The sequence below is a fragment of the Trifolium pratense genome, linkage group LG4 (assembly GCF_020283565.1).
Source record: "Trifolium pratense cultivar HEN17-A07 linkage group LG4, ARS_RC_1.1, whole genome shotgun sequence".
Classification (NCBI taxonomy): domain Eukaryota; kingdom Viridiplantae; phylum Streptophyta; class Magnoliopsida; order Fabales; family Fabaceae; genus Trifolium; species Trifolium pratense.
The window spans coordinates 13,689,670-13,761,758 of NC_060062.1; the positions used below are offsets into that span (position 1 = coordinate 13,689,670).

Below are 72,089 nucleotides of genomic sequence, written 5' to 3' on the forward strand. Positions count from 1 at the left end.
AAATAGATTTTTATAGAGGTGAAATGACGATTTAATTCCTAATTTTTACTAATTTACAATAAAAAAAAACTTGCGAAGTGTGAGGTATAGTGTGTAACCAATCTCTATTGGGCTCCTGCTCGACCCAACTAGCCAAAGCATGAGCAGCCTTGTTTCCGCCCAGGGATGGCTTTGAGGAACTAAACGCAGCGTTGCACAATGATTAATTATAGTTTTAAATAAATAGAAATAAAAAATAAAAACAATTTCTTTTTGACACAAAAATAAAAACAAAATTAAAAAACAACTGGTTTACAAATTAGAAAAAGGTTTCATTTTTATGGAGCAACCACCAACGTTTCAGATCGATAATGTCAATAGAAACAATTAAAATTAAAAACAAAAACAGGGTTGAAGCACTCAGCCACCCCTACTCACCCACACCTTCAGCTTCAGATCGATATTGGCTATTTGATCTTTATAAATGACGAACAACCGAATGAGGCAAAACAAAGACCATGGTAGCCTTTGGTTTGGAGGTGAATAGCTTCAGATCGATATTGACCAAGGAAATATTTGATCTTTATATATGATGAACAGACGAATGAGTGAACCTTATAAGTTCTAATCAAGTAGTATCTAGGGATCGAACTTTGATCTCTTGCCAGTAGAGGGATTATCAATCCTCTCAACGGTCATTTTCTTAGAGGGATCAACAGCATCTTCCTCATCCTCAGAGTCGACATCTCTCTCAGAGTCTACTGAGGAGTCTCTGGATCAAGATAATCTAAAATCATTAAGATATAGAAATCAACAAAGCTTATACATTCTACAAATGTACGGATCTAGAAAAACACATTCTATAAATGAAGAACATACTGATGTATGACTACACATTCAATTTCAAATCAAACAAATTAAGTTAATAGAAACGAATCAGATGTTATAACAATAAATGAAGAACACATTCAATAAATGCACCGATCTAGAAAAACACATTCTACAAATGAAGAACAAACCGATGTATGGCTACACATTCAATTTCGAATCAAACAAAGTTAATAGAAACGAATCGGATCTTATAACACACGATAAATCATCATAATGAACAACGAAAAAGATAGAACAAATCAACTAGAGCTTTGAAGTTTACCGTTGTTTTCCATTTTCCCAAATTATTTAAGGAAATCAATCAATAACCAATACAAATTTATACTATAAATTATATGATTAAGCAAATAAAAATACAGGTATTTCGTGTTATAAGACTTGAACAGATCTCAAACATACATATTATTTAAAATGAGACCATTAATCATACTACAAAACATCTTATTTTATTCCAAATTTGTTGTTCCTATAGTCTAACATTTCAGAGCAAATTTTTGCATATTAAATTATATTCTACTGTTCCAAATAGAATCTCACACCTGAAATAAAAAATACAACATCAATTTCCACACACATAAATAATAAAAATCATTATCACCCACGTACTGTTATTAAAAAAATAGTTTGGAAAAAACAATTGACAAAGAAACAAAATTGAGTGGAAATCTAATTGAAAAATGAAAGTCGCTGCTAAAAGAAAAGTAGTACATAAAAAATAAAGCACTAAACAAATACAAAAAGCTACATGAAGCAATTGGGATTTAAAAGATTATACTAAGGTATTGAAAATACATGGATATCTCTAGTAGTATATTTTTAGTAGAGAAATCTTTCATTTCTTAAGAAAGGCATGGACATCTCTATTTGTATATTTGTTTTTGGGTTAAATATAATTTTGATCGCTATATCTCAGCTTTTAATTATGATTGTTATAAGCATCTTGACTTTTATTTTTAGACCTTATAAAAATTTTCAGCAGGTTTTGGTCTCTAAAATATTTTTCATCATCATCTTTATTCCTTGATTTTAAGTCAATTCATATTTTATATTCAAAATTTTGTAGTTCTTTCCACAGTCATGATTAGTACAATATGAGTTTCAGAAATGTGATACTAGTATGATTTTATGCATACCTGTTAGTTATATTTTAATTAATTAATTATTTTTTGTACTTATAGTTTCTACAACTATTTTACTTGTTTTTATTTATTTTCCAATTTTAGGATAAAATCAAAAGAAATGAAAGAAAATAGTGAATCCGCATTCTAGTATCTAAGGTTTTGTTTGGTAAAAATAAGCTATAAGCTAGCTGATAGCTGATAAGCTAACTTATAGCTGAAAAGCTAGCTTATAGCTGATAGCTGATGGCTGGTAGCTTATAGCTGAAAAGCTAGTAGAATAAAATTAAAGTGTTTGGCAAATTTAGCTGTTGTAAGTACAAAATGACATAAAAATACATGGTTAGTGGTTAGTGGGTAGTTATTATAATTTTTTTAAAATAAATAAATAAAATTAATGAGGGTAAATATGGAATAAAATAAAAAAAGCTATAAGCTATAAGCTCATACGCTACTTGAAATAGCATATCAAAAAACGCTATAAGCTAGTTAGAGAAGTTTGTTACCAAACACTTCACATTTTTTTCAAACAAACTTATAAGCTAGTTCAATAAGCTATAAGTTAACTTATTGGACTTACCAAACAGTGTCTAAGTCTAACGGTAAAAGATAACAATTTTATCATATATCTTAGTAGTATCTAGAATTCTATAATTTTCAAGTACACAAATGGATGATGTTAACTTAAGTTAAAATTAGATGGATCATAAATAAGGTAAAAATAAAAACTTAAGTTTTTGTTTTTTTTACAATAAGTTGAGAATCGAACACATGATCTCTAGCTAGCATATTATTCAAACCCCTCATCATTAGACTAAATCTAGCAGCTTAAAACTTAAACTTTTTGCTTTTCCTGATTTCCTCTCAGAGTTAATGATATAGGGCTTGGTTATATTATATGAATTATAAATGGCACGAAACATGAAAAAGAAAAAACTCAAAAAGGATTGCCTATATTATTTTCTTTCTAAAATTAACAAATTGAGAAATGAGATTAAATTTTTTTTCTCCAGAAAGTTGGAGAGACTTGGTATGAAGCTCGTTGGATATTGAAGGTAATAATGTGTGGAATGTGTCTCGAACATGACGAGGGGTTGATCCTTCATACTATTTACAAAGGATTTCTTTGCACATCAGAGGAGATAATGCAAAATATTAATAAAATGGATTAATGTGGTAAATAATGCAAAATATTAATAAAATGGATTAATGTGGTAAATAGAGATATTTTAAGGACCAAAGAAGAAGATTTAATCATAGATTAATGTGAAACAAAAAATTCTTTAAGGACCTAAAAAGCTAGTGGGTATCCATTTGGGTGAAATTTTAATGAAAGTCTGATTAAGGAAAATATTAATCTTCCTGTGAACTTAGTTTAGTTGACATAGACATTGTATTATATATATAGGGAATTGAGATTCGAACATCGATCTTCCTATTTATCCACCTTATGGGTGAAATTTCTAGTCACTAGATTACTTTTAAAAAAAAAAGTTAATCACCATAACCATTCTCCAATAAGGAATCCTTACTCTAAATCCTAGAGAGGTGAGCAAGAATGTCTCAAGAACAAAATGTCTCAAATAGCCAACCGAAGTCAAAGCCTAGAGAGGTGAGCAAGAATGACTTTGTCTAACATGAACAAGTCCATCAAGTTGTGCATAGTATATAAGTAGCTATTTATATTATAACGAATACGAATTTTACAAAATCTACCGTTGGATTGAAAGTTTATATTATATAGATCATCTATAAAAAATTTGAATTTTTTTTAAAATTATTTGATATGTTATTGAGACCCATCAAAATTAACGATTTATGAGTTTTTATTGAATACCGTTAATTTTGATGAGTCTCAATAACATATAGCAAATGATTTTCAAAAAAAATCAAAATTTTTATAGATGATCTATATGATATAAACTTTTAATCTAACGGTGGATTTTGTAAAATTCGTATCGATTATAATATAAATCGCAACTTGTGCACCATGCACAACTTGATGGACTTGTTCATGTTAGAATTGGCTTTGTCTAACATGAACAAGTCAATCAAGTTGTGCATAGTTATGAAAAATAAAGAATAGGGAAATAGAGAATAAGGGAGAAATATTAAATTTTTATAATTTTTACTAATAGACAATTAAAAATATCAGTGATCAAAATTATATATTGTCGTACGTGCAGTACTCAAACAAGGTCTTATAATTAGAGAGAGGTAGTATTTTATTGTCTTTTATTTAACAACTTCATTGTATTTCTATTTATGTTCACCATAAATACGTGTAAGCGGTTTGCTTTGTCTTAGAGTTAAGAAATGTAGTCTAAAGATACACTTTTCATAATTCAAATTCATCTTTTGTTGATAATTTCAAAACAAAATTTTGTTCAATCTTATTGCATTTTTTTATAGTTTGTTATCATAGGTTTATAATTAGTTAACTTTAAATACCAATGAAGGACTAAGGTAAGTTGGTATTGGCAAATAGAATTTTGGTGATTAAAGGGCTATGGTGCATAAGAACTGATAGGTAAAGGTGTGTCACCAAAATTATTAAAGAAATATTAGTGTCCTAAATTTGATGTAGTTTAAAAATATTAAAGATCCAAGTGATAAATCACATGTGTATTATTACATTATTTATTGAGTATAATAAAGTATTCTTATAAGAATTTATGACATAATAAGTTTATCATTTAATAATATAAGTTTTTTTTGTTGATAGGCGAAATAACAACGTCATTTAAAATTCACACATACAAAGTAGAGTGATCGGGGTTCAAACCGCGGCCCTGACGTCCGACACTACCAATTTCGGTATTTCTACCAGCTGAACTAGGATTTATGGACATAATGTAAGATATTTAATATTTAGAAAGTTGAATATACAATTTTCTATAAATATTTTCATATTTATCTCCTTAACACATTTGCTCTTAGTGCATAATCATATATTGCATTGATGTTTTTGTATGTAATATCTTCTATGAGAAAATAAAGGTAAAAATAATTTCAAACAAAGTAAAAATAATTGCATAATATAGTAATACACTTTTTAGTTTGTTATAAAATTGAATGAAAGACCACATAAACATAAATCAAATTTTGAAATAAATTATAGAAGTACAAATGACCATCACAAAAAATTATATTCTAAAACTTATAAACTTAATTAACTTACACAAATTCTTATCATTGCACTGCCAAACAAAACGGTTATGTGCTGGTTCTGGACAATCACTAACAGATTTACAGGGAATATCAGCTGCATTGTCATATAAGAAAATGAATTTTGTTAAGAGGTTATATAATACGTGAATAAGATAAATTTGAACATTGTGTGAAAAATGACATACTCTTCTTATAACCATATATAGAAAGAAATATGATCAAAGCATAAACAAACATGGGAATTTGAGCCATATTTTTCTTATTTTGCATTTCATAAATAATTTTTTTAACGCTCTATAAATAAAAAATTGAATGCTTTATTAATAAATTTTTTTAATGTTTGGGAATTGTAAGAAGCCATTTTGTAAAATTGGAATTAATGTTAAACGTCTCCGATCAATATGTCATGCGTATTCCATTAGCTCATAGAAGTTACAAGAATTCATTTGTTAAAATTTGAAATGATCATTATTATATTATTAAACTTCAATATAAAGATATAATATCTTTTAATCTTAGACGCAAGTTCATTATTATATTTATTTATTTATATTTTCATCTTTCGTAATAGACATGAGAAAATCCCAAAAGAGAAATAAAAGTAACGAATGATGAAAAATATTGGCTGAATAAATAATGCATCAAAGATGTGACAACACATTTATATATTAAGGAAAATGCTAAACAGTGTTCACATACATTGTTTAAGAAAATAAATATAGTAAAACGATATCGAAACTTGTGCAGTCAACTTCTCGAAAGTTTAAAAAGTCGTATTTCAACTTAAAACTTTTTTTTTGATTTCCTGAGACATCGGTTAACATGACCCATATATTAATCTATTAAAAGTACCATATAATGATTTTTTAGTCAAAATTTTATTTCAAAGATAATACATAAAATTCCAATTTTAAGAGTGTTAACTTGAACATCTAAATGTCAAAAGGCGGATGACTTCTTTTAACTAATTTATAATGCTCATTTACTAAAAGCGATATTCTTATAGATTTCTTAGGCACAATTAAAATAAAATAATTTGATAAATATACAAAACTAAGTTCCTAAAGCCAAGAATCTTGGCTATGAAAGACACATCTTAGTTGGTCGTAACTTGAGACTCTTGCGGAGGACTCTCCCAACAAAGCTAGAGAATTGGTAAAGGAGAGGATCCAAGTCCCTATAATTCTCACATTTCATTTTTTAACCTAAATCGGTGGAGTCATCGGTTTTCACACCGATTCAACTGTATGACCGGTCCATTATGCAGTTAACCCGGTTCACAATTCGTCCGGTCCATAATACATCTTTCTTTCTCTTCGCTAAGACCATCTCCAATAGTAATACCTATTAGGTACTTATATAGGTACTTATTAGGTACTACCATTGGAGCAAAACCCATTGAGTACCTAATAAGTACTGCTTCTCAAATATATACCCTCTCTCTTCTTATTATAATATATTTTTGTGGGACTTACTTATAAAGATGTAGTATTATTGATGAGATATAGAGTTATTAGCAGTGTTTTAAAAATCGGACCGGTCATCGAACCGGCGAGGACACTGGGTCACTGGTTCATTGGTCGAACCACTAGAAAAACATTGTTGTTCTCAGATCCTCACTAAAAACGTTGCTGTTCTCAGATGCAAAAGAAGCTTGTGTCAGCGCCAAAAAAAATAAAAAATATGTAAAACGACATCATTTTGGACATGTCAGTGCAAAAAAAAAATTGCATGTAATCAAACCGGCGGTTCGGGAAAACCGTCGGTTCACCGATTTTTTCCGGTTCCCACTGGTTCAATAGCATGGCCGATCCAACATCTGGACCAGACCAGTCAGCTTTCGGTTCACGGTCCAACCGGTCCGACTGGCCGATTCAGTCCGATTTTTAAAACACTGGTTATTAGTGGGACCGATTTAGAATTTTGTAAGAAATGCTGGATTGAAGAGATTGAATACTTATTAAATACTATTATTAAAAAAATAATAAACGAGTGATGTGTACACGTGGAACCAAATAGTCAAATTTGGGGAGCGAGTGGATGCTCTAAGTTTTTATTGTCGGTAGAGTTCTCTTCATTAAGCTTTAACCAAACACAACCCCAAAGTGTTCCATCGTCACACTCACTCCCTCACCGTCGCCGTCGCCGTCGCCGTCGCCGTCGCACGATTATCCCTCATCAGTCACCACTGCCTCTCCACGTCGTATCGCCGGACGTTTCTCCCTTCAAAATCAATCACCATACCTAACAGTTACTCTGTTTTCACCTTCCCAATCTCAAACCAATTTCACAAGTTTAGCTTTTTTTTGTTTTTGTTCTCGGAAGACGGACGGTGAAGGCTGCGGCAGCGATATCGGCGTCAATCATCATCATCATCATCATCAAGTTTAGCTTTCAATGAAACGAGGGTACCGAAAATCTCCTTCATCTTCACTCGGTCCACCTCAATCTAAACCTAGACATAATTCTGAAGGTAATTAACTAACTTTCTTATTGCTTTTTGCACCTCCCCGTTTTTTATTTCACCATTTCAATTGCATCGATCTAAGGTTTTGTATTCAAATTTCAGCTTTTTTTTTGGGCTGTGGTTTGAACTTAGTTAAAATTAGTTAAGAATTATACTAATTAAAATTAAAATAGACCCTTGCTTTGTAATGTAATAGGTTATGTTTGAAAAGTGAAGTTAAATGTAGAGGTTTTGTGTTTCTTTAACTGTGTAATGAATAATTATCAATGTTGGTACTTGGTAGTGTATTTGATTAAAAAAATGTGACATTGTGCTTTCATGAATTAATAATTTAATAATGTAAATCCTAGTTAACCTAATTTTGTGATAATAGTTTCCTGAATATGAAGTGTAAGTATGATTCATTTGTAAAGGAAAGAGGGCGAATTTTATTTTTAAAAATAAAAGGGCCGTTACGGAAATTTGGGCCGTGGCATAACGGGTCTTTTTATGATGGGGGCTGTAATTGACGTTGCATCGGCCGCATTAAACTGCAATTCTCTACCTTATCAAGGGCCGTTGCGGAAGTTTAGGCCATGGCATAACGGGTCTTTTTATGTTGGAGCTGTAATTGAGATTGCATTGGCCGCATTTAACTTCAATTCTCTACCATATCAAGGACCTTGGCGCGACTTAATCATTTTCTGTGACCGCTATTTGAAACCCTAGAAAGAACTAGAAGTAGATCATCACTTCTACATCTTTGAAACTGTATGATGATTGACGACTTATTAATTACCATAGGTGATGGAAATTTCCTGGAGGATGAAACCACAAAGAATTTTGCTCGGAAAGTAGCTGATCATTACAGTGCTAGATCGAACCAGACTCTCGAAGAACGAGAGGCTAGTCCGATAATTCATTTGAAGAAACTTAATAATTGGGTATGTGTGTTTTTTATAGTATATGATTTTGTTGTCACCATTGTTGTATTACATGATTTTTGAATAATGGTTTTGTTGGTTTTGTTATTTAACAGATTAAGAGCGTCTTAATTCAGCTTTATGCTCGCCGAGGAGATGCAGTACTTGACCTTGCCTGTGGCAAGGTATTAATGGTTTTCAGCTCTTGTTTATAATATATACCACAACCCATATTCAGTTTCTTGGCTTATCTTTCATTTTTTTTTTCTTCTACCAGGGCGGTGATCTTATCAAATGGGACAAGGCCAAAATTGGTTATTATGTTGGTATTGACATTGCTGAAGGATCAGTAAGTGTTAAAATTTTCTGCCCTGGTTTTTCGTTCACCTTATATTTTTCATAAGAGTATTATTTACAAAGTCTTGCTTTAGACTACATATAATGTTAATTTCAATTTCTTCACATGACAATAACGACACATTTATATGTTCTTTGTAAACTTCACTATTTCTAGAGTAATGCTAGTATCACTCATTTGGACACTCTCTTTCAACCACAAGCTCAAGTAAAACGCCACGTTATCCATTTTTCCGAATGACCAACTTATTAACCGGTTCAATGTGTAAATCCATTTTTATTTTTTTTGGTTATTCAGTTCTACACTACCCATTAAAGCTACCTTCATAACATCAAATCCTCCACCATCAATCTCCTTCACCAGCTTCTAGCCACTGCTTGTCTCTTTCCCTCTCATTTTGACACTTTTATTATTCTACAACTACATCTACACCATAGTTTGTGGATTGTGAGAAGCAATTTTTCTCTCTCTGAAAATGGTCACTTCTCTCAAACCTTCGGGTTTCCCCAAATGATCGCCCGTTTAACAATTGGAGACGAGATCTGATTCCTCAGCTGTGAACTTTTCGATTTTGATTGTGTTTTATTTGGTCAGACAACCCATCACCTTCATCGCTAATGTTTTCTGACTACCATCTCACCTATCTAAATCCACAATTTACTTACCACTCATGAAAATCAGATTTCAAAGGTAAGTCATGTAGTGAGTACAAGGATTATTGATGATGGTTTGGGGAGATGGTGATTTAATTACCGGCGCGACAGGACCATCGTTTGAGAGAGAGAGAGAGAGAGAGAGAGAGAGAGAGATGTTGGCGTTTCAGTTTTTTTTTTGAACCAGCTATTTAGGTTGCCGGTTTCTCTATTTAATGAAAAGAGTGATGTGGCATAGTATTACAGGGTGTGTTTGAACGCAAGTGTTAAAACGAGTGATCATAGCACCACTCCTATTTCTATATCAAATTGTAAAACACTGGTAGATATTTTTTATGTTCTTATGTGCTAGTGGCAGTAAATTTTACATTGTAAGCTATATATTCTCCTAATTTTAGTGAAATATTGTATACCCTATTTTGCCAAACTATGTGCAATTGTCCTTATATTTGTAGTCTGAGCTCAACAATCTGTGCAGATCAAAGATTGCCGTACCCGTTACAATGGTGATGCTGATCATCATCAACGGCGTAAAAAGTTTTCATTTCCTGCTCGCCTCTTATGTGGAGATTGTTACGAGGTGTGATTAAAATTTCTATGTGGAAAAAATCTTTGCTTTATGCTTGGTAACTTATGTTTTGAAGTTTACATTTCATCTCTGTTTATTCTTACTGACTTTGATGGTTTGTTTGGTAACAAATTGAGAAGGGTATGAAAATGGGAAGATATTGTAAAAATAAAAAATACTTAGATTCATTCACAACCTTTTCTCTTTCCTTGAAATTCATTCTCCTCAAGTCACTCTAATCAAAATGATCATAAATGTGTTTTGGTAAAGTTGGAACAGAAGATTTTGAAACACACTGTCTCTTTCTCAATAAATTTCCTGTTTTTCTCTGTTGCTGTTTTTCTTCTTGTTGCACAAGTGTTGTTAGCATACTCTACTTCCATGCCTCTTGGTAATTGGCACAGAAACTTCAAAACCAGAAAATTAAATTTTTTAATGTCAAGTCATCGACAGAAAAGTGGCCTTGTGATCTGAAGACCTTCAATAGCTATTTATGTATTTGTTTTTAAAATTTCAGGTTCGCTTGGACAAAGTTCTTGCGGATGATGCTCCTTTTGATATTTGTAGTTGTCAGGTAAATGATGCACTCGTGTTAATATAGATCATTCTGTGTATTTATGCAGAAAGAAAAAAATGTGATGCGTGCTACTACTAGTAAATGCGATGTCTTCAGAAGTGGTCCATGCTAGAAACTACCTTGTTTTTCTGCATTAACTTTTGGTCCATATTTCTTGTTAAATATCTGTATGCATTTCTTTGCGTCTAGATATGTTTTTGCAAAGTCCCTCTTCTACTACCTTTTCCCAAATACAATTGAAAGAAACATGTTAATTCAGTGATATGTCTACCATTTATATTTATATTCTTGATGTGGTCTATTTTTTCCTTTAAAATAAGCAAAATTACCGCTGTTTTGTCAGTACATGCAATATTGGCCTACTGTTTACACTCTTAGTTCACTACATAAGTACATATGGATTATGAACTTATATTCATTTTGTAAGTTTTGATTTCTAATCTAGTAAACATTTTAAATGCTGCAGTTTGCATTGCATTACTCCTGGTCTACAGAGGCACGTGCTCGGCGAGCATTGGCTAATGTGTCGGCTTTACTTCGTCCAGGAGGCATTTTTATTGGAACTATGCCAGATGCCAATGTGATTATCAAGAAGCTTAGAGAAGGTTTTTGATGCACATCCAATTCTAAATAACTTTAGTTGCTGATGAAGTTATATGATATCAATTGATCTATGTAGCTTACCTCATTTAGCTAGATAACGCATTGTGATTGTTGTTTTAATTTAAAACTAAACCTGATGGAAATCTGATGTGAATATGCAGCTGAAGGGTTGACTTTTGGTAACAGTGTCTACTGGATTCGGTTTGACGAAGAATATTCTGATAAGGTGATTTTCTTCTCCCTGATCCTTCTGCTTCAACAGTTTTTATAGTGTGTGGAACCTTTATAATTCTGGGAATGATTTTGTGAATAATACTTCTAAGTTCTAACCAAATTTCTCCTGTGATTCAGAAATTCAAAGCTTCCGACCCCTTTGGAATAAAGTACACGTTCCATTTAGAGGTATTGTTTCTTTTTACTCTTCTCATTTTTCTAATAGTTGTTTACCTATAACACAAGGCTGATTAGGAGATTGCATGTCAAGTTACTATAAGATGCATAAGAAAAAGGAACACTTACATATTAAGCTATCATATTCAGCAGCACATTTGTTACTTGTTCGAATCCCTCACTTGCAGATTTTTAACTAGGAATGTAAACGGGTCGAGCTGAACTGTGTACTTGAAAGTTGAACCTTTTATTTTTTTTTGGACAAAGAAGCTTGAGCTTAATTTGTAAAAAAAAAAATATGCTGCTCAAGCTTAGTTCATTTTTTTTAAATGAGTCTAACTAAAAGTTTGAGTTTGACTTGTTAAACAGAGTAATGCTTGAGCTTGACTCATTTATTCAAACGAGCCTAACTAATTTTTTATATATATATTATTTATTACCTTTATATTTTCATAATCCGGTTAATAAAAAATTGATAACTTTATGATTAGGTACCCACAGTCTGATAAATAAATAATTGTCTTTTACTACAAAAAATTATGAAATTAAGTTTTCTCATTCTTTTTTTTTTTACCATGTTGATACTTTTCCTATTATATTGTATATTTATCCCCCTATTTTTTACTATATAAGTAACATTTTCCGGATTCCTGTTATGTTAATATAATAATATCTTCCTTCTATCGTAAATTTCTGTATTCTATATATTAATTTGCCAATTCAATTTTGATATATGATGTACTAAATTATGAAAGGCACTTCCTTATATATTTATGAAAGGCATTTCCTTGTATATTTTTAAAGTACCCGTCCTATACCTTTGTTTTTCTAGAAATCCTGTATCCCGTTGCCCGTACTCATACTCAGTACTGGCTTCTGGCACTGTACCCGTATTCATGCAACGTAGCTCTTAAGTCTCAATAAAGTTCTATTATTTCCATATTTTAAGTAAGAATGGCTAAGAAATCAGTATCATCAACTTTTTGGTAGAGTAGTTCCTTTCATAATGTTTTTCATAATATCATCATAATATATTTTTGTCTTTGGGTTAAGAAGTGAGAGCCTATGTAAGTAGTATTGTAGACTGTAGTAGTATATGTAGCACTTGAACTTGATTCATATAAATGATCAAGGTCAATCTCAAATTTAGCTTCACTGACTTGGTCAAACATTTAACATGTCGTGCTCGAAGATATCACAGATATCTCGGTTTATTTACACCCTTATTTTAAAGCTTATGCCACCATTTAAGATGTTGCCTGATAGAAGTATGAATGATATAGTGGGCTTTGATAATTGGCCCAAACCAAGAGTGTGGAAAGTTTACACTAGAACGAAGACAAAAGAAGGTGGAGACGTGGCAAGGAACGCATGACTTGCATGGGTTTAGCTATATAAGGAGTAATATGGAAAGAGAATAATCAAGTAGGAATTCTGTTATTTTGTGGGGTCACCTCTGGTGATTTGGGAAGCCTACGTGCTTTTGGGATTGGTGGTTTACTACCAATTTGTTATTGCTTTCATCATAGTTCTTTTCTTTCCTGTAATTGTGGATCTTACATTGTTACACATTTACAGAACCTTCATACCATTGTTCCTAATTTCATACACTATTCCATTAATAATATACATATTTCATACCTGTTTACACTTGAATCCATCATTGGCTTTTGTTGCAGGATGCTGTTGATTGTCCTGAATGGATTGTACCCTTTCATGTATTCAAGTCATTAGCGGAAGAGGTATATATATTACTGCCTGCAAAACTGCAATTTTTTTCCTAATCCGGTCCACCCCAAATTCCCCTCGGGCCCTCCCCCCTTCAACTGCTAAAATTAAAACTTATAGGTTTCACATTGGAGTGTGATTAATTTGCAGTATGATTTTGAGCTTGTTTTTGCAAAAAACTCGCATGAATTTGTCCATGAGTATATGAAACGACCGGAATATGTGGAACTCATGCGAAGACTCGGTGCATTGGGGGATGGCAACCAAGATCAGGGTAACCCTTTGTACCTATGCTATTTCAATTTCCATTAAATTTCTTTAAACCTTGCTTTTCCCTTTCATTGAAGGTGTGTCTGTTGTCCGCCGCGACACCGATACATGTGGTTACATTCAATTATACTATTTTTCTCAAATTATTACCGGTTTCGACGTGTTAGTGTCGTGTCCGGTATCTGTGCCTATGCAATACTTCATAGATTAATTAAGGGACATATTTCTTTATCAGGTACACTATCAGCTGATGAATGGGATGCAGCATATATGTACATGTCATTTGTATTGAGAAAGGTCAGTAGCAAAGTAAATCAATTGGCTGGTTCATACTGATAATGCCACCATTTGTCAACTTGTTAATTAAAATCATTTTTTCTTTTTGTGAACAAACAGCGAGGTCAACCTGACAAAAACCAAGCGAATGGCAGAAAAGATCGAGGATTGATGCATATAACAGAGGATGACATAACATTTGTTAATGGCAACAACTATTGACAATTAACATGAACAAATAAACCAGTGACTTGGTTTTCAAGAAAGCATAGTGAACCGCATAAGGGCATGTAACAATCTGCATTGCCATGCGCGCCTGTACCATTCATCTCACATTCTTCAGTTCTAGCAAATTTTTGTTGAAATTTGTCAGTTGGCAATAAATTATTAAAGAAACTTTTCTTCCCTAGGATTTGTTGTACTAAACTTAGCAGTGTAATTTACAAACTAATACTAAAGGCATGTCTGCTTTGAGAAGAGACTATATAGTTTCTATATTTTACTATCAATTATAAAATTGTACAGTAGTTTGTTTGCACTTTATTTCAAACTTTTGAAAACTATGGAGTAAAGTGAAAAAAACAAAGGGATATAATTTCATAATTATGAGTAAAAGTGAAATTTTATCCTCAAATCGAATAAGTCTCTAATTTTTTTTCTCTCTTCACAGCAAGCAGTGATGATTAGTAATAAACACTGACTGAATGATGGATCCATTGTCACCAGTTTTGTGTTTTAGCTGTTGTATGTTCAAATTAGATTGGATAAAACTAATGTGACACCTTATATCTTTATCTTTATATATCAATATATTTACTTTTCATCTTACTTATTACACCATATATAGGTTTTAAAAATTATTTAACAAAAACAAAAGGACATATTTATTGTTCAACTTTGATGTTCAAACATAATTTTGTTGTATGTTTTTATGAGCAAGACTTTTTGACTTGTAAAAATAGTAATTTTCCAACCAAATGAGATTCAGGCTCTTCCACTTTTGAGAAGTTTCTACCACTTCAGTATAAGCAGCAGTTGCAACACAATTTGTTAACTTTTCCATTCTGTTTTACGAGTTTCATCTGCTTCAAAATTAGGTACTGTATCATAATTTGTATAACTATTCAGTACACAAGACTATACAAATGAGGAAAGGAACTATAAATAAGGTTGAGTTGGTAGACAATCAATGAGTCATTTTCTAGCAATGGATAAATATGCAAAATTGTCAACATTATCCATATATACTAAGATAATCATATACCGTTGAAAACTATATTTAGTACTCAACAAGTCAATGTGGGATCATTATTTTTACTATGCGACATAACCGTGCATTTGCGGCGTATCAAGTTTTTGCGCCGTTGTCGGGGACTTGTTTGATATTGAATTGTTTTTCTATACCGTCTAGACTAATTTTTTTCCCTTCAGTTTTTGGTTGTTCTATTGGTTGAATACTAATAACTCAAAGTCTTGGGGCAAGCTTTGAACTGGTATTCGAGATAGAAAGGTTTCTTACCACGTAGACGAAGAGAACCATCGAAGAGGTTGCTATATATGGTTGAAAGTATAACTTTGAAAAACTATGCAACATCAACTACTTGAGGTGATAAAAGGTTTTGATCGATAAACGATTCTAAGCAAGGAGTTGAACCACGAAAGTGGGAGTTGGCTTGTTTTATGGTATATGTTTATGCAAGCTTGTTAATTATTCTGAGAGGGGACATTTGCAATTAGATACTTCACGTTGAGATTTGTTTTTAACTTGATTTTACATAGTATAAGAAAAAAAATTGAAATTATATTTTTGTGATGAAATTCATAATTGTATGATGTTTTATTTTATCATATATTTACAAAACCAAAATCATATCTTCAACAAATTCACTACTTTTTCTAATTAAATATATAGAAAAACACATTCCTTTTCTTTGCAGGTCTATGTGGGATCGATATTTTTTTATTACGACGATAGAACTGTGCACTTGCGCCCTATCACTTATGTGTAGTATTCCATACATATATATACCTTAGTTGTACTCATCTAACTAACTTGATTCTTGTACGCTTAGAAACGCTGATTCAAATAACTACAATGTTGATGTTCAACCTGAATTATAATTGGTCGACCTTCCATGCTTAAATTACTTATCAATCTTTCTTGTGTTGAGTTTCCATCTTGACCTTTGCATAACATTTTGACCATAACTTGAGCTACTCAACTACTTTTTTGGTTAAAACATGACGAAGCTATTGAATTCCTAGCATCCATGTCTACATTTTATATGAGGACACCAAGACCCAATTATTCCACAAAATTACTCAAAACCCTAGTCTCCATCTCCACTATTTATATCTCATTAAAACTCAAAAAATCAACCATTGATTTTTGTTTGTTTGCGTAAACCATGTATCTCTGCACTGAACTGCAGAGACTAATTAATATCTCGAGCCTCGTAGACTCAAATGAGCGGTAAATTCTCCCTAAGAGTTTTTTAACACTGCTGCATATCGAACTCAGAACCTTGGTTAAGCTAAAAGAGATCTGCACCATTCATTCTTGATCAATACTATCATATTCTAAAGCTTTAGAGGCCAAATCTTAGCATGGTTTCTTTGTTCAATCATTAGATTCTAATTCTATCGTCTCATCCTTGTTACAAATTAAATGCAATTTCATAGAGTTTCACAGTTCATTTTGTCAGGATTAATTCAAGTGTTTAGGTCAAAAATACATTTTGTGATAAAACTCTTAGTAAACCAAGCTAATGAAATGAATTCGATGGAGTCATGTGTGTAGTGACGAGTAGGATAAACATGAATATCTAATTATCCACCTCAGTCTAATAAAATTATGTAACTCACGGACACGTAATTTATATTATATCTATGTAATTGATTATACTTTATTTGTATAAATGTAGAACGTACATATGATTAATGCCACTGTTTTATGTAACTATGGAAGTGCATTCAATGTGATGTGATAAGTATAAGTGTATGATTTTGTACTATCAAAGGTGTTAATGTTGTAAAATTTGTGTTGTGGCATAATTTAAACTGTGTGAAGGTGCTAGGACTATTTGAATCGTGTAATGTTCCATGGACATGAATTTTGTAAATGTGTGAATTTTGTAAATGTGTGAATTAAGAACATTTAAAATATTATTGTGTTGTAAATGTGAAAATTACATGATGGGTTAAATGGATTTAGGATACTCTTCATTTCCAATTCTTTTCATTTTCTCTATTATTATATAGTTTTGAGAATATAAATGTACGTAAAAGTGTGATATTAAGTAGGTCCAAATATTATTTTTTTTTTACTAAAAATCCAAATATCTTTTATACATCCCAAAACATTTAAAAACTTTGAGAATGAAAAAAATGAAAAGAATAAAAAATTGAAAAAATCCCAACTCGATTAAATGTGTACAAAGAGTGGCCCTCTTAGGCTTCAAAAAATAAGTCTAAAATTGGGGTTCTAAAATAAAATTTTAGGATGTTTCAAAAAAAAAAATTTTTTTAGGAGTCTATTAAGCACAACACAAAGGGCTCCGAGAAGCAACAAACTACCAAAATCGCTCAAGCTAACCACCAAAAAAGGAGAAGGGGGAAAATCAACTAGAGTGGGCACCCCATGAGGTACCATTCAACAATTACAAGTAGTATATGAGCTTAAAACTTGTTTGGTAAACATTTTTCAAAAAGAGTTTAAAGCTTGTTTGGTAAACATATCCTTTTTATGTCATTTCATATTTATAAACTAGTTCAACAGTTAATTTTACCAAACACTACAAATTCAATTGGCTAGCATATTTGAAACTCTTTAAGCCGGCTAACTAAGTAGATAGAGATAGCTCAGTATAAGCTTATCCGCTATTAGATAGTTTATCAACTATCCGCTATTTTCTTTTTTATAATTTATTCACCTTTGCTAGTGTAGTCGTACCTTTGATGTGAAATACATATTACATTAAAATAAAAATAAGTTTAAAATAAAATTTTAGCATATAAAAATTAATTTAACAATAATAATAATAATAATATATAAAAGATATATTACATTAATAAATTTTATTATTCCCTCTGGTTCTTTTTATAAGGAAATTTTTTTAAAAATTACACAACTAAGAATGTACATTTTACATAGTTATTTTCATTTAATAATCTTATAAATTTAAATGTATTCCATGTATATCATTATTTAATTATTCTTAATTCAACTAACTTACTTATAATATTTCCTCTCATAATAAATAATGACATAAGTGGAATTAAACATTTAAAACATTTGAAAACTGATCAAAGTTTCTTATAAAAAAGACCAATTTTTTTCCCAAAGTTTTTCTTATAAAAAGGACGGGAGAGAGTATTAATTAAGAATGTCATTTTTATTTCATTTTACATTTACCAACTAGTTATAAACAACTAATTTTACTATACACTTCAATTAACTTTCACCTATAATTTATAAGCTATCATTTACTAGCTAACTGATCGGTCATACACTATTTTTTTTGAACGACAAATATATTATTAATAATAATCAAGTCTCTACACAAGACGAACAAAGACCAGTAAAAGGAGCTACAAAACAAAGACGTCATATATAAGCGGAACACCAATAAAAATACTAAAACAAAAACAACCTAATAATCAAAATATTAAAACAAACACAACCTAATCGAGGTCAACTTCTAATCTCATACTTAGAAATACACTCTCAGCTTCAAAACCACAAGAGAAGACATCAACTCGACACATAAAGATGCCACTAGACACTAGCTCCCAAACTTAAATCAAAAGTGATCAGCCTATCTGAATAAAAAAAACAGCTCCTTGAGTCATCGACTATTTTTACCAAACATTTTTTTTTTCTTTTCAAATAACTTAATAATTAGAAATTTAACTTTTAAGATGAATAAACAGGAGATTTCGAATCGAATCCAAATCATATATATAAAATGCACTATCCACCCATTGAGCTATACAGCCTATACTTACATTTATACTATACTTACATTTATACTTACGTGATGCGTTTGACTTTATTTTACACAAGATGAATGAAAAATTTCTCTCGAAAACTTTCCTTAAAATTTCACCAGTACTAATAACGAAACATCAATGCATTAACCCAAAAATCCAACGAGTCCCACGCACAAATAAATCAAAATCAAGATCGAATTATGTTTGGTAGCCGTCATAGGTTACACAAAATCACCGGCATTAACACACATTTTTTTTCTTCTTCTAATCCATAAATAAAAAACAAAACAAAAAACAAAAAATGGCGCGTCTCTCTCTCTCTCTCTCTCTCTCTCCCCTGAGTAGCAAGCAATGCAATTAAACCACCATTTAATGCAATTGCACCCTCTCAATACGCTCTTCAATTACTCTTCTCTGCCACTTTTTCTTCTATCTGTTCCCCACTCCCTCTCTATCTTCCTTCAATGCTCTTTCTCTCTCTAAAACTACCGTTTCTTTCTTCTAACTTTTAACCTTTTCTTCCCATATTATCCTTCTCTCAAAACCACCAAAAAAATATCTCTCTTCTTTTTTCCATCAAGTTTTTTTTTTAACATAGATCTACACCAACCCTTTCCATCATTCATAACTGGTGAGTGTGTATAAAGTTTTTTTTTTAGCATTCATAAGCTTCTTTCAGATCATAACATTATTTTTTTTTTTGTATTAACTCTATGATTTCTGGGAGATCATAATGGTTTTTGTAAAATAAAAAGATCTTTGTGTTTTTTTTTTAATATTTTTAACAATTTTATAGGTCAACTGATTTTTTTTTTTTGAGTGAGTTTTTTTTTTTTGTTGTTGCAGTGGTTTTATTTTTAGCTAGGGTTGAGTTTGAGTTGAGTGTGTAAGAAAGCGTTAGGTTTGTAAGAAAAAAAACATATATACTAAAAAATAGGAAACGTTTGAGGAATATCCGAGATCTTTGTAGATGCTAATTTTCTAAAAAATAATTTTAGCAATTTTATTCGGTTTTTGTTGATTTTTTTTTTCTGTAAGAAAAAGAGAAAAAATCTCCAATATATTTACTTTCTTTTTATTTCATTCATTCATACACTGTTATTTATTTTTTTTATGGATATTTTTCTTCTTGGAGGACACGTTTAGGAGAATGAGAGTGTTATTTGTTATTTTTTTGTAGTAAAAACTAATACACTAAGTTTTGTTTTTACAGTGGCAGATTATATAAAAGCTGAATTTGTAGCTTAATGATAGTAGGAAGGAGTAATAACGTTGGTGTGTTTGGATCAACATCATCTTTGATTCTTCTTACTCTTTGACAGCTTTGGTTGGTAGGTATAATGTTTCTATTAACTTTTCAACTCGTTTTCTTCCAAGTCTTTTTCTAATAATAACTATTCTCCTCTTTCTTTTTTCTTCACTCTAACCCTCTTCAATTCTTCACTTTTTTGGAGTTCAATTTTTGCTTAATTTTTTATTTTATTTTATAAATTTTAATGCTTTCTTTCTATTTCTTGTTAACAACTTCAAAACCAAGGTTTTAATTTTCTCTTTTTATTGTACCAATGGTGGTTAATATCCTTCTCGATACACTAAATCCATGTCATTAACAATCCTCTCTACGAAGTAAGTTTTTTACTTTCTCATAAAAAGAAAAAAGAAAAGGTCTGCAACTGCAATCTGAACTACGACTAAACGCAATTGAAGCATTATTTTTTTCATAATTCACCAAAAAATATATATCTAGATTGCGAAGCAATAACAATTGTTACCGTGATTGTTATATAAAACCCAGCTTATAGATATTTTTATATATATATTATATTATATTAATTTAAATAAAAAAGTGTTTTTAGGGCAAGAAACAAAGAAAAAAGTTTGTCTTTGACTTGTTTCTTTACCGTACAATATTATATTATTTATATTTATAATGTAATAATATAATATAATAATATTGTATTGTTTTTTATTAGTAGATTGAAAAACAATAGGGCTTGGGAATTATAAAGATCTGAAGATAAAGAGAAAGACAAAAAACAATGTTTCAGTCAAACTTGTTGGAAGCTGGTCAGTTTCATCCGTTAGAGATGATGCAAAACACTTCAGAAAGTGATGTTCCTCGAATCCGTGAAGATGAATGTTTTGAAAGTGCCACAAAATCTTGCAGTGAAAATCATGAAGGTGGTGCTGCTTCTGGTGATGAACAAGAACCACGTCCCAAAAGAAAACGTTACCACCGCCACACTCAGCATCAGATCCAAGAAATGGAAGCGTAAGTAGAATATACCCTTTTTACTATACTTTTTTTTTTCTAACAAATATAAACAAAAAAGTACATCTATTTCATCAAAATTTAGATCAGATACATGTATCTTCTTCTCTTTTCCTTGTTTACAAGGTGTCAACTCAATTTCCTAAATTACATTAGAGATTGTTGGATTCTGATGAAGTATACTTCTGGGCTCTTTGTTTTTCTGAACCCCCTTGTACATATATAATACTATAATATATTCACGAGAAGGTTCAGAAAAACAAGAGGTGTCAGCTCAATGGTAGTAAGACCTTGACTTTGTTAGGTGACAGAGTTCAAATTTCATTGAAGGCCGTAAAATGATCATTAATGCCGTGTTATTAATAGTAGATAATAATGAATCATATCTTTTTCTTTGAAGAAAATTGTAAATTGAATTTTTTTTTATTGTTTTGTTTTAGTTTCTTCAAGGAATGTCCACACCCAGATGACAAGCAAAGGAAGGAGTTAAGCAGAGAATTAGGGTTAGAGCCATTGCAAGTTAAGTTTTGGTTTCAAAACAAAAGAACTCAAATGAAGGTATGCTACAATTTTTATACAAAATAATATATCAAAGTTTTTAACATATACTTTTTTTTTTCTTTTTCGTTTTTTACAAAGGTGATGTGTTTTGTTTGCAGACACAACATGAACGATCGGAGAATTCACAGCTTAGAGCAGAAAATGAAAAGCTTAGAACTGATAACATGAGGTATAGAGAAGCTCTTAGCAATGCTTCATGTCCTAATTGTGGTGGTCCTACAGCTATAGGTGAAATGTCTTTTGATGAACATCATTTGAGGCTTGAAAATGGAAGGCTAAGAGAAGAGGTACTTCAATTTTGCAACTTCTTCAAGTGTGAAAATTTGCCATTTTCTCTATCTTTTCTTCTTTTGGACATCAAAGCTTACAAAAGCAAAAAAGTGTCAAAAAACAACTTGATGGATGGTACAACAAGAAAAGCCAAAAACTCCAATAGATCAACAAAACATCTTAATATGTTACACTTGCTTTGAGAAACACTTCCTCCTTAACAAAAATGTACCTATGTCTCAATTCTGAAATCGCCGTCAACAAATCCAAATTTTCTCCATCCGTTGTACAGTGCAGCAATTGTAGCAGTAAAAACCGTTAGTTTTAGAAAGATAAATTTCTTTCTCTAAATCTAACGATTTCTACTGCTTCTTACTACTACACTATATAGTAATGATATATAGGCAATCTAAAACAAACTCGAATATGCTTATTTCTCAATTCCTAACATTCGCTAATTTTTACGAGCACTATGACTCTTGCACTATATAATATTTGTAAGGGATCCAAATTCAGTTATAGCCATGAATGCCACATGATTAAAATCCACATCTTTTTCTTCCCCGGTGTTTCTGTATGACACTATTCTATAATAATTTTATGACTTGTCATTTTCAGATCGACCGAATCTCAGCAATCGCAGCCAAGTACGTAGGAAAGCCGGTGGTAAACTATTCAAACATTTCACCATCTCTCCCACCTCGTCCAGAAATTGGTTTTGTTGGTAACAACCAAGGAATTGGTGGTATGGAAATGTATGGAACAAGTGGAGATATTCTAAGGTCAATCAGTGGACCTACTGAAGCAGATAAACCAATAATAATAGAATTAGCTGTTGCAGCTATGGAAGAACTTATTGGAATGGCACAAATGGGTGATCCACTTTGGTTAAGTACTACACTTGATGGAGCTGGTACTGTTCTTAATGAAGATGAATATGTTAGGTCATTTCCTCGCGGAATTGGACCTAAACCTAACGGTTTTAAGTGTGAAGCTTCTAGAGAAACTAGTGTTGTTATCATGAATCATGTCAACCTTGTTGAGATTCTCATGGATGTGGTAAATTATACATATTCTTTCGCACATTATTACTGCTTCGTGCGTATATAAAAGTTTTAAATTGCAGTTACGGTTGCAGTTATGTTGTTAAAATTTTAGTTGTGTTAATGTTGAAAAAAACTTTAAAAACCGTTATATTGCGGCCGCATTGCAATTTAAAACCAGGTGTATATTTTATGATCTTTTATTTCTAGATTGTGATATTAATTAATTTTGATTTTTTTTTTTAACTTGTAGAACCAATGGTCAACAGTGTTTGCTGGTATTGTTTCAAGAGCTATGACTGTGGAAGTGTTGTCAACTGGTGTGGCAGGAAACTACAATGGTGCTTTACAAGTGGTACATAGTAACTAAATTTTAATTTTAAATGAAAAATACTATTTTTTGGTTCCAAAATCACAAATAATCAAATATGCAAATTATGATATTAATGAAGTTTCTGATGGAGTGTACTTCTAGTAGCTCTTTGTTTTTCTGAACCTTCTCGTGCTATACGCATTTAGTTGATGATTAAGGAGGAAAATTAATGAAGAATAAACAGTGATTGTATTGTTTGATTGTGCAGATGACAGCAGAGTTTCAAGTTCCATCACCACTTGTGCCAACTAGAGAGACTTACTTTGTAAGGTATTGCAAACAACATACTGATGGGACATGGGCAGTTGTGGATGTTTCTTTGGATAATTTGCGCCCTAGTCCTACATCTAGATGTAGAAGAAGGCCTTCTGGTTGCTTAATTCAAGAGATGCCAAATGGCTACTCCAAGGTAATTAATAACACAATTTTTAAATTGCAGTCATAGATGCAATTGCGGTTGCTTCAACGTACATTGCGGCACAAAATAATTTAAAATTTTCACAAATTATATAATATATAGCACACCACCTTGTCATTATATTATTTCTTACCCATCATGGTAGAATCTTAGTATGTTCAATAAATACCAAATGAGAGGTATTTGAAACATAGTTGAGTTGAGAGACCATTTTATAACATTTAAATCATATTGGGATTTGGGGTTCTGCAATTTTAATTTTTTGCGAGAAGATTTCAACGAACATGACCAAAATCTTTTGATAAGGTCAACTATTTGTGGACGCTACCGCAACAGAAATAATGCGATAGCAATTGCAAATGCTGACGACAACTGAAACTATAGTTTCTTTGCTCTAAATTGCAATAAGATCCTTATTGTGCTTACGTTGCAAACATTGATATCGCAGTAATATTGTCGATTTGACCATAATTGCAGTTGTGATATCGATGCAGAAACATCTAAAGTCTTAATGTTAATTTATTTTAGTAATTTTTTCAAAGTGACTTGATATTTAATGTATGACGACAATAGGTGACATGGGTTGAGCATGTAGAAGTGGATGATAGAGGTGTTCATAATCTATACAAGCAGCTTGTTAGCACTGGACATGCATTTGGTGCAAAACGTTGGGTTGCAACTTTAGATCGACAATGTGAAAGACTTGCTAGCTCCATGGCAACAAACATTCCTACCGTAGATGTTGGCGGTATATTTTATTTTTAACTTTTTTTTTTACTAAGTCAATGCACATGTGACATGTGACTTACATGTCATGTCAGCATACGTGACAATACTTGCTGACGTTACATGTGAATCACTGTCCAATTTATGCCGCATATGTGACAATTGTTATGATATGGATGGATTATAGTGATAACAAGCCAAGAAGGGAGGAAGAGTATGATGAAACTAGCAGAGAGAATGGTGATAAGTTTTTGTGGTGGAGTAAGTGCTTCAACAGCACATACATGGACAACATTATCTGGAACAGGAGCTGATGATGTCAGAGTGATGACACGTAAGAGTGTTGATGATCCTGGAAGACCTCCTGGTATTGTTCTTAGTGCTGCTACTTCTTTTTGGCTTCCTGTTCCACCTAAACAAGTCTTTGATTTTCTTCGTGATGAAAACTCAAGAAATGAGGTAATGTGTTTTAATTATTGTTTGTTATTACTAAGTCAATTATTTGAAAATTAACTTGATTTAGTATCATTGTCTTTTTTGGATTTTGATAGCATATTGGTTTTAAAAGTTTGACTATATTTCACCGACACTTCAAATTAAAATTGTGTTCAGCATAAGATATATGTTTTTGTCAGATGTTAACGTCACACTAATAAATACAATTACGTTCAACTATTGACATTATGACTAATATTTACGAGTCAATGTCATCTCTGTGTTAATGTTTCGTTGACAATTCATGTTGGATATTTGTTCATATTTAATTTTTTTTTATTATTCTCTTAATTAACAGTGGGATATTCTTTCCAATGGTGGAGTAGTCCAAGAAATGGCGCACATTGCAAATGGACGAGATACCGGAAATTGTGTGTCTCTCCTAAGAGTTAATGTAAGTTCATATTTTATATTAAACCAATGTTTTCAAAACTGAACCGCCGATTTAACTAATACAAGTTTGTCGGTTGATTCAACTGCGATCGGTTCAACTATTTCATTTTGAGTATATTTTAATACGTACTTATTTGTTAGTCATGTGGTTCAACAACAATCTAACCAGTTAAACAAATTGAACAATAATTTAAAGGTGTGACTTGTTCAATCTTCGGTCTGGTTTTTAAAACATTACGATTAAGTGTAACTGAAATACTAAGGTACTAAACTATAATAACTTACAATATGCAGAGTGCAAATTCAAGCCAGAGCAACATGTTAATATTACAAGAGAGTCTAACAGATTCAACAGGTTCATTTGTGATATATGCACCAGTAGACATTGTTGCTATGAATGTAGTTCTAAATGGAGGAGATCCAGATTATGTAGCACTTCTTCCATCGGGATTCGCTATCCTTCCCGATGGAAATGCAATTGGAAATGGTGAAAATGGAGGACAAGCTGCTGGTGGTGGTGGATCACTTTTGACTGTTGCATTTCAAATATTGGTTGATTCTGTTCCAACTGCTAAACTTTCTCTTGGATCTGTTGCAACTGTTAATAGTCTTATTGCTTGTACTGTTGAGAGAATCAAAGCTTCTTTGTCTGGTGAAGGTGTTGCTTGAGTTGAGCTTCATGACTAATATGTGGATTTTGAGGTAATTTATTTAGCTTATTATATATTAGCTTTATATTGATCACCTAAAAAACTATGCAGCAAAGACACGGACACCAGAGTAAGGTGGTGAGGATCAAGTTTTTACCTCAACTCATTTTACTTTGTCTAACAGTCTCTTCAAATATTTCCTAAAGTTAAATACTAAGAATCAAATTGATCTTTGAAAAATTAACACTTTTGAATTAATTTAATTTCAAGTATATAAAGTTAGAGACTATTTTTAAAATATTTGACGATATATGGTTGCAATCGTAGTTGCAGTTATTCCTAAAACTTTAATATTGTAGTAAAATTGGGATAAATGTGACACCAATTGTGATTTTTGTGGCGTTGCGGAGACCCTTAAAATTGTTTTATTGCAACTGCACTTGAAATCGCTTATCACAATTTAAAATGAACTTAAGTGCATTCATATCTAAAGAATACATCCATCAAATCATGTAAGGTATAGGATTCTAGAAATAGTGAAAAACATTAATGTTGACATTATAACAACTTCAATGATTAATTTTAAAGTAGTTTCTAACTTTGTTACATTGCTCTTGCAGTTTACAAGGAGAAAATGGATTATGCATTGCTTTGAAGAAAAATCAAAAGGTGGTGAGGAACTTAATTAAGCTTAATTAATTTACAAAAATGGGGAGAAGTCAAGAGCGCACCTTGCAAAATCCTTTCTTAGAGGATTATTAATTAAGGTTCGGGAATTGACTTCCCTAGATATAGTAAATGTTGAGCTAACACTATTATCACCTTACTACCCTATCAATGTTTCTTAAGACTAAATTAGATATAATTAGGGTCACTATTTTGTTTAACTAATTAGGCTTTAGTTTTGAACTAAACCTCTCTTAATTATTTGTTTTAGATGTGGGACCAGCATTGTATGAGGTTTGCACCTAAGACATACCATTGCTTAATTTCTCATTATAACTATTTTTCCCTTTTTAGAATTTTGAAATGGATTTATTTCATTCCTCTCTTAAGTGAAATTGACATGTTTTGTCTTATTATTTAATAATAATATATTTGTATTTTGCTATGACCCAAATATTGAATGATGAAGGTGGTTGAGTTATAGGGATGGTCTATCATCATATCATATCATATCATATATAATTAATAGAGGATAAATGTGAAGTACTTATATTTAATATCATATTATGGGTAGCCTATTAATTGCCCCATCAAATTGACATGTATGCTTTGGATCTTGACCATTATTTGCTCTTAATAATATGCTATGTTTTTAGCTAAGGGCTTACCAACTTGTGAAATTTATTGATCCTCACAAACTTATCATTAAGAACCCTTACCCTTAATTATTGAGATGGGTCAAAAGGTCGTAGTCATTGATCATATAAGAATTTTCTCCCACAAATATCCAACTTCTAATTAAAGTCGAAAATTCATTATCAAGGAAGTATTTTTAGTGCCAAAGAAGAAATATAAATACAAACTCCATATACGAAGTACTCTAATCTAATATAATTGAGAGATGTAAAAATAAACTATATATACGACATAATAGACTTTGTAATGATACAATTCAAAAGGAGCTACACAATTTTTGAAAGAGTGCAACTATATCGCTAGGACAATATTATTCAAAACACCAAATATCATAAATATTGTGTGACATAAGTAGTGAATACTTGAACTCATTAACTATTTTGTTTAGGATTTGATTTTTCGTTAATGTATATTGAAATCATTAATTTGTTGGAAGAGATTATAATTAGTCTTTGTGGTTACACGCAGAAAGTATGATCATTGGAAGATGTAATGGAAAAAGAGACAGAGAAACAATACACATCATGTGAGAATCAAAACGAGATAAAGATACTTTATTTCACCCTCATTCTATTAACAACTCTTTCGTGGTCGACATGCTCTTCCTCTAGAAGTTGCCTAAGTCAGACCCCATTCAGATCATAATGTAGCTAAAAAAAAGGAGTGATCAATCATGTTTACTCATAATATATTCATTGTGTTTATAAATGTACAAGTATAACTAGTAGATGTATATAATATACACAACTAGTGTAGAAACCATGGTGTGTGTATATTACAATGTTTAAGTAACATAAGTACTATTATTAAGTTTGGAATTTAAGCAGTAGGGTAAGATGCTTCCATTGCAATGCCACAAAGTCCTTCAGCAGCATCAACTCCTCTTTGCATTCTAATGTATCCTTCTTCCCCAAGAGTTTTTAACCAACCAATACTTGGTTCCATCATTACTTACGCCATATCCGACAGCAGTAACACCATGATCCAACTCAGTTCCACACGAACCAGTAAAGACGCCACTTTTGTAAAATTGAAAGTCAGATCCACTAGCATCAATGGCTACAGAAATTGGCTGATTTGCCACTGCTTTTTGTAGTGCCTGCTCATTGTTGGCGGGGACGTCTTCATATCCGGTAATTTTAACTGTGTTGATGGATGCTTTGTTTGCATTGCATGTTCCATCAACACCTTGATATGGGTATTTGGCTTCGGTGCTGAGTCCGTGATTTTGAATGATAAACTTGAAAGCATCGTCCATAAGACCACCTTCACAACCTTCGTCCACACCTTTCGTGTCACAATCAACAAGTTCTTGTTCTGATAAAGAAATCAACTTTCCAGAACTCAACTTATGAATTCCTTCGGTTGCTGCAACTGCAGAGAATGCCCAACAACATCCTACCAATGATAAATTAAAATTAGTCATAGTTAGATGATAATTAATTTTTTTTACCACATATAGAATTTTGAACACATTACTTATTTGATATCCTCCGTCCCTGTGACCTAGTTTAACTATGTGCACTATTCACATATCTTGTTTTGACCATATTTTTCTACTAATAAGTAAAACAAATATTAGCATATAATATGATGTTAGATTTGTTTCGAAGAATATCTTTACTATTATACAATTTAAGATATTAATGGCTAAAGTTATGCGTTGACATATGTGAAATAGTCAACTGAATCACTCATTATAGGGCGGAGGGAGTAAGCACTTACCACATTGGCCTTGGTTCTTCACCGGTGTCACTGCTCCTTTTTTCTCCAATCCACCGTAGATGGGATTACAGATACATTTTCATACTTAAAAACTTGTTGTCTTTGTGATTGACGAGCACATATGCCCTTTGAATTTGTTTCTTGATGCTATGAACTCCTCATTGATTAATTAATGCCTAGTTTGTATCGCTTGTTATTGGCAACATTGTTGAAAGCTTCGATATAATTCACATTCTCTGTGAATATCTTGAAACGTTTCTCCCTTTCTTGAGAATCCTTATAGACTTTGCCATAGTGATCCATCCATTGCTCATGCCTTTCATTCATGGTGTCATCTTGAAGAGTGCGAGAAGTGACTTGAATAGTCCACAATCCCAAAAATAGGAGCAATGCCAATGAAATATGATATAATTGATTATTGGTTGCCATGGTAGCTAGTGAAGTGTTACAAATAATTGCTATTAAGTTGATTAGTTGTGAGAAGGGTGTGTGGTGGTGCTTGTACTCAAGAATATTTGAGGTATTTATAATATGAAATTTTACTATGAATTGAATATTAACATTCTTGTAGAATTGGATTTGAAGCTTAAATATATATAATCAATTATACATATTTTAAAACTGTGTTATGTTGGATAACGTGTCATTAATTTGGATGGTTTTTTCTACTTCATAAGTGTACTATCCGCCAAAACCAGAAAACAAAAACTTATAGCAGAGGAACAATGCATACAAAGATTGGTGGCACAAAACACATTTGGAAATAAGGCTGTATAGTATTTGCATGAAATAAGGGTGAATACACATTTTAGTTTATTGTCAATAACGAAACAAGTTAAATTTGATTCCTCTCCCGAGAATAACTCGATTGGTAGGGATATTGCAATATGCAGAAACTGCAGATCAAACTTGAGATTCTCCTTCTCCACTTATTCACCTTAAGGGATGAAATTCTAACCACTGGACTATTTGACAAAAAAACAAATTATATGTGATTCTCCTTCTCCACATATTTTTACCGTTGGAAGCTTGAGGCTTAAGAGAGTTAACTGCAAAGCCAAACACATATTAAAAATTTGATGCCAATTCAGAAACTTAAGGAGGTGGAAATTGAATTCAATCTCAAGTCTATGACAGTTCCTTTGCTGAATTTCATCCTCAAAGTGCACTACCAGACAAATATACTCAAAGTGAAAATTGAATTCAATTTCAAGGTTATTTTACAAAAGCTAAACTTTAGAGCTTTAACAAACTCAAAGCATCACTGTGATTTTGTTCAGACTCAACGTAATTTCAAACATGCACTTTATGTTTAGTGTTAGGTGCTACTTTTTGCTGCTCTTGGTACTAAAAAATATTCCATATATTTGGAAGTGCACTTCCAAACAGCACAAATTGTCTAAATCAGCACTTTTGGACAACTCATTGTTTGAATCTGCACTTTCAGACTGTACAAAATGTGATTTTTTTTTTAATATTTGTACATCTGAACTTATGTTGGGAGGGGAAAATAGTGCCCTTTACTGCCTATGATAATAACATGTGAAAGGATGAACACAAATATAATAAATTGACGATTTTGCAGATCATTTTACGGATATACATCAGTAAATCTCAATTCATGCGCAAATTTATAGGAAAGAACCGATTAAGTTGATCATATTCGGTATACTATACATAGTTCCACATTTTTACACGAAGTAGTTCACTGATTAACCCTTCGTGTAAAAATGTGCGTTCTTTTTCTGTTTTGTGTTTCTCATTATCTTGTTTTTCCATCTATCTGATCTAGTTTCTGCATACTTGAACTTAACCATATGGATCATCTTGAAGAAACATTTAGCTTAAGCAATCATGGCAATAAAGTAATCAACACAATGAAATTTGATGTATACGTGAATCAAAATCTTTTTCTCAAATACCTAAACACAATGAATTAAATAGAGTAAACGAGCATTTCAGTACTCAATTATAAGAGTCAAACAATTTAGTCCCTCAAATTTACAAATAGCAAATTAGTCTCTTAAAGAAAGTTAATCAATTTAGTCGATCTGCCAAAATATCGCTTTTATAAACATCCGTCAAAACTTATAGGAAAGACTACATATTGATTTGAATAATCTCTTGCTACATCAAGACAAAATATTGACTGATATTGTTCAATTTAAGAGACTAAATTGCTATTTCACAAATTTGTGGGACTAATTTCAATAACCCTAACAATTTCAATGATTAAAATGCCGATTAATCGATTAAATACAAACTCAACACTAAAAGGTACCGAAACATGGTTAGACGAAGTAAATTTGCATGCTACATCCTTTCACACCAACAGTTCTTCTTCTCTTCGCATTTTCTCAAGTTTGATTCAGTAAAAACTGTTTCAAGCTCGTTTTTTCCTCGCAATTGCAGGTCTCTTGCCAAAAGCTGAAGAAGACTTGGAAGAATTTGTCAACAAACCTCTGAGAGTAGCTAAAACACCCAAACACATGAAAGGGAAATACATTGTCAAGAGTTTATCCGATGCTTTCTTGGATCCCATCATTTCTGATAATACAGCAACCTGCAATCCATAAACCACAAACAATCAAAAGATGTAAAGTAAAAAAAATCTAGATATAGATTATTCGAACTGTAACAAAATCTCATTGTGACACCATTTATGACTGGGATGAAGACTTTACTTTACTCAACCTCCCAAGATCGAGTTATAAAGTGTGAAATGGCTTATAATGTGAGAGATGAGCTAGAGATGACTCCCACTTATAAACACATTTTCAGGCCGCGTCTCATCGAATGTGGAACTCTAAACACACCCCTCACACCCAAGGTTGGATATCAGGAGCATGGCCTGATAGTGGCTGACCCAAAGGATCATGGATAGACTCAAATATTATCTAAAAATTTGGACTGGGTCTAACTCCACCCTACAACATCGGAGATTGCAAGGTGAGAGATGTCACCTTTTATGAACTTTTTTTAGGCTTTATCTCTTTTCAATATGTTATTCCTCACCTTATAAGCCGGCTTTTAAGGATGAGTTAGGCTCAATCCAAAAACATAATAGACTATACCACTTATATTATCGGTGAAACAAATGCTCTTTTACAAAATCAATGCAGAGATTTACAACTTAGACGACAAAGTTAGACAGACCATGACATATACCCACAAACAATAAAAATATGTCAAGTTAAAATCAAGACAGATTATCCTAACTGTAACAAAGTCAAAATCACATTGTGACGCCATCTATAGCTCTGATGAAGCCTATCTTAATTTGAGTTTAACTGAAACTCACAAATCAAATTTAGAAGGTAAGAAATGCCTCTCACTTATAAACCCATTTTCAAATCATATCTCATTCAATGTGCGAATCTTAACACACAACTCTTGCATCCAAGATTGGATATCTGGAACATGACCCAACTGGGCCAATAGCAGACGGTCTAACAAATCTTGGATAAACTATGAAAGCATCTTAAAGGTAATCCTACAAAACTAACTTGTAATGTGAGAGATTTCACTCTTTATAAACTCTTTCCAGGTCTTCCTCTTTTCAATACGACATCTCTCACCTTACAAGCTAGTTTTAATGGTGAGTTTGTCCCAATCTAAAAACCCAAACGACTATTACGCCCCCAATATTGTCGAATCAAACCCATGTCAAATAACCCCGATATTAGTTTCTGATTAAATTTTAAATCTAATCTATAGAACTGCATAACCCCCATTTTGTTTTGTATAAAATTCAGAGAGCAAACTTGATAACCATTTGAACATGATCTAACAACTACAAATGCAAAAAAGCATAGCAAAATATAATTTTCCAAAACTAGATAGAGACCATTTTAATCCTAGTACAATCCAATAACCAAACATATCTTCAAATGAAAATGTTAGGCACAGAACAACAATTCCATAATGAAAATGAATCTAATAACAACCAACAGATTCCTACAAACAAATGTAATGACACCAAATGCATGAATAACCACCTATCATTAAAAAGTTTGGCTTTTTACCTCAACCCATCGGAAAAAAGTATAAAGCACGAACACAGACATGGACACCGGATACGACACGGACACTGACACATCGACACTGATAATAATTTGAGAAAATGACACAATTCAATGTAATTATAAGTGTCTGTGTCGGACACGCATGCCTAATCCAAAGAGTGTCCGCAATTCATAGGAAAAAAATATGCAATTTTCATTTTCTCTACTCTCCATTTACATACAGAACCCTAATCATACAATACTACCACACAATCTATAATGTTCAACCACAGAAAATCACATGACCCATATAAAAGTTTTTCAAAAAAATGCAATGGCTAATTTATAAATGATTAAAAAAACATAAATTTGTAAAAGAAAAAGAAAATACCATGGAAGTGGAAAGAGAAACACCATAGATCAAACAAGTGGTATTAAACCAAGGCTTAGAAGACAACATAGCATAGAGATTAATCAGAGAAAGAGGCCATTGAAAGAGAAGTTCAAGCCAAATAAGACCAACAAAGAAATGTGGTTTTTCAGCAACAAGATAATCACCATATTCATTTGTGTACCATGTTTTAACATTGACAAGAATATCAGGAAAGTAAGATAAAGGGAGACATGTTTGAGAATCTATCAATGGTGCTACAATTGCTATTAAGAGAAAGAATAGGAACAAGATTGCATCTACAAGCTTTAACACAACACCCATGTTTGGTTTTTTTCTTTTCTTGTTTTTTTGTTTGTTTGTGAGATTTGAGGAAGCAAGAATGGAAGAAGAGAGATTGATTGATGGTTGGAAGAAGAAAAAGAGGGATCTTGGACCCTTGAAAATTCCACTGAACATAAAGACGGTTTTTTGAAAACCAACCGTACGGGTTAGACCGGGAACCGGACAGATGGTTGGTCCGGTCACTATATTAAACCACTCTTATATTTGAACCGGTCCAACTGATATAAACCGGTAGGAGTGGAAATAAACTTAAACTTCAATTTATTTATCTTCTTTATCTTGTTATTATGTTATTAACAATCTGATTTCTAGAGCAATATTCAGGGTTCAACTAAGAAATATTTTTGCTTAAATGATTGATTCGTCTCTGTAAGTTCGTAAGTTTTTTGTTTTCGTCCTTGTAAATTTTTTTGTTTTAAAATAGTCATTGAATGTGTAAATCCTTTTGGTTTTAGTCTCTAACGTTAAGTGTCGTTTCAAAAATGATGATGTGGCAAACAGAGGATGACGTGGCAAATGTTATGTGTCAATGATGATGTCTTGTCCAGTCATCCACTTAGAGGGATCAAATCCAAAAATAAAATTGCGGAGAGGACAAAAACAAAAACAAAATTAAACCGAAAAACATATTTTTCTCTAAACTCAGAAATTGACTCATATTTCTCTGAACTCGTAAATTGCAAAACATGTTTTAATGGATGCGATTTGAGAAATTCAAAATAATAAAAGGAATAAAAACAAGTCATTTTATCTTAAAAGTTTGTGAAATTTTTGGTTGACAATTGAGGATATAATGTAACTCAAATTATACAATATATAAAGTTGTTTGATTAAAAATTCATGTCAAATTTTGAAAATGGTGATTAGTAAATTAATATGGTCTTTTGATTAAATCAAAATAATGGTGTATCAGAAAACTCAATTTTTTATTAGTAATAAAGTTTTATGGAATTTGAGTTTTTCTCGAACGATTCATCGTTCATAAATCACTTGAGTCAAATTATTTAATAAGCCTCAATTTGTAGTTTAACATTTTTTTAGATAGTTTTCAAATGTGTGCGACTTCTTAGATAGTTTAAGATTTTTGTACATAAAATAAGAAAAATAATAAAATTATAATAAATCATCACACACTTACTAAATTAATCTTATTAACTATTGTGACTATAAGGAAATCTTATTAACTAACAAACCTATAAATTATTTACCGACAGCTTTTAACCACCAATAACTTATTGTCGTTTAACCCCTAAATAAGTAAGCTAAAAACCTCACAAAATGAAGCATGACAATAAGGAATGGGACAATCACCTTATTCCGTCAATTTTTGACACGGCCATTGTTGCTAGAATTCTTGATACTTCTCTTTACCCATCAGCTACAGAGGATAGAAGTCCAGGGAGTGGTGAAAGTAATGGTGATTATTCGGTTAGAATTGCTTATAGGTTGTGTGTTCAAGAACTTATTGATACCTCTCATTTACATGGTGATTGAAATTTATTTTGGAAAATTAAAACCCCCCGATAGTGAAAAATCTTAGTTGGCGAATTTGTCGTCAATGTGTTTCAACTAGAGTAAGGCTTCAAGAGAAAAATGTGAATTTTCTAAATTTGTGTGATCTATATATAATGTTGAGGAAGATGACAGTTTACATGTATTTTTCAACTGTCCTAGCAGTCAAAATGTTTGGAGTATGATTTTTTTTTTCTTTCCTAGATTATTTCTTTTGCCATTAATAATGAAAAAAATGATACTTCGGCAGTAATTTTTCAAATGCTATATCAATTGTCGAAGGAGGATGCGACTGTGTTTACATGTATTCTTTGGAGTATTTACAAGAAACGAAACAATCAAATATAAAATAATATTACCGATGCTCAACATTTTGTTTCTCTCGTACTAATACTATATTATAGGAGTGAAATGTAGTTCGAAATGTTGTTATGCTAATTCAACTGCATGTAGAGTTTCTGTGAAGACAAGCAATTGAGGTAGCCAATAAACTTATCAAAGTAGTCATATTGTCGGTCACTTTTTAAATTTTGGTTGATATACCAAAATGTATTGAACACATTTTAATTAATGAAACGTTATATATCAACACATTTTTAAAAAGAAAAAAAAAACTTCATTTTTTTTCTTTCAGGGAATCAACTACACTTTTTAATATGCATAATTGCATAATATAATTCATTTGTGTTTGTTCTTTCAAAAAACATTCGTGTGTGTTTGTTTTTCATTTCAAATAAAGTTATTCTAATTTCAAAATTCATAACACTCACACAATGAACACAACCAACCAGTGGTATAATAATATTGTAAAAAGTAGTAATAAATCCAAATAGTCTCTTGAGACCATCTCCAATGGTGTAGTACCTATTAGGTACTCATGGTACTTATTAGCTACTACTATTGGAGTATCATCCATTTGAGTACCTATTAAGTACTACTTCTAATATAAGAACTCTCTCCTCTTAGACACACATTATTTTTCATTAAAATATTCTTTTCATTCAACCATCTCTCCTCTCCTACTTCATTAAAATATTCTTGGACCCACCTTATTATAAAATAGATAATTAAATAATAAGTTATTGTAATGATGTGAAGTTATTGATAGGACCCATTTTAGAACTTTTTAAGAAGTGCTCCATTGGAGGGGTTGAGTACCTATTAGGTACCATTATTAAAAAATAATAAATTAGTGATGTGTCAATATGAGACTCATTTAAGTACTCAAAGTTGGAATGCTGCATTGTGGATATTCTGATACTTTATATTTAGAAATTAGAATTTAGAACTAAAGGTTAAACATTGCATTTAGATTTAGTCAACTTAGGTAGAATATAATGAGTATGGTAATTCAGCTGTCACTATCTTAGTCACACTATTAACACGAGACAAAACAAAATATCTCTTTCTGCACTATACTCTCCCATTTTTAATCAACTTTTTGTTTAAGGTATTTTCATTAAAAAAAAAAATAAAAAATCACTTATTGTTTAAGGTAGTTTCATAAAAATGAAGAAAAATAATAAGTCTATAAAATTCTATTTTACCAAAGAGTGAGGGCATGAACCAAACCTACCGAAACAAAACCAAATAAAGCAACACAAACTCTCTCCCTCAATGGTTCATTTGATCTATAAAACATAAGTATCGGACATAGTGCGATGTTCTTTGGATACAAAAATATTTTGATATTTTATAGATAATTTATACTTAAGATAAAAAAATTTAATATCTTGTGGTTCAATGAAGTTGTTCTACCTAATCTCTTATGGGAGTGTTTGATTCACTAAAAAAATAAAGAACTACAACATGACAATTTCAGTTGTACTATGTTTGATTTAATATTGTTCCTAATATTGGACAAATTGAGAGCCAAAATTGAATCACATAGCAAATTTTTATCCTTTGTACAAGTTGTCAAAAATACCAAAATAACATTGGCCACCAAACATTAAACAAGACAAAATTTATTCAATACATTAAATGTTACTCTATATTATTATTTTGGCTTAATTACTAAATTGGTCCCTTAAAGACATTTTTTGTTTCAAATTGGTCCCTTAAAGAAAAAAAGGCTCAAATTGGTCCCTTAAAGACTTTGCCGTTAAACATTTTGGTCCTTTCCGTCCAGAAACTGTTAATTTGTACAAGTGGCAAACTGAGTGCTTACGTGGCATACAATGACTAGGCAAAAAAATAGGTGATTGTGTATTTAAATTTCCTTGTTGATTTTAATAAAAAAAAAAAAGGTTCATCTTCATCCATTCTCTTCTTCTTCTTCTTCTTCTTCTACATTCCAATCCTCTTCTTCATCAATGATTCTTCATCTACAACATCAACAACAAATCTGCAACTTTCTTGAAGAGGAGCAAAAAAGGCAAACAAACAAACTCCTAGCACAACAAGTGCCACCCAGCCGAAGCACTAAAAAACCAAATCCCCTAAAAAATAAAAACAAATGTGCCTAAAACAAAGGGAGAAAACCAAACAGCATGCTGCAACCGCAAAAAATCTAGAAGAAATTAAAACAAAAGCAAGGCTCCCAGACAACATGGAACTCACACTCAGAAACAAAACTACCAATAAAATACAAGATCTACGACTTCAATGTCTTCTATTTATAAATCGGAGATAAATCTCTCAAAAATTGATTCTCAACAACATCATCATCACGTGGACCTTCTTTATTTCCAGATTTTGGGTTTTAATTTGGTTCAATTTCCGGATCTTGGAATTTTGGGGTTTTCTAATTTTGTGCTAATTTTGAGTTGTTTTTATGGGTTTGTAGTTGTTGTTGAGAAAGAAATGGTGGGTTGTTGGTGTGGGTGGGTTTTCTAATTTTATGCTGATTGGAATGTAGAAGAAGAAGAAGAGGATTGGAATGTAAAAGAAGAAGAAGAGAATGGATGAGGATGAAGAAGAGAATGGATGAAGATGAACCCTAATTTTTTTTTTGATTAAAATCAACAAGAAAATTTAAATACATAATCACCTATTTTTTTGCCTAGTCATTGTATGCCACGTAAGCACTCAGTTTGCCACTTGTACAAATTAACAGTTTCTGGACGGAAAGGACCAAAATGTTTAACGGCAAAGTCTTTAAGGGACCAATTTGGGCATTTTTTTCTTTAAGGGACCAATTTGAAACCAAAAATGTCTTTAAGGGGCCAATTTAGTAATTAAGCCTATTATTTTTTTGTCAAGTAACCTATTATTCTATCATGTACTATTATGTCCAGTATTTACATTTTACTCCCTCCGTCCCGAATTATAAGAGAAAATAAAAAAAATCACACTTATTAAGAAAAAGTAAAACATGATAAGTTGAAATATGTTTTTGTGATTTTTTCTTGGAATAAGTTGCATAGGAAGATGTAAAAACAATTTTTATTGGTTGTTGTTTATTGAGAAAAGGGTAGAGAGAGAAAATTAAATGCAAAATTTTATGAGAATAAGGGAAAAACATTCTTGAAAATGATTTTCTCCCTTATAATTTGAGACAAAAAATGGGTTTTTTTCCCTTATAATTTGGGACTGAAGGAGTACATATCAAACCAAGTTTATATTTTTAACACATCAAATTAACACACTCAATTTTGTTTTCAACCACACGAAAAAGAAATAGCATATTTGGATGGAGATCGTTATTAGCAGGACTTTCGACCCGTTTGGCTTTGGTAAGAAAAGGAATTATCAATAATCCACGTGAGTTTTGTTGTGTGTTTTGCTTTAGAAAAGAAGAAATCATAGATCATTTATTTTGTAATTGATTTGTCTCAATTCAAGTTTGGAAGAAAATTTATAAATGGTTGGCTGTGGATTTTATCCCCTTTGAGGAAGGGTGGAAGCATATCATGTCTTTTGGTGATTTGGTGAAGAGTAAGAGACTTGCTAAAACTCGTCATGTCATTTGGTTACCAACTACTTGGAGCATATGACGTACTCGGAATAATATTGTGTTTCGAGGAGATGTGTTTAATTTGGATGCTTTGATAGATCAAATTATCTTTATTTATTGGTTTTGGTTTATAGGTCGTTTAGGAGTTAATACTTCCTTTGTATTTTCTGATTGGTGTAACAATCCGTTAGTTTGCAATGAAAACATAATGATTTTCGTTTGAACTGTAAGGGTTGAGTGCACCTTATACTCCTTTATAATTTAATTTTTGCTTATAAAAAAAACACGAAAAAGAAATAGTAACCACAAATAATAAACAAATGTTGAGAAATAAAAGATTATAAAAAAATGGAGTGTGTCCATGTTTTAACGGTCAACCGTAGCGTTAAAGTAGTGATCTCACTAAGCGTTTTTGCTGATAGCAAAAAAAGTCGTTGTGAGTTTGTAACCGAAGCGTAAAAGAAGAAACATAACAAAGAGAGATAAAACATTCATATCCCCAAATTACCCTTACAGTTTCAAAACTATGAATCAAAACTAAACAAGCTCATCCCATTTTCATTTTCATGGCTGAGAGACTCACTTGTTGCACTTGAAGCCATCATCCAATTTCATTCATTTTAATTTCGTCTCGTTCTGTTCTATTCCGTTCCATTCCATATCCGTATACATACACAAACCTTCACTTCTCTTATTTTCTCCCAAAAAAAAAACTAAAAAAATAAAAATGTCCCAACAATTTAGTAGAAAAAATGGTCACTCTTTCACGCGCCGGCGGATTAACAATCGCGTATCGTTACTCCGACGATGCATACTTCGAGCTCTTAATCGCTTCCTTGCCTGCTCCGGACAGAAGCCCGGTGCTAATGCTACGTATAGCATGTTAACACCACGTTCAGCATTGCCATCTCCGCGTCCTCCGTTGGAATCCGATACCGGATCTTCTCGGCCATCGGTGTTTCGCACAAATGAATTAGACACTGATTTGGTTTCCCTCAAAATTAGCTTGTTGGGTGATTGCCAAATTGGAAAAACCAGCTTTTTGGTAAGTTTATCACATTTTGTTGATCTTTTATTGTTAAATTGAATTATTAATCGGGTTGAATTAAATTATATTTTGTGATTAAATTTTTAATTTCTTTTATAGGTGAAATATGTAGGAAATGAAAAAGAGCAGCAGGTAGGAGAACAGAGGAAAGGGTTGAATCAAATGGACAAAACTTTGGTTGTGAGTGGAGCACGTATATCCTATTGTATTTGGGAAGTACAAGGTATGAAGAATATTTCATATTTTAATTTGATGATTTTGAGATAACTTATAATTTGATCAATGTTTATAATTATATGATTTATATATATGAAGGGGATGGAAAATCAGAAGAACAACTTCCAATGGCATGTAAGGATTCAGTTGCAATTTTGATCATGTTTGATCTAACTAGTAGATGCACATTAAATAGGTAAATTAAATTTTCCTATGTTAAATATCTATTCATTTTGGCTAATGCTTTTTTTAGAGGAACTAGTTGTTAATCTCATAAGAGATCTCCATTTCTTAATTTATGGTTTTCAGTGTTTTGGGATGGTACAAAGAAGCAAGAAAATGGAATCAGGTAACTAACATTAACATTTTTGTTTTTGGGTTTTCACCACTAGTATCACATTGGACCGTCTAATATGGTTTGGGGGTTAATTCTAACATCAAGTGATTACAATCCCCTCCCAATCGTAGTTGCGGGGATCGAATACTGATCCTCTCTACCAAGTCCAGCGACAATCACGACCAACTAACAATTGATTTAACATTAACATTTTTTGGCACTAAATTAATTTCTGCTTGAAATTTATTGGCATTAAATTTTAATTAAAAGTGATGTATGATTTTTATGATTTTTGCAGACTGCAATACCAGTGTTGATAGGAACAAAGTTTGATGATTTCATTCAGCTCCCTATTGATATGCAATGGACCATCGCTAGTGAGGTAATCACTCTTAACTTCATTTTTGTTCTTTGCAAAGTTAAATTTTATAAAATAATATAAGTTATGATCGGTCTTGGTTTGACATGGTTTACGCGTTAGTGATTATCGGAAGAGTTATATCTCCATAGCTAAACCCTTTTTTACCCTATCTTTGGACTCATGTTTTGTTTGTAGTGCATGTTTAGTTGAGCGGTGATTAACCACAATATCAATGTCAAAAAGATAAGTTAGTGTGTGTTTTGGTTGAGCGGTGACTAACCACGACACCACCGTCAAAAAGATAAGTTAATGCGTGTTTGGTTGAGCGGTGACAAACCATGACTCCGTTGGCAAAAAGATAATTTAGTGTTTGTTTTGATTGAGCGGTGACTAACCACGACACCATTGTCAAAAAATAAGTTAGTGTGTGTTTGGTTGAGCGGTGACTAATTACATCGTCATTGTAAATTCAGAATTTCTGATATGATTTTAGATTTTTTCTAAATCAAGTGACTGAGTTCAAAATTAGGATGAATCATTTGAAAAAAAAAATCTAAATCTAATGATTTCTATGAGGAATAGTTCTTTACAAGATTTTATTTTATCCCATAATCGAACTTCGAATTATTATACTTATTCCTCATCGGTTAACATAAAAAAAAATAAATTAAAACTTACACTTAAGTATGTTTTTAAACTAATTATTTTTTATTCCAAACAATTTTTTGGATATAATATGTTGACAATGAAAATTTGATTGCCAATAACCACGTTTTGTTCCAAAAGGTGTTCAATGCCGTTTAGAAGCCTATTGAATGATCTTCTTATAAGACTACTCAATTTGGTTTAGGCATTATTGACAAAAGGTGATAAGCACCACCAAGAAGCTTTATATATATATATATTTGTCATTGTTAATCGGTTCGGTAGTGATTGACGCTGAATTTCATAAGAAATACCATAGTTCAATCTCACACGACTGCAATTAGGAAGAGGCTAAAACTACTTGATGACATAACTAACACTCAAATCAAATTAGACGGTTTAGTGGACCAGATACTATGGTGAAAAAAAATTTATATATATGCTTGAAAATATATCTTCATTTATTTATTTTTTTTCATAAAAATAAAAATATTGTTTTCGGTTGCAATGTCGACTCAAGTGAAAGGGATTGATAAGATTCTTAGCAGACAACACACAAAAGAGACCCCCTACTTTTCTTACACGTTACTAGTTCTTGACACTATTAATTTTCTTTGTAGGGTAGTCATATTGAAAATAATTTTAATGGTATAGTGTTCCGATTAGAATCAAGCACTTGCATAAAGCTTAGTGGTACCACTTGTGGATGGAATAGGATTTCCTTGCAATTACTCCGTTCTGCTGTAATTAATCTTATCGTCCGCTTGATTTGATGAGAAAAAGTAGGAGAAAAGAAAATTACGCAATTTAATGAATAAACTTAGACTAATTTTAGTCCAAATTCATTTATTGATTTGCGTAATTTTCTTTCTTCTCATTTTCTCTCCTCAAATCAAACGGACCCTTAGTGTTCTATCTAAGTTTAGTGATTGAGATTGTTTTAATCTTAAAACTATGTGAAAAATTAGAACCGTCCAATTCTAAATGAATAGTTGAAATTTAATATTGCGTGAAACTATGTAACAGAAAAATCTAGATCTCTTTGTGGATCCCATCCATATTCATGATACCTAAACCATTGATTTTGTCTATTAATAGTATGTTTGAAATAATAGCGTATTTGAGAAAACAACATTATAATTTTTTTGAAATTTTAAAGTGTAAATTTTTACGGTATAATAATAAATAGTAATTTTTAGAATTATTGGGGTTCGAATTTCGGCCTGACGTTCGACACTAACAATTTTGATATTTCTGTTAATTGAGCTAGAGTTTGTGGATCAAAAGTGATCTTTTCTATTATGCACAATTGAGATAAGTCTTGTATCATGCATAAGTTTGTTTTTATTATTGGTGAGATCTAAGAGTTAAAACAAGTTGTGCATAATACAAAATTTCTCTCACTTGTGTACCATAAACTTGGTCCCAAATAGTAGTTACCAATTTTCATCGTTGATCTTGTTTTAAGATAACATTATTTTTGTGAAATTCAATGACAAAATTGGTGGATTAATTTAAATGATTATAAATATGGATGTGGTTCTGCAGAGGTCAACAATCCACATAGTCACCATCACGTCAGTAACTGTTTGATAGAGATCATATATTTCATATTTCAAGTTCAATTTTGTTGTTGTCTTTTGTTATTTTAAAATCAAAACATACATTCAAATATGAATTATCTGATCTCGATCCAAGTGGTGAATGCGTGAATTCATTGAAATCCAAATACTATAAATATGGACCCTCTCCCATATAATCCATTTATTTTGAAGCAAGTTAGGCAATTAGTAGATCTTGATGTCATGAAAATAACATTTTAATGTATGCTAACATTTGAATACTGAATTAACAGGCAAGAACATATGCAAAGGCATTGAATGCCACTTTGTTCTTTTCAAGTGCAACATACAACATCAATGTGAACAAGATCTTCAAGTTCATCACTGCAAAACTCTTTGATTTACCATGGACAGTTGAAAGAAATCTAAATGTTGGTGAACCCATCATTGATTTCTAAATGTCTGTGTACATTACATAGAAAATTATAGAATTTTTGTTGAAGTAATTTGCTCAAACTCAAATGTAAGTCAACCGGCCAACCAGAGAGATATGTTAGTCAAAATCTCATCACTCTTTGGGGCAATCGAGTTGTTAGATACATAGACATGTCATGTCATTTTCAATGGAAATAACTATGTTCAAATTTCAATCATCACACAAAAAGTGTGGTTTTACATGGATATCAATAAAAGTCTAGTGGGAAATAAAAGACATGGAAACATAAGAGAATTAGTGTGTTTTTTTGATTGATAGTGCGTTTGACAGAATTACCATGTAATATTGTGATTTTGACAAAAATGTAACTACACTTAATTTTTTTTACAAAATCACGGTGTTACTATAATTTTGTCTAACTCACAGTGACTTTAAACATGTTATTAATGTAGTGTGTACAAATGAGTTCATGGTGTACTTGTGTTAGTTGGATTCTCTAGTTTGCGTGATAGTAATGACAATTGGTTACTTGAATTATCTGGTTTAATTGGAATCTCTACTTCCTTATGTGCTGAGCTGCATGCAATTTTAAATGGTCTCAAGATTGCTCAAGCCGAAGGATTCAGAAATATTATCATTGAATCATATTTCACTTTAGCAGTTAATTTTGCTTCTCATGGAACTTCTCAATTTCATCCTTACGCATCCCTTATCCAACAAATTTGTCATCTCCACCAAGGGGATTGGAATGTCTCTTTTCAGCATACTCTTAGAGAGGGTAATGAATATGCCGATTGGCTTGCAAAGACTGGAGCCTCTTGCAATGACACTTTGAAGATTTAGAATAATTGTCCTCCTCAACTCAATCTCGTGTTGATAGCTGATGTTGTGGGTGATGCTCTTTCACGAGCTTAGTTTCTTTTCTTATTCTTATTCTTGTGTTGTTTGTTTATTTTCCATCCATAAAAAAAACTTTGAAGGAATTAATTGACTTTTGTAGTGTCATAAAGTGCTTAGGGAATATTTAGTTGTAGACTTAGCCTTGAATTTGTTCTCCTTTTGTTTCCTTTTATTTCTCATGCAATTTTGAAGTTGTGGTAATACAAAGTTTCTGCTGAATAAACAAATTATTCGACATGGTTCCTTTGTTTTTTAGACATCTATAAAATTGATAGAATTTTACATCATCACTTAATTCTATGGAACTAAACCCCACATTTATTATCTGGTTTCAACAGGCTGGATGATATACATACTCCCGAATTTTTAAGTACAGTTAAATGTTCGGGTCTTTCAAATCACAAGTTAAAATTGAAAGTTGTAGTTCCTGTTATGGGTTGTGTAATGGAACTCGGTTGATTGTTATAAAGATTGGACAATTTATTATAAAAGGAAAGATAATATCAGGAAGCAATATAGGCGACAAAGTTTTTATTCCTAGATTATCCTTAACACCATATGACGTCAGAACCACTTTCAAATCTCAACGTCGACAGTTTCTTATCGCTGTTTCGTTTTCCATGACTATTAACAAGAGTTAGGGTCAATCACTGAAAAATGTTGGAGCGTATCTTCCGCAATCAGTATTTTTTCATATTCGGTTATACGTTGTTGTGTCAAGAGTCACATCGAGAAATTGTTTGAAGATTTTAATCGTTGATGATGACGACAACCTTACAAATACCACTTCGAATGTCGTTTATAAAGAAATTTTCCGTAATTTGTAGGATTGTTTGTACTTTCATATTTGTGTAAGTTGATAGAAATAAATTAGACAATAAATATTTTCAATTTCTACGCATATGAATTATTTGTTTATTAGTCAAAATAGATATAATATTATTGATCTATAATTATTGTCCCGTGTGTGGTGCCTAGTTGGTACCAATGACAAAACAATCATTAAGTTTGGCAAACATTGGTAGTTGGGAAATATTTTTACAGAGTTATTTTCAAAAGCCCAACATTAATATTATTTTAAAAAAAATGAATGAGCTTCAAAATTTAGAAGAATATAAATCAAGTGATCCAAAATGAAATTTGTAGAGAGGAATTATAATTCTTATATTTTAAGATGTCTTTAATTTATTAGATATACAATAAAAAATAAAAATAAAAATCGAATTCATGTTGTGAAATGAGAGCTTCAATTCTTAAGGAGTAGCTCAGTCTTATCCTCCCACTTGTTTAGCCTCTTATTTGATTCTACAACCTGCAATCACAAAACACATTCATTAACAAATAAACAATGTCTTAACAATTTAACAAGAAATCGAATTGATAAGATCTTTGGCAACAATTAATTAATTTAGCCAAAGTTAAACAAGATAATAAATAAAATATTTAAAAAAATAAAAACAACATAAAAATTAAAATTAGCTAAATCAATGACAGTCATATCAGTTCAATTTTGCAAAATCAGTTGTTAAAAGACTAAAGTCCACCTTCAAGTTAAAAGTCTAGTCGTATTTTTTACTTTTTCTTTCATCTTCCGCCATACCGCCATTTTGTTTTTTTTTAAAAAAAACATTGCAAATGAGATCAAACCAACCGATAAAATGGTTGATTCTTGATTACAATGATTATACAAAATATATCGATCATATTTTTAAAACATTGCAATAACTTATTTGTCACTCACTATATACATATCTTTCCTCTATACAGTGAGACGTAAAATAGTGAGATTCGTGAATCTCATATCATCTCACTAATAGTAATTAACAAATGTATTAGGGTTTTGTAAAAATCAAATGAATTTGAAAATTCATTGCCATAAGAGAATGATATTCACAAAGAAAAAGATTTGATGATGTGACTGCGTTGACGCAGTTACATTATGAATCATCCGATCTGAATGAATGGCTGAAATTAGTTTATTAAATGTAAAATAAATCATCCGATCTGAATGCAGCAAATCTAGATCCGTAAGCGAGGGTGTATAAAGATTTTACCTCTTTATTCCAATCTGTTCGAAATGTGACCCACAATAAAATAATTGTTTGCAAAACAGTGCCACCTAGCATTCCCAACCATATTCCCTATTCACAAAAAACAATTAAATAAATACAAACAGTGAAGATTTTTTAGAACACAAGAGAAAAGCAACTGTCAAGAATGAAAAACTTTTGCATAGAAAAGCCATACCTTGGCACCAAGATTGAAATAGAAACCGAGAACCGAACCCAAAGGAATGCCAAGTCCATAATAACAACCAACGTTTACATATGCAACAAAAGCTTGCCATCCACATCCAACGGCCACCCCTTTCATTCATATAACAATATTAGTATTAGAAGAAAAAAAAAAGTGTTATTTTGTATGTATGAGTATATTTTATGCATTTGATTTTATGATCAGGCAAGACTTCACATCTTGGTAGGTTGTCAAATGAATTTGTTGCTAAAAATAATTTGAATTTCTAATAAGTTTAATAACTAGAAATTCACATATTTATCTTTGTTTAATTCACTAGAACTACACATTTCCGTCCATTTTGATGCGATAGTTTTTTTTTTAAACTAAAGGTACCCTCCGCGCGTAACTGCAGAGATTAATCTTCTCGAGGTAACTGAGATCCATTTAAGAAGTTGACCTCTCCCAACAAATGTTTTTCCATACGCACCGGCCGATGATCGAACACAGGACCAAGTGGTTAAGAGACCCAAGTATCTACCACTTGTGTCACACTATGTTGGTTTTGATGTGATGAATTTGTTGACAAAAGAAAAAAATTAACTTGAATTTTGGAGCCCAAATATTTGTTTATATTCATTATTTTTGTCGAACTGACTTTAACTTCTAAAAGAAGATGCTTATATATCATACATGAAATTTTCAATAATTTAAGTATTTTGCTACAATAGACCATCTATCGAAGTAGTTCGTTGTAAAATTTACTAATTAAAATAAAAATGAGAAACATACAATATTATATTTTATTAAAATTTACTAATAATAATAATAATAATTTTTCAAAAATAAAATAAAATAAAAACTAGTATTAGAGAAATTTAAAAAGCGAATATATGATGAAAAATATAATTACCAGATAAGACAGGTTGAATGCCATTGAGGACAATGGCAAGAGCAAGAAGTGGACAGAGATCTGAGACAGCAGCAGCAACTTCTTCACCCTCTGTGAAGATATAGCTAATGACATCCCTTAATGCAAGCACCACAAGTGCTATAATAACACTTATTATGAAAGAAATCACTGTCACAACCACAACAGAAAATGAGGCTGATTTTGGATTTCCTGCCCCTAATTCATTGCTCACTCTCACACTGCATGTTTATCAAAACAACAACACTTTTAAATATCACTTTGGGCAGGCTACTCCAACAACTAAATTATTTTAAAAAACTATATTAAAAATAGTCGCAACAATTAAATTTTTTAAAAATAGGCTATTATATCTATTTATTGAAACTGAGCTAAAATTACATTATTATTAACTGTTTTAAGAATTTTGTAAAAGTTACAAGACGATCATTTAACCATTGATCATTCATCTTGTGAACAGTAATGCAGTTATTAGTCTTCATAAAAATATTTCAATGTTTCAAAACCAAAAACCATATAAATTCTACAAGGAATCCATATAAGGCACATCAATATCATGCTTATTGTAATGAGGATTTGAGTGAGATATCAGCATGCTTGATTGTTGGAAGATTTAGGGAAGAAAGAAAATGAAATTTGGTTGATATGGTTATGGGGGAGGGTCAGGGCGATGAAGAATATTATGAGAGGGAGAGAGAAATATGATTGAGGTTGAAATCTTCAAGAATAGGGGTTACGGTAATCTAGAATTCGGTTGAGAGGTAAGTAAAGTTTGACTAAGAATTGTTTCCATCAAGAATCAAACTCAGGTTCTCCCAAACGGTTCGTTTTAGGGGGAGCTAAAATTGATATTTAGATAAAGTCTAATCGTATAGATATTTTAGGTTTAATTGTACTTTTGGTCTCTCTATTTTACTATTTTAACGAAATTGAACCCCCTATTTTAAAATTGAACATTATAGTCCCCTTTTTAAAAACACATAGTAGTTTTTTTTTTAAAAAAAAAAAACTCAATATCTGGCACCAATTAAGACAGAGTGACCGACTAATCTGAGGGGATCAATCATACCGCTCACTTGTGGAGAACCCAGAAGAAATTAAACCTGTGACCTTTAGATGATGATACTCAAGATCCCAAGCTAATACAATTAAGCCAACCCAAGTGATAGTTCATACACATAGTTGTTCATAATTTCGAGAGTTGTTAGTTTAGTTAGTTGTCGGTTGTTAATTCATTAGGTTTTTTTTTTTTACTAAATTGTTAATTCATTACCTATTATATATATACCTATTATATATAAAAGTTTGATGTAATTATTTTATTTAAATTACATATGAATGTTTATTCTGATTATTTGCTATATAAAGAAGAAGAAAAAATATTCGGTTAAATTTGTACTATTGTGTATCATTTTTCTCCTTTCAATTAAATGTGTTTTTTTTAATGACAAATAATATATATATATATATATATATATATATATATATATATATATATATATATATATATATATATATATATATATATATATAAAATAAGAAACAAAAATCAAGTCTATTACAGAAATAACAAAGAGTATAAGAAATACTTCTAAAATAAAACAATATGAAGCAAAAAGAGGAGGAAACAAACAACAAAGCAAACCTAAGCAACTAAGGCAAGCACACCAAAAACACTCGCACACCACCAGAAAGCACCACAACACACTCCACCTGAACTGTATGAAGATCTCAACTCTAACAGAAGGACAGGGACAAAGAGCCGAACTAATCAAAGCAGAGCCTGATAGGGAAACCCGAAATCACCCCCTCTATCTAATCCAACATAGGGAAGGTTCCACACCCCACTCATATAAGGAGCAGGGGTGACCGGGGGTCTTACCAGAGAACCAAATCCAAGAGGAGCGTTTAGCCCTTTCCACCAGATCGTCCGTCGAGAAGGGCCTCCTAGAGAAAATCACATCGTTGCGAGACTTCCAAATGGACCACACAACAGCATGCCAAACCAAAGACAAAATACTCCTAGATCTCTTATCAACACCTAACCTCACAAAAGCCTCGAAATGACCTAAAAGGTCCCTCAGGGACACATACTCCCAACCTAACCAGTAGGAAACACTATACCAAACTTGAGACACCAGGGGACAAGAAATAAAAAGGTGGACGGACGATTCCCCAGCTAAACCACAAAGAGCACATATAGCACTTTCAAGAGTGGCTAACACGCTATGCCTAAGAAAATTCTGAAGAGATGGGATCCTATCTTGAAGAAGCTGCCAAGAAAACACAACTACCTTAAGAGGCGCCCAAGACTTCCAAAGACTAGCGAGAACCCTAATCTGAGATACAAGTCAAACCACCACTTTCTGTACCTCACCTATGAGAGACAAATAGGCTGATTTAACCGAGTAAACCCCAATGGACTCAAACTTCCAAGACCAAGAATCCGCAGACAAGGAAAGAGATACCGAGTCCAGCAACACGAGGAGCCCACAAAGGAGATCATGCTCCCAACTAAAAAGACATCTCCTCCACCGGAACTCCCACAACCACACACCACCATCCCATTTACCAAAACTCCCAGCATGTACATCATGGTCGATAGACACTTGGAATAACCTCGGAAATTGATCCTTTAGCGGAACCTCCCCAACCAGGGGTCAGGCCAAAAAGAAGTTGAGAGGCCATCACCAATCACTTTTCTCACTCCTCTGGAGAACCAATCTAATGAGGACTCCTGAGAGCCCTCCAAAAGAGAGATATCCTTCCACCAAGAGGAAGCTGCTATAAAACCCCCAACACGACCCCCGAGGTGAGAAGAGCACCCTAGAGGGCCATACCTGGCACAAACAATATCTTTCCAAAGACCCCCAGCTCCCGAGATAAGCCTCCAACGCCATTTACCAAGGAGGGCTAGATTAACCATCCGAAGATCACGAACACCAAGACCACCCTCACTTTTAAGCCGACACACATTCGACCAACTAACCCAAGCAATCTTATTAGCCCCTCTCACACCTCCCCACAAAAAATTTCTTTGTCTCTAAACTTTTGTCGGCAACCTCAAAAAGGAAAGATAAAAAATAGGGATTGAGTTGAGGACCGAGTTAAGAAGAACCACTCTCCCTCCAAGAATAATATAACGGTTGCTCCAGACTCCCAACCGCCTAGATATAAGGTCTAAAAGAGGGAGCCAGATCCCCTCTCTCCTTGGTTGCACACCTACTTGGAGGCCAAGATAAGTGAACGGGATACTCCCTACTCTACAATGGAGGAACCTCTCAGCTATCCCTAAGAACGAGGAGCTCACATTAACACCCATCACACTACTCTTAGAGAAGTTGACCCTAAGACCCGAGGCTAGCTCAAAACACCTCAAAATAACTTTCAACGTCCAAAGATTATCAACCGACATTTCTCCAATAAACAGTGTATCGTCAACATACTATAAAAGGGACACAATCAACCCCGAGGATCCAACTCTGAAGCCAGAGAACAAAGATCTTTCTTCATTGCTTCTAATAGCCCCACTCAGCCCCTCAACCACCAAGAGAAAAAGGAAAGGTGCTACTATTTTCTGTTTGATATATATACATGAATGATCCATTATTTATTTATTTTGGTACAAATGAATCATCCATTATATTCACCATGAAAAATTTATGCTGCAATATTACTTTTCCTTTTTTCTTGATTTTATGACTTATATATGTCTCATCTTTGTTAATTTTCTTGAATCTTTTATCTACTTTCAATTTAATTTTGATCTTGTTCAAAGTTTTCATTTTTGTTCTCACACATCATTCTAATCATTTTAAAAGTTTGTTTCAAAACTTATATTCTACGCAACAACCAATGATTATAAAAGAATAAAGAGGAATCAAACCTTGCAGCTGCATTAAACCCAACTGAGATCATGAACGTCCATCCAGAGACTGTAGTACTGCAATATATAAACTCAATATTTTGAGAAAAATGGCGAATGCTAACTAGTGCATCAATTAAGAGTAAAAAAACTAACTATGAACAATATATAATTAAGGTGATATGATCAATATAGAGAGAATATAAATATAATAAGAAATTATTATTTTTTTTTTACAATAAGAAATTATTATTCGTGGCTAATTCTATATGTACAAGTGCCGTAAGTATTGTATCATGCACAAATTACTTTTCACTATTGAATTATAATAAACTCTATAATTGGATCAAGTGAGATATAATGAGAGACATTAGTTTAAGATGAAAAACATACTTCCTAATAACATATGACTATTTTATTTGTGCATGCAAGTCTCTAAATTAGACACATTAAAAACTTTCTCATGTGACATGTAGTCACTCTCCAATTTATTTTATTTTTTTTGAAATGGCAAAACTAATCACTCTCCCACTAATTTATTTAAAATGTATAAAATAGTAAATAATATCATTCTTTTACTCAAAATAGGGACCAATGTTGGAAACAGCAAAAACGTGGGGAACTAAAAATATAATAAAATAATGTAGGGACTATTTTTAGAAATCCGTCAAAATGTAGGGACTAAAAACATATTTAATCATAAATAAAAATAAGAAGGTTTTCTTTCCCCCTCGCATCTTATTCCTCTGAAATTCTATTTTTATCGTTAGGAATAGTCCAGAACGTAAATTTCTAATTTCTTTTTATCATTATGGACTTTTTTCAAAATTAAAAAAAGTTCAAAATCTACTTTCTAAACATTATATTCTTTAGGGCCAAAACAAAATTTCAGGAGGTTAAGAAAAATAGTGGAGAGGAAGAGAAAACTCATAAAAATAAAGGGCAATATTTTGTAGCAAATTCTTAATTCAAAAATAACAATAAGTTTATACTTCCTCGGTCCCACCATAAATATTAAAAATTAAGAAAAAATATAAATAAAAGATAGAATATTACAAAATTATCCTCATTTTCAATATCATAAATGGAATATGAAAAATATTAACTTAGAAATGATAACATATATAGTATTGATTAAATATTACATTTTAATAAAAAAATCAATTAAAATTATATTAAAAAATAAATTTTTCTAACAAAACTCTACTTGCTTTGTGAGCGAATTCTAAAATTACCAATGTCTATGAGAATTGGAGGATTAATCAAAAAATAATTTGAAAACGACATTTATTCTTAGACAAATATAACAATTATTATTATGAGACAAAATCATCATATTATTACTGGAGAAAATGACAAAATGGACAAGAAAATGGTTTTATTTAAAGAGTTTGTATTGTAATTGTTGTCTTAGCAGTCACGTGGAATTTGTTCGTTTCATAACAATGACACTAACTAACCCACATAGATACTTTTATTCTCCATAAAGTACAAATGTCAAATGTAGTCATTTTTGGCATGAATATATTAAATATAATCATCTTTGGAAAAGGTTATTTTATTCTTTATATATGGCCAAGTTTTCTCATGAATTAGTTTTTATTTATATTTTGAATTTAATAAAGCTGCCAGTAAAATTTGGATATGTGGCATGGCATAAGAGTTGTCGACTGCCTAGTAGTGGCCTTCAAACTGGATTCCTCCATAGGATTATAGTATATATATTCCATTTCCTAGAATTTACTTAAATATATATATGCCAATTATATTGAACGATATTTGTTCAGTTCAGTTTTAAGTGTGAGTGATTAAGTTTTATATCGACTATGTATGGAAATAATGTTTGATTTTTAAGAAAAGTGATCTATTAACCTAATGCCTTAAAGTTTTAGGTTAAGATGTGATGTCTCCCTCTCTTATGGTCCTGAAACATTGATCCATTATTTCTCTCAAGCTCGTCCGGACTCCCTAACAAGTGATATCAGAGTCTGATTCAGTTTTGTGAGAGAGCAGGAGTGGATCCTGATATTGGATCAATTATATAGGATGCGTGAATTCACACTTAGGGAGAGATTGTTGGGTTTCAAATGAGATTGTTGGGTATAAGAAAAATGTTGATTTATAAGAGATGTGACTCATTAATCTAATGTCTTAAAATTTTGAGTGGAGATGTGACATGTTCGTCTCTTATATTCGATTTGATTCTAAGGATTAAAATCAACTATTATTATTATTTTAAGCAGCCGTCATCACCTTTCTATCAAACAAAAATCTTAGCAATGATGACACTAAATCTACCTTAATAAATAAATAAATAAAATAGACAAACAAATATTAGTAAATAATATAATTAAAGATGACAAATTAGATGTACCCCTTGTACATCTAAAGTTTTTTTTCGGTAAGAAATTAAGTATTTCTTGTACTTCCTTATAATACAATTATCTTTAATTATAAAATAAAAAATAGATGTAATAAAAAAAATGACAAATTAGGTCTCATAAGTATTAACTCAATCGATATATGTATTAGACCGAAAAAATGAGAAGGGAAGAGTTTAAGTTTTACTTTTTAAGACTTATATTGGAAATAAGTTATTATTTTTTAATGTGCCAAATTTATTTTTTTTTGTCATGTATTAATGGCTAGGAGTTCGAACTTCGACCTCCTATATATATAATACAATATTCCTGCCAATTGAGCTAAGCTCGGGAGACAAAAGGTTATTATTCTTTATTTATGTTATAATATTTCTTTTGGTATATATAAAAAAATTATGTTATAATTTTACTCAGTTATATATTGCTTTTTTTTTGTTACTATAATATTGTTATGAAATTTTCACTGTCGTTAACGATGACTAATCTCTGTTGGGGAATCTGTAGGACACACAAGGTGAGTTCTCCCCTCCAAACCTATTTTTCCCATACACATGAACCAGAAATCGAACCTCTGATCATATATTTAAGGGGATCAAAATTCTTACCACTTATACTAATTGTTGGTAAGTAGCTATCTATTCATACTAGTCCCACACCCGTGCGATGCACAGGTGTTATGTGGTATTTTATATTATAATGTTGAAAAATTATTCGTATAAATTGTAACAATAAGTATTATAAAATGAAAATAATAATAATAATAATAATAATAATAATAATAATATAAAAGTGATGTACTTATCACTTCCTCCAACCAATATATATACCTATATGTATAGAGAATGAGTACGGACCATCAAAATTGAATGAATTTTTTTTTTTTTTGGGTGCGCCAGCCAATGCAATAGTGCAACGCATAGGCGACACACTAAAATTGAATGAAATATGATAATGATAATGGTTATTATATATTTCAATCCCATAACCTAACTTTTTGCATAACCTTCACTCTTCTCTAAAATTATAATGTAATTAAGTCAATAATATATACACTCTTCGTATTTTTTTGTGTGACTAAATTATAAACTCTTTGTTGTTTCTATGAAAACGGTTGACATTTAAATGGGATAAATGTTGAAAGAGAATCCAACTATGTTCATCTTCATTGTCACTAAGAAATGTTATAATAATGTAGAAAAGTGTAACATCTTGTGACATCAATTTTTGGATAATTGGAGAGGTATAATTCAATAATAATGTAGAAAATTGTAACATCTTGTGACATCAATTTTTGGATAATTGGAGAAATATAATTCTTTATTATTTATTATGAGATTGATATAATATAAAAAAAAAATAGAGATGAGAATGATATAATATAAGGAAGTGATGTGGAAACAAAAAAAAAATAGAGATGAAAATGATATAATATAAGGAAGTGATGTGGCATTATTGTGTGATTTAATTGGATGTAAGTGGGTGATGTGGATTAGGGTTAAGATGGATAGTAGGAGAACTATCTAGGAATTATATATATAGATATTGCTTTAGTTGGTAAAATATAAGATTTTGAGATTATGTTTCCTTATTCAATACTATGCCAATTTTATTTTATTTTACAATTTAATAGTTTTTTACCATCGATTTAACTGTGGAACAAACCCTCAAATCTCCTTCAAATAAAGTGGTCAAGTATGAGAAAAAATATGTTATTACAATCAATATATTCTTATACAATTTATATTTAACACTTTTGTTTTCCTAGTAACAGTATAGTTGTGGATTTTCTAAAAAGAGTTCAAAGAAACAACGAGTCATGCTTAGTTTTAAAATTTTGTCATCTAAAAAAGTTAGCGATATAGCATGTTGCTAGCTTGTCTTTCATTGGAGTGTAACTTGAATATATATATATATACACACACACATACAAAATACTACTTCCTCCGACCTAAAATAAATGACCTAATATTAACTTTGTGTACTATTCATATGATCTTAACCATGTTTTCTACTAATAAGTACATGCAAATATTAGCATATGAGATATTTGATTTGTCTCGATAAGAATTTTCAAAATATATAATTTTTATAATTTTTAATAATAAATAATTTAAGGTATTAATGATTAAAGTTGTGCATCGACAAATGTAAAGATAACTAGGTCATTTATTTTGAGACGGAGGAAGTAATTATAAATTAGGCATGCTATTATTAAAAAAATTAGGCATGCTTCATTTGAATAGAGAATTATATATGTATAAACAACATTGTGAAATTAAAAATAAGTGGAAAAAAAAAATTAACTTACCAAATAGAAAGAGAATCAAGAGCTAATTCAGGATGAGGAAGTAATCCAGCAAGCAAAACCAAGATTTGAAAATACCAAGTCTCCAAACACAACATAACAGCTGAAGCAGCTGACAACTTAAAAAATTCTGGCAACCCTGAAAAAGCTTGAAAACTAAATCCATTCCAAGTATCTCTACACTTTTCACTCTTCACAATATAAACAAATTGTGCAATCACAATTATCCACCAAGAAAAACTTAAAACCAATGAAGCACCTAATAAACCAAGCCCAATTTGGAACACAACAATATAACTTATTATAAGGTGAATAATTAATGTTGCTGAGGATATGTATGCACTTGGTGCTACTATGCTTTGTGCTTGAAGAAATTTTTGGATTGGAAAATTTATAGCATAGGCAAATATTTGTGGGATTAATCCATAGACAAAAAGTGATGCTGCTGATGCTATGTTTGGTGATTCTCCTAGAAATATTAATATTGGTTCAGAAAATATGTATATTATAGTTAATATTAAACCGGCTAATGTGAGAAGCACTGCTGATCTTTGTAAATATATGCCTAACATTTCATATTTTTTTGCTCCAAATGCTTGTCCACATAGTGTTTCCACTGCACTTCCCATGCCCAACTGTTCATAATGTTACAAATTATATAAGAAAATAATACAAGTGATTGAGAAATATACCAATTTGAAATAGATAGACACTAAAAAATTGTCGTATCACTAAAAAATAGAACTATCAATAAACATTAATTATGGTTAAAAAATGAATTTCTCTTATAATAATTTTGTTAATATCAATTTATAAACAACCAATATATTAATAGTTATTAACATTATAATTTTCTTCATCAGGTTTGGTTGGTTAGAGGCCCTCGTGTGTTGTTCATTTTCGGTGGTTGATTTTTTGTTTATGTTTTGAAGGGTTCTTGGATGGAAATAGATTTCCCGCAGTCACAACAGAACACTGTAATCAATCTCAGCCGTTCGATTTAAAATCAACGGTTGAGTTTTTTTAATACAAAATAATCAGTTTTATATCTTATCCGTCCGATCTGATATCAATGATTCAGTTTAAAAACAAAGTAAAGCAATTACAGCAGGGAACCGTGTCCGTTCTTGGATCTGCTTGTGGCAGTGGGATGTGTTTAGTTTTTTTGTGTCTTTTTGTTTTCATTGGATTTATCTCTTTGTACTTCCAAATTCCAATGGTAACTCTTGTATCCTTGAATATATCAAAATTATAAATATATTCACAAATGTCTTTTTTATTGGTCATTTTCATTCTCTAATATATTTTTAAGTAGATAATTTAGTCCTCGATTTTTTTCGTTGATCAATTTAGTCCATAAAATAATTAATAAAAAAAAACACTAAACATACGTTTGTATTTTTTTTTCATCACCAGTTTAATCTGGTTCGGGGGTCAGTTCTGGCATCACGTGGTTCCAACCCCCTCCCGATCGCAGTTGCGGGGATCAAACCACAGTCCTTCCTACCAAGTTCAGAATCAATCACCACTGAACCAACTGACGATTCGTACATACGTTTGTAATTTTGATCCTTTAAGAATCACATACTCACACATCCGGGACCAACACTATTCTTTTTCCAAGTTTATATATATGGTCAATTTTCTTGCTCTAAACAAGGTAAAGTGTTCTTTTTATTAAAACATTTAGATCTCTTTATTTTGGTCAGTTTAGTAGTCAGAATTTAATCTCTTAATGCCTCAAGTGTTCTTTCTCCAAGTTTACTAGTATACGTGAGAAGCTAATCTCTTAAAGTGAATAGTCGAACTTTAGCTTATACATATTGTAATGTTTTTATCAACCAAATTATGTTAATCCGGACGAAACTTTTAAATCTCTATGATAAATTTACATCATACATAGTTCAAACTTGAGAGAGACCAAATACATGATTAAACCTAAAATATAATACGACCTTTGGTCTTATATATATAGATCAACAAATATATTTGATCCAATTTTTTTTTTCTTTTATCTTAGATGAAGTGGTAATCCACTGAAATTAAACCCACAAATAATTGTGAGATCTCGGGTTCGAACCCGGGTCACGACGTCCGGCCTAACAATTACCAGATTTTTTTTTTTATATTTAGAACGAAATATATTACTTTCCTAGACAAAGCCATAGGAAAGAGAAGTTCAGAAGTGGTAGGTCTTGATCGTTGATTTCATTTATTGTTATAATTAAATTAAATATATGAACAAACACATAAAATAATTGAATTAATAAATATCCTAGTACTAATTAAAAAATAAATATATCCTAGTACAAAAACAGAGAGGAGAGTACCATGAGGCCATAAGCAAAGACTTGGATACCAGTATTTCCAAGTGAAGCAGCAGCAAGTTCTAAATTACCAAGATGACCACAAAATATTTGAGAGGACATTGACATAACATTGTTGACAAGGTACACAAGTACAGCAGGGGCAGCAAGGTAAAAAAGTAACTTAAATTCAACCCATGTAGCATGTTTAAAGCGTTTTACAAAAGGAACAGTTGTATCTGAGAGAATTCTTTCAAGTTCACCATCTGTTCCATGTTTTGAACCAAATGAATGAGTGAATGATGATAGTTGTGGTGTTGGAATATCACTAGGTGCTAACAAAGGTTCATCTATGTCTTTGTTTTCATGAGTAGAAGTAGCCATGCTTGTGAATATGAATATTGGTTTTGATCACAAAATTGATGAATTGTGATCACAAAAGCAAATGATTATATATTCAATGGCAAATATATTATATTATATAAATATAAAAAACAAAAAAGGTGTAAAAGGGAAAGTTTAGGAAATTAAAATAAGGAGGTATCACATTGTTTTAGATCAGAACCATCTGATCTAAAATGTGTGGCCGAGATTGTTTATATTATTTTTATTATTGTATTAATTTGAACCGTCCGATCTATGATTAACGGTTGTAATTGAAATTAATTGTGTGAAAATTGTGTTTTTTTTCAATCTCAATTCCAAAAGTACACTCTTCCAGAACTCAACTATCTTTAGTGTAAGACAAGAAAACAAAGAGACAAATAAAACAATAAGGAAAACAAAGAGACATGTCACCAACAAACTATATCCCCTCAAAAGCACCACCACGGGAAGAAGACCGCTCATGTGTGCGCGCTAAATTTGGCTTGGTTTTTACAACTTGGGAGATTCTTTAATTTGGGTTGGAATTTTATCTTATTATGTGTAAAGTTTTCTTAATAGAGACACGAATAATTTTATATGATGTTACATATGTGTAGGAGATTGATTTATATATAAAGTAGGAAATTTTTATACCATAATAATAAAATGTATGATTGGGTGAATTACCATAAAAAAACATAATTGGTTTATGCACATGTCACATGTTTCATGTCACATGAGTTGATGAATTTGATTAGGGAAGAATTTAAACTCTACTATTGATCAATCATAGTCTTTCCTAAAGTTTTTCATTTGTTTGTGAAATGATATATACGAACAAAGAACAAAATTAAGCTAAGGCTAATATGGACCACATATATATAAAAGAAAAAACCAATATATATCTATCGGCATCATAGGTGGAGCTTGGTATATATAGCAATGTTCCCTGAACCGATTGATCCATTTAACTTGCTGTCTTTGTGGGTCTAACCCTAATTCCTTTTGACCAATTTGGTTTGTAGGAATTGAATAGTTACTATAGCTTATGCGAGGAGATTGTCTCCATTGAAATAATTTACATAAAATCACATTCATTGATTTGTTTTTGAAAGTTTGTTATTAATTAAAAAAATAAAAATGGATGACAAAGATCATAACTTTATTTCCTTCCGTAGAATACTCATAGGAGACAATCCATTCCACTTATGCGAGTTAAATTTGTAGATTTGCGAGTAAGTGCGTGATCCATCTAACTTTTTATTTTAATTAACTATCTATTATTTATTTTTTTGACGAAGTTAACTATATATTTTATCACTTATAATTTAGCTAATAAACTGCTATCTCAAAACAAAAAACATCAAAACATTTCTCGTAAAAAAAATTTGTGAAATGAGAATTTTTCTTGTATGTCTCATAAATTCTCCGACGAAGATTAATCAACGTCATTAAAAGTGGTGAAAACTTTATAACTATAACATAATAACTCAAAATAATAAAAGAAGATAACATTGATCTCTTTTTTCTTCCACAAAAAATAACATGTGTTGTTCTCTCTCTCCCTCCCCCTCCATAGAATAAGTAGCCAAACATTTTTTTTCATGCTAATAATATTCCATGAGTGGAATGCTCAAATTTTTGTTTTCTCTCATGCTAATAATATTCCAGGAGTGGAATGCAATTTAAAATGTTCTTGTTACACCAATTTCAGACCTGCAATCTAGTGTAACTTGTATTTGACGAAACCGTCAGTTGGACGTATAAAATGTAATGTCGATGCTTCTTTTCTGTCCCACAATAATAGAGTTAGCATTGTTATCGTAAATCTTTTTTTTTTCAATTATTATAAAAAAATAAGTATAGAGTTAGTACGGAGATAAACAAATGAGATTGTCCATAAAATTAGTTAATATATCAAATTAAGCACTTTGTTAAAAACAAAAGCCAAAAATTAGTGATTTCCTCTCCATACAAGCGGGACAAACTCGTACATATAATTGTTATTATGACGAAATGAATGACGATTACTGAAGCTCGACAGACAGAATAAAATAAATGAATGTGGGATACATGTTTTTGCGCTTCAAACCAAATTAGTATTGATAGTGTATACAAATTTCCACGAAAAAAATAAATTAATGAAAATGAAAGAAACAGATGGATGATGATATCTTATACTATTATTGTACTCATGTATGTGTCTCAATGCACGAGAGTATAATTTTGAGTACAAAATATGAATAACGCAGATTTTAGTCATCTATACTTCATTGGTTTCAAGATATTTTCTACAATTTAGTTTGATTGAAATTTTTTATTTTTTTTTGTGCATGATTGAAATTTATTTTTTATTAAGTGTCATATCTATTGGAGGAGACAAACTATAATAAGCGGGTTCAACTAAATCCTTTAAAGTAAAAAAAAAAAAAAAAAAAAAAAAAAAAACATATGTCTTTATAAAGTTTGTATTTTTTTTTACGATGATATTGGTATGAAATTTTCACCGCTATTTAACGATGACTAATTTCTGTCGGGAATCTGTGGGACATATGCGTTCTCCGCTCCCAAAAAAAATCTTGTATTGTTATAAGAAGTTGTCTCTCATTAAATTGAATACCGAATTTTTTTAAAAAAGTGATAAATAGCTTTAGCTAAACAAACCATTGAGATATTAATAGTTAGTTGGTTCAGTGGTGATTGACGCTGAATTTGGTAGGGATGACCACGGTTCGATCCCCCGCAACTGCAATCGGTAGGGGGTTGGAACCACTTGATACCAGAACTGATCCCCGAACCAGATTAAACTAGTGGTGAAAGAAAGAAAGAAAAAAAAACCATTGAGATGTTAATTAATATTGAATTTTGGAAATATGATGAGTACTTGAAGAATGTAAAAAGAGCCAGACTTTGACATGCATATTCTTTAAGTTCTAGCTGGCCAATAACATGTGAGTCACAAAGTTCTCCATCCACTTTGGTGATTGCATGAGTGATGAGTCTCTGAATCTTCAGGGGCTTAGGCTGAATTGTATAGTATGTAACTATGTACCATTAACTAGACTTGAACTTGAGTCCACTGTGCTTCAGAAGCAACCTTGTACTTCTGTATGTTAAAGGCTTAAAGCCTCACAGATATCATGTCTCAGTGAGAAATGACTAAGAATACAACATACCTTTCCCTTTGCTAAATGCCAATTCAAGTGCCAAGTTTGACATTAAAATTCCTGGAACTGGCTTCATGTTACTTTCTTATAGTATTGTTGAGAGATCATCGTGCTTAAGGTTTTTCGTGAAGATGTTGTATCAAAGTTACTTATGTAGTCACTCTTAACACAATTTGTCGATCCAACAACCCAGTGTGACTCCTCCTCATGGCCTGACAACGGTATCAAAGCTCAGTTTGACTTGATGAGGGTGTGAGTTAAAGTTCTACGTTGGATAGAAAAGTTGAGGTTGAACAACATATAATTGAGAGGATTCATAAATTCAATGTCATAAGATTTTGGATGAAAATGTGGTGTTAAAAGTCACTTGTGTAGTTTTTTTTGTTCAATATACTGATTCAACCGAATGAGACTCACCCTCATGACTCCACAAGTATCAATTTTAATCAATACTTAACCATCAAAAAAGAGATGAGATAAAGACTCTTCAACACCACAACCAATAACACAAAAACAAGAATACTCCCGAGACAATCTCGCATCGAAACAAATTGACTTTTGTCGGATTAACTAATTAACTTATACGATGATTTTTTTTTTTTTTTTGACTAAAACTTATACGACGATGATTAACTAATTTTTTCAAGTTTTATTTATGAGACATCTCTAGCCAAAACTGGACTTGGGCTTTTCTTAATGCGCTCAATCCAAATGCTATATTGGACCCTACAAGAATCATACTCAATCAATTCTTATATTGTCAAATAATACTATTAACTATTTATCAAATAAATAAATAAAATAAGATAATAGATAGTTAAAAATATTATAGAAAAAAGACAAAAGTAACAAAGTTTATAGGTTTGATGTTTATAACTTTAAAATACCAAAAATGGCTGCCATATTAACTAACTCATTAATGTCCTAACACTCCTCAAATTACATTTTGAGAATCTCACATGAAGGAGTGCAATATCATCATTATCCAATAATAAAGAACAGATGAAAAGCCAAATGAAAATGGTCAACACAGAAAGAGCTCAAGACATCTCCATGAGCATAATTCCATTGGTAAGAATATTGCATTTTACATGCAGAGCTGAGGTTCGAACCCGGAATCTCCCACTTATTCATCTTAAGAGGTGAATTTCTAACCATTAACCTACTTAACCAAAGAAAAAAGAGCTTAAGACAATTCTATTTTTATATATTTATATTATTTCTCTATAAGGAAACATAGCTTGTTTACAATTACAAAGAATATTGAAACAATGATATATGGTAATAAATTACAATCAATAAAAATCTAACATGTTGGAAGATTGGATATAATTAAGGACCTCTATTCCTTCCTTAAAAGTTATAGCCACAAAGGATTGCCAACTTAGCTGACAGCTGTGGCCAAAAATATACTTAAAATGTAGAGAGCTTCTTGAGAAGTAGTATTGAGGTGAAGAGTGGAGGCAAAACCAAGATATTAATGAAAAGACCTGCAAAAAATTCAAATTAACTATATCACAAAGTTTTCAATCTCAACCGTCTGATCATAAATTAACGATCCAGATCGTTTAAAATTGATTTTAGTATAGTATAATTTGAGTTGTGTGATCTTAGATTAATGGCCAAGATGGTTTATTGTGTGTAATCGCGTGCTTTTTCTACAAGAGGTCATCTGAGTCGGGGAAGTCACTTACATCTTCTACTTATCTGATTTTTTAAATGTCAAGAAAATTTGGAAAAAAAAAATGTTTGTATCAATACAGCAGTGTCGAAGATGATGCTTACCGTTTTGAGAAGACGTTGATGTAGGAAGCGAGGGAAGTTTAGTAGCTGCAATGCCATGAATTCGAGGAACAAATGCGTAAGTTGTAGTAAAGAGAGCTGAGGACAGTAATTGGTCACTATAGAAATGTTACAAAGAAAAGACAATCAAAGAAAAAATAGGATAGACATACTTCTATTGCATGAAGATTGTAGCGCATGAGACTTCGAAGGCCATGGAGCAACAATGTTGTCATTAAGGTCGCAAGTGAATCCAATCCCTGAAGTTTTATCGAATACTGCATCTGAAGGCAAACTGGGCAAAAGGCAGCCGGATTCTAGATCAAAATGAAATGATTATCAGTAAGTTCACATACTATACAGCACTAATAAAAAGATTTAATGTTATAAATGGTACCTTGCGAGTTAACTGGTTCATCGATGTGAAAATCCAACGACGACGAACATTAATATACAGAACACGACAAGCACAAATATATCAGTACTAGTGGAAATGGTAAAATAGTAGCTTCATGAGAAATTAAAGGAAATATAGCAATACAAACCTTGAAGAGAAAAATCCTTCAAGCTTATGTGACAAAGATCATAGACATTATATGAGACATTTTCTTTCTGTAACTTCATTCCGAGTGATACAGCACATTTCAAGGCTTGAAGATTGGTAACAAAGCTTTGTTCTTGCAAATATGACACATAACTTTTGGTTGCTTTGCAGCAAGTTGTATGATTTCTTATCTGACTTCCACATTCTTTCACAATTCTTGTGACATTCGGAAAAACCAACGGGCAAACTGAGTAAATTTATTATAATAACATTGAACATAAACATGTCAGATGTATGCAACTATAGAGCAATAAATTAGCCAAAAGTGAATAATCAAACTTCATGTATGATGATTATTTATTTTTATCGTTGCTCACCTTTGTTTAGGTTGCAATTTGAAATTCCTCTAAAAACAGTATTTGCAGTGGATGGATTGAGTTTTCCGGCCAGCCAACGTAAGACGATAATCTTACAATCATTGATCCGAGCTGTCTTCCGAGGCAAACTATGGTTTCCATTTGAATTTGACATATCATTCAAGGCAATTTTTCTAGCAGCATAATGTATTGCATTTTGGCAAACTTGTTCACAGCACTCATTTACAAGATCAATTTTTCTACAAGCAGTTAGAAGTATAGAAGTGTCTACAATGCTCTCGAATTCGTCGACAGATGCAACAGGACATGAGGCTTCAGTGAGATTTGATGGATGGATTGAACATATATGGTTTAGATTTTCATTTGCTCCTTGACTAACCAAAACTTTGTGAACATCAGAGAGGCAGTGCCAGGCATGAGTTGTGTTCAAAGCTAACACTCCTGAGTATTTACTTGACTGACCTATTAGGGTTACCAGCATGGCTTCATATTGAGGACAACATACAACATTTGCCAAATAGGGAGCAAAGGAAGTCCAGCAATTTGTCGCAGTTTTGGTTATTATATCTTGAGTAGCTGAGAAATTCAATGAACATAGGCCTGGAAGTAAAAATGAAATTTATGTCATCTCAGAAAACTGGAAGCGTAATTCAAAGAATCTCAAAATAAATGCTTAAATTAGAGTATTCTTCTTGTTTTTTTGGCATTAACCCTCTAATTCCCAGGGGAAGGGGCCCCCCGGTAAAGTAAAGTCTGGCCAAAACTTGTTCCCATCACGAATCAAACTCGAGTTCTCCCTAGTGATTCGTCCTAGGGGGAACTCATTAACCACTTGAGCCCAATGTCTTGGTTAACTTAGTGTTCTTCATTTTTCTGTCCCCGACAGGCAGAATGGCTTCTGTAGTTTTTCTATTATCCTTTGCTTAGGGTTTTATCGACTTATATCGTTACAGAATACAAAGCTGTGACTAACTACCAAGGTTCAAATTACTTGTTTTTCTATTTCGTTCATTGCACTTTCAGATCTATTCACTATGCTACTCTATGCTCAAGTGTCTCACCCACATATCGGTGAATATGGTTTATACTCAACACATATGCACTTTCCATAGACACTCATAACAAAGAATAGAACTGGCGTTTATGCACCTCAACGCAACATTGAACTCAACAGTACTGCAATTTCACCAGTTCCACTCCACAGTACCTAGTCTATGGCTAGTTTCATACCGAACCCTTCACCATTCCTCATCATACTTATATTGTACAATAATAAGATTCCTTTCACTTCAATATTTGAAAACATTTATCCATCTAGTTATTTTATGTAGCACCGACACCTCAAATTAAAGACGTGTTCGGAATTCAACATGTGTCGGTGCCCGACATTGACACGACACCAACACATGTCATTACATTCAATTATTCTATTTTCTCAAAGTATTACTAATGTCGAAATGTCAGGTGTTTGTGTTTGTGTTTGTGTTTGTGTCAGTGCTTCATAGGTATTGGGTCTAAGCCTCCCCAGGACTTAATCCTGGCTCTGCCATGCTCTCGTCTATTCTCTAACAACTATAATGTGTGAAAGGGTATACATAATTTTCCGAAACGAGAAATCAGCAAACAAAAAATTGCAAGGTCTCACATTGAAAATGTTTAAAGGGAAAAGAAAACATACCTGATAACTTAGGCACAGAGTTATTTGTGAAAGGCATCAATGGAGAAGGAGCTAAAAGGGGAATAAAGGGTTGTGGCTGCGTACTTGGGGAGATATCAGAAGGCAACATATCAACCTTGGTTTTGATAGAAAATGAATATTGTGCACCACTGATTGGAGAGCCCTGAGACTTGTTCATTACTGCAAATTTAGAGGATATTTTAAGCTTAAGGAGTTAAAATTTCAAGAAGAAATTGAAATAATGCTTCCAACATCGTTTTACATTGCAAATATAAAGGATTTTGATGTCTCTCCACAATAAAATGGTTTGATGTGTAACCACAACTGCGAGTCTGCGACCGAAACCGCAATTTTAAACCATGATTCGGATATAATACAATAGTAAGCCACTAGAATTGAACTAGAAACATATTTGTATAGTGTTTATGGGGACATGTGTGTTGTTCGGGAGCAACATATCAATGTTCCAGGTTCACAATAGAGAAAAATGTCACATGGTCACCCAAAACCTTAAGCATTGTTAATATATATCATTTCTGTTATATATCCAACATCAAACCATTCATAATCAATGTGGGACTAACCACTCACACTTAAATCCAGAAATATGTTAAAACCTCATGCAAATATTGTACCACACAATAAATTTGGCATAGTAAAAAAAAACAATTACATCATTAATGTTAGGTCCATGAGGTCCACATTAGGCCAAGAGCAACCACGCAAGTAAATTGATACATTGAGATAAAAGTAACGAAAATTTAGACCTAAAAATCAACTTTTACTTTTCCAAACAATCTGGAACTTCCGAACTCACATTTGGTACATAATAATTAATGCATAGAAATTAATATCTTACTATATCACATGCCATTCTACTCAAAATTGAAGCACAATTCTAATGCTCATTGGAAATTCACAATTATATCTAATATCTAATAGAAATATATAGGGACCAAACCATAAAAATGCAAACTTAAAAGGCTAAATGAAGTAATAAAAAAATTAAATTAGAATTAATGGGTCATATATGTAAATATCTACTAAATTAAAAACACATACATAGAAGAAGATGGAGAAGAAACACAGTAATCTTAAGAAGACAGCAAGAGAGCACTCCCTTCATATTTGAATCCCAAAATGATGAACATTAAGAAGGCTGCTACTGTTTGAGTCTTCAACTTAAAACCACTTTCTCATCACTTCACTCACTCAAACTCTCACACACATGAGAGAGAGAGAGAGAGAGAAAGAGAGAGAGAGAGAGAGTAGTGAGTAGCAAGCATTGCCAGCTATGTTATCAGGGAAGATCATGTGCAAAACACGTGATGGATTTAAATGCCAAGTTGAGTGGTAGATAGATTGTAAAGATAATCTGGTGTTACCTCTTATCCCAACATGGACTGACATGCTTCCCTTTTGACCCGTCTGATGGCCTCGAGAGGGGCTAGGAACCGTTGGATTTAAGGAACCAAAAACAAAGAACCACACATTGAAATGAAATTCTTTGAATATTTATGGTAGACAATGTCAATCTGTGAAGCCCGATCCTTCAAAAACGACCCGATATCGCTAATAAGCTAGCTGATAGCTTATGGCTGATGGCTGATAGCTTTTATCTTCTAGCTGATAAGTTGATTGAAGTGGTTGGTAAAATTAGCGGTTCAACTGACTGATAAATATAAAATGATATAAAAGGACATCTTTAATTCAATAATTTTTTTTATCAAATTAATACTAATTAAGTTAGTTAGAATTTAATATTTTAAGTTTTTTTTTACAATATTTTAAGTTTATTAATTCAATAAATATATTTTTCAAATATTATTATTAAACTAATTTTTATATGCTGAATTTTTTTTAAAAAAAATATTTTCCTTTCGGTTGATATATTTTATGGAAAAATAACAACAAAATATATTCACAATATAGCATAATGGTTAATTATAGTAAGGTACGTTGTTTCAAAAAAAATTATAGTAAGGTACGTACCTATGAATTGATAAAAAAAATAATATCTTTTAGCCTTCATATTTGAAAATAGATAATAAGGCAATGTTAAAACATATTATATACATGTGATTTTAAAAGAAGCAACGTTAAAACATGCATTTACTTAACTTATTTTATTTTAAATTCTAATGATAATAAATTATAAAGGTAAATATGGATTTTAGTTAAAATAATAAGGGTAAAAGAGAAAGAAAAAATGAAAAGCTAGAAGTTATAAGCTCAGAAGCTACTTGAAATAACTTCTGAAAAAGAAGTTATAAATTAGTAAAATAAGCTAAAAGCTATTTCTGAAAAGACTGTTACCAAACAGATCTTTTAGTCCTTAGTATGTTATGCCTCAAACTGTTTTGTTCTGATGCAAGCTTATTAGCTTGTTTGTGCTCCTTATACAATGAGTTATTGACTTTTCTCTATAATAATAGCATGTGTCTTAAGGGTACAACTTTGATTTTTTTTTTTTAATGAAAAAATGGAAAAAGAAAAAATTTACTGCAAAAAAAAAATGTAAAAAAATTAGTATAATGCTTATAAAACATTGAACTTATTTTTTGAACAAGCCAAAATGAGATATGCATAAATCGAAAAAGTAATCTCCTTAGCACGAGGCGTGCCAAGAGAGACTAAAAAATTACAATAGAGTTCAAAATACAAAGAACAAAACCATAAAGAAAATTATACAAGGCTCAAAATAAGTAAAGGATTAGACCACCACATACGGCAATTCAAAGCTAAAGTACTACTCGTCGCTTTCAACGACCTATAAGAGAAAGACTTGATCTTGTCCAACATATGATGTACAAAAGTTGTCGAGCCTGTAAACAATCTATGGTTTCGTTCAGTCCACACAACCCACACGCAAGCAAGCCATATGAGCTGCATGAGAGAGCGCCGTGCACGAGAATCCAAGGGAACCATTCCCACCGCCCACTTGCGGGATCCCATTTAAATGCAGAGTTTTTTTTGCTCTGTATGGACTTAACCCACCAAAATTGACACCAGGGGGAATCGAACCTGAAACTTTGAGAGGAGCATACTCCAATGACTCAAACCAACACCACTATACCAACCACAAGTGGGTTTTTTCATCATTGTCATTAATCTTTATCCTTCTCATTATTCGAAATTGATTACTTCTACAACCATTAAATGTTCTTCAGAAGAACTTGATTTTTTGTGGTTAGAAATCTTCATTGATGACGGCTTCGCAGATGAAACTCAGGCTCAATGTAGGATAATAGCACAACCGTATCAACAAAAAAATAAATCAAAATTGGGTGGGGTAAAAATTTGTGAAAGAGGAGGATTAAAAACCAAATTTTAAAATAGGGGATTAATACATTAATTTGGGTAAAATAGGAATACCCAAAATACATTTAAGGTTAATTAATATTACACAAAATAATATATATATATATATATATATATATATATATATATATATATATATATATATATATATATATATATATATATATATATATATATATATATATATATATATATATATATATATAATGTTTTTTTTCCTGGTATGTAATTACTTCAGAACCATTAATATTATCATATATTTCCATCGAAGTTTCATGTTCATGTTTTTTATGGTGTGTTCGATCTGCTAAAAATGAGAGACCGAATAAGATAACTTCAATTGTACTATGTTAAATTATAAAATTGTTCTTTAGACTAGAGAAATTTGAGGAAAAGAAATTGGACAATTATTGAATTTCTTGTCCTAAACTAAATTACACGACAACTTTTTGTTCTAAGTTTAAAGTTTTCACCGAACATTTATATAAGACAAAAAATTTATAAGACAAAAAACTTTCCTGCAAATTTTGGTTTGGTTAAAAACTTACAAAAACTTACAAATTTTGGTTTGGTGAAAAACTTTTTGTTCTAAGTATATATTTTTCACCGAACATTTATATAAGACAAAAAATTATTCAAAACTTTAATAATTTGTTGTGTTGATCAAAACTTACAAATTTGTACAAATATTTATGCATGCATATAAATACTTACAAATTTAAAATTTGTTCAAAAACTTAAATTTGATCATTTTATATGTATGAAAATCTTATTTAACCTATAAAATTTTAGCTTATTTCCCTATTTCTTTCTCTCTAAAGTACTCATGTTTTTCCCTCCTAACTCCTATAGTAACCTTAAACTTTTTCTTTCGACGTGTTTCGATAAAGAAAACATTTTCAATAAATTGTTTCGATTTACAAAAAGTTATCGGAAAATTTCAATCAAATCGTTTGGTTTGGTTATTTCACCAAAACACTTCAATCAATTGTTTCGGTTTTATGTTTTCATTTTTATTACTTTTTTACTCATTTTTAACTATCTTATTTCACCATAACACTCATTTTTCTATTTATGAGATTGTTGGATTATACGTCCCAAGCAAGAAAATTTTGAAAGTACGATAACGTTAGGCGGAGGAGTCTGTGTGAGATGGGTAGTTCAACTGATTAAGCTAGTTGAACTAAGGGTTAAGGAGCAGGAAGTCCAGAGTTTAAGTCCTGACAAAGGAGAAAAAACTAATATAACATTATAACAATTAACTAACATTCCTTATAAAAAAAGGTTTAGGCAGAGGCTGTGTAGGAGGAGGAGTAGGTGTCCTCTTATTTAGTATGTATGTAGTAAGGCTGACCTAACACTAAAGAGCCTAAAACGAACTTTCTAGTGAGATTTTTTTACTTATAAAAATATAAAATATATTAAAATTGTTTTACTTTTATTTTAATTTTTTTTTGAACGGCACACAACATGATTGGCACACTATTTTCATGGTAACATGCTGGTACTTGTGGATGTGGAGAAACAAGAGTATATTTGATGAGACTTTTCGCCGCCCCAACAACCCAACACATGTCATTCTTAGGAAGGCAACAAAGATTGATAGATGCATGCAAACTCACTTGAATTGAGGGCCTCGGCAAAAATATACTATTTTTATTGGGTGGAATCAACCTCAAGAAGGATGGATTAAATTCAATTGTGACGACACTCACAAAAGTTCAACTAATATGTCGGGATGTGAAAGTCTTCTCTGAGACTGTTATGGTAACTGTTTAAGCAGTTTTGCTCGTAAAATTGGCTCATGCGACGCACTTCATGCTGAAATGTGGGGCATGTACATCATAATGGACTTGGCGCGGAGACAAGGAATTAGTCATCTTCAGTAGAAAGTGATTCGAAGGTGTTGGTCGATATGGTAACAGAAAAATGCAATGTTAACGGA

The 72,089-nt window shown here is 31.6% G+C and overlaps 6 protein-coding genes, 1 long non-coding RNA gene and 1 pseudogene across 11 annotated transcripts; 3 read left to right on the forward strand and 5 right to left on the reverse strand.

The window, feature by feature from the left end:
- Window positions 1-1,114: 1,114 nt before the first annotated feature.
- On the reverse strand, window positions 1,115-5,481 carry LOC123920292. The gene is made up of 3 exons (XR_006813599.1): window positions 5,345-5,481; window positions 5,170-5,253; window positions 1,115-1,409 (listed from the first exon to the last, which is right to left on the reverse strand). It is a non-coding gene; the product is annotated as an uncharacterized LOC123920292 (long non-coding RNA).
- Window positions 5,482-7,149: 1,668 nt separating this feature from the next.
- On the forward strand, window positions 7,150-14,753 carry LOC123920293 (mRNA cap guanine-N7 methyltransferase 1). Its single transcript, XM_045972556.1, has 13 exons — window positions 7,150-7,632; window positions 8,410-8,549; window positions 8,645-8,713; window positions 8,806-8,877; window positions 10,018-10,119; window positions 10,625-10,681; window positions 11,151-11,289; window positions 11,449-11,513; window positions 11,639-11,689; window positions 13,357-13,419; window positions 13,556-13,679; window positions 13,911-13,972; window positions 14,072-14,753. The coding sequence occupies exons 1-13, from the start codon at window positions 7,557-7,559 to the stop codon at window positions 14,171-14,173; spliced, it is 1,122 nt and encodes a 373-aa protein (XP_045828512.1). The 5' UTR covers window positions 7,150-7,556; the 3' UTR covers window positions 14,174-14,753.
- Window positions 14,754-19,188: 4,435 nt separating this feature from the next.
- On the forward strand, window positions 19,189-26,791 carry LOC123920294 (homeobox-leucine zipper protein HDG2-like). 5 transcript variants are annotated; one of them, XM_045972559.1, is made up of 13 exons: window positions 19,189-19,574; window positions 20,157-20,274; window positions 20,917-21,215; window positions 21,656-21,773; window positions 21,875-22,063; window positions 22,665-23,105; window positions 23,343-23,444; window positions 23,671-23,871; window positions 24,454-24,628; window positions 24,794-25,065; window positions 25,400-25,495; window positions 25,789-26,196; window positions 26,765-26,791. In XM_045972559.1, exons 3-12 carry the CDS (start codon window positions 20,983-20,985, stop codon window positions 26,161-26,163), a joined length of 2,202 nt encoding a protein of 733 aa, XP_045828515.1. In that variant the 5' UTR covers window positions 19,189-19,574; window positions 20,157-20,274; window positions 20,917-20,982; the 3' UTR covers window positions 26,164-26,196; window positions 26,765-26,791. The 5 variants fall into 5 exon arrangements, with proteins under 5 accessions (XP_045828515.1, XP_045828517.1, XP_045828514.1 ...); XM_045972561.1 differs by having other exon boundaries at window positions 19,215-19,574; window positions 20,920-21,215; XM_045972558.1 differs by having other exon boundaries at window positions 19,249-19,574; window positions 20,157-20,278; window positions 20,920-21,215.
- Window positions 26,792-28,079: 1,288 nt separating this feature from the next.
- Window positions 28,080-29,709, reverse strand: LOC123920296 (annotated as a pseudogene).
- Window positions 29,710-31,338: 1,629 nt separating this feature from the next.
- Window positions 31,339-34,053, reverse strand: LOC123920297 (sigma intracellular receptor 2). The gene is made up of 2 exons (XM_045972563.1): window positions 33,627-34,053; window positions 31,339-31,794 (listed from the first exon to the last, which is right to left on the reverse strand). Exons 1-2 carry the CDS (start codon window positions 33,948-33,950, stop codon window positions 31,615-31,617), a joined length of 504 nt encoding a protein of 167 aa, XP_045828519.1. The 5' UTR covers window positions 33,951-34,053; the 3' UTR covers window positions 31,339-31,614.
- A 5,683-nt stretch (window positions 34,054-39,736) lies between these two features.
- On the forward strand, window positions 39,737-44,280 carry LOC123920298 (septum-promoting GTP-binding protein 1-like). The gene is made up of 6 exons (XM_045972564.1): window positions 39,737-40,426; window positions 40,529-40,652; window positions 40,745-40,841; window positions 40,955-40,994; window positions 41,281-41,364; window positions 43,844-44,280. Exons 1-6 carry the CDS (start codon window positions 40,109-40,111, stop codon window positions 44,006-44,008), a joined length of 828 nt encoding a protein of 275 aa, XP_045828520.1. The 5' UTR covers window positions 39,737-40,108; the 3' UTR covers window positions 44,009-44,280.
- A 1,730-nt stretch (window positions 44,281-46,010) lies between these two features.
- Window positions 46,011-59,869, reverse strand: LOC123920299 (protein DETOXIFICATION 40-like). Its single transcript, XM_045972565.1, has 7 exons — window positions 58,934-59,869; window positions 56,607-57,238; window positions 51,939-51,995; window positions 48,035-48,273; window positions 47,134-47,252; window positions 46,941-47,027; window positions 46,011-46,198 (listed from the first exon to the last, which is right to left on the reverse strand). The coding sequence occupies exons 1-7, from the start codon at window positions 59,291-59,293 to the stop codon at window positions 46,133-46,135; spliced, it is 1,560 nt and encodes a 519-aa protein (XP_045828521.1). The 5' UTR covers window positions 59,294-59,869; the 3' UTR covers window positions 46,011-46,132.
- A 3,800-nt stretch (window positions 59,870-63,669) lies between these two features.
- On the reverse strand, window positions 63,670-68,077 carry LOC123920300 (uncharacterized GPI-anchored protein At1g61900). The gene is made up of 8 exons (XM_045972566.1): window positions 67,886-68,077; window positions 66,824-67,003; window positions 65,146-65,745; window positions 64,770-65,015; window positions 64,622-64,633; window positions 64,398-64,541; window positions 64,228-64,272; window positions 63,670-63,932 (listed from the first exon to the last, which is right to left on the reverse strand). The coding sequence occupies exons 1-8, from the start codon at window positions 67,947-67,949 to the stop codon at window positions 63,856-63,858; spliced, it is 1,368 nt and encodes a 455-aa protein (XP_045828522.1). The 5' UTR covers window positions 67,950-68,077; the 3' UTR covers window positions 63,670-63,855.
- Between the last annotated feature and the right edge of the window lie 4,012 nt (window positions 68,078-72,089).

Bases quoted from the DNA above. Each gene is read 5' to 3' on its own strand.
- LOC123920298 (XM_045972564.1), top strand. From the start codon at position 40,109: ATGTCCCAACAATTTAGTAGAAAAAATGGTCACTCTTTCACGCGCCGG. The intron at 40,653-40,744 runs GTATGAAGAATA...ATATATATGAAG, and splicing joins TTGTATTTGGGAAGTACAAG to GGGATGGAAAATCAGAAGAA. The intron at 40,842-40,954 runs GTAAATTAAATT...TATGGTTTTCAG, and splicing joins AGTAGATGCACATTAAATAG to TGTTTTGGGATGGTACAAAG.
- LOC123920299 (XM_045972565.1), bottom strand. From the start codon at position 59,293: ATGGCTACTTCTACTCATGAAAACAAAGACATAGATGAACCTTTGTTA. The intron at 48,274-51,938 runs GTTTGATTCCTC...ATAAACATGCAG, and splicing joins GGGTTTAATGCAGCTGCAAG to TGTGAGAGTGAGCAATGAAT. The intron at 47,253-48,034 runs GTAATTATATTT...TATGAATGAAAG, and splicing joins CATTCAACCTGTCTTATCTG to GGGTGGCCGTTGGATGTGGA.
- LOC123920300 (XM_045972566.1), bottom strand. From the start codon at position 67,949: ATGAAGGGAGTGCTCTCTTGCTGTCTTCTTAAGATTACTGTGTTTCTT. The intron at 64,273-64,397 runs GTATGTCTATCC...ATGGCATTGCAG, and splicing joins ACAATCTTCATGCAATAGAA to CTACTAAACTTCCCTCGCTT. The intron at 63,933-64,227 runs GTAAGCATCATC...AATTTTTTGCAG, and splicing joins ATCAACGTCTTCTCAAAACG to GTCTTTTCATTAATATCTTG.
- LOC123920297 (XM_045972563.1), bottom strand. From the start codon at position 33,950: ATGGGTGTTGTGTTAAAGCTTGTAGATGCAATCTTGTTCCTATTCTTT. The intron at 31,795-33,626 runs GTATTTTCTTTT...TATGGATTGCAG, and splicing joins TTTCTCTTTCCACTTCCATG to GTTGCTGTATTATCAGAAAT.
- LOC123920293 (XM_045972556.1), top strand. From the start codon at position 7,557: ATGAAACGAGGGTACCGAAAATCTCCTTCATCTTCACTCGGTCCACCT. The intron at 8,714-8,805 runs GTATTAATGGTT...TTCTTCTACCAG, and splicing joins TTGACCTTGCCTGTGGCAAG to GGCGGTGATCTTATCAAATG. The intron at 13,420-13,555 runs GTATATATATTA...ATTAATTTGCAG, and splicing joins TCAAGTCATTAGCGGAAGAG to TATGATTTTGAGCTTGTTTT.
- LOC123920294 (XM_045972559.1), top strand. From the start codon at position 20,983: ATGTTTCAGTCAAACTTGTTGGAAGCTGGTCAGTTTCATCCGTTAGAG. The intron at 23,872-24,453 runs GTAATTAATAAC...TGACGACAATAG, and splicing joins TGCCAAATGGCTACTCCAAG to GTGACATGGGTTGAGCATGT. The intron at 24,629-24,793 runs GTATATTTTATT...GATGGATTATAG, and splicing joins TCCTACCGTAGATGTTGGCG to TGATAACAAGCCAAGAAGGG.